The sequence below is a fragment of the Mus musculus genome, chromosome 18 (assembly GCF_000001635.26).
Source record: "Mus musculus strain C57BL/6J chromosome 18, GRCm38.p6 C57BL/6J".
Classification (NCBI taxonomy): Eukaryota; Metazoa; Chordata; class Mammalia; order Rodentia; family Muridae; genus Mus; species Mus musculus.
In genome coordinates this window covers 28,385,664-28,457,752 of record NC_000084.6, presented here as the reverse complement: position 1 = coordinate 28,457,752, position 72,089 = coordinate 28,385,664, and the positions used below count along the sequence as shown (strand labels likewise).

At 38.4% G+C, this 72,089-nt stretch overlaps 1 pseudogene; it reads right to left on the bottom strand.

The window, feature by feature from the left end:
* On the bottom strand, positions 22,245-24,900 carry Gm6643 (predicted gene 6643; annotated as a pseudogene).

Below are 72,089 nucleotides of genomic sequence, written 5' to 3'. Positions count from 1 at the left end.
ATGGGGCTCAGAACTGAACAAAGAATTCTCACCTGAGGAATACCGAATGGCAGAGAAGCACCTGAAAAAATGTTCAACATCCTTAATCATCAGGGAAATGCAAATCAAAACAACCCTGAGATTCCACCTCACACCAGTGAGAATGGCTAAGATCAAAAATTCAGGTGACAGCAGATGCTGGCGAGGATGTGGAGAAAGAGGAACACTCCTCCATTGTTGGTGGGATTGCAGGCTTGTACAACCACTCTGGAAATCAGTCTGGCGGTTCCTCAGAAAATTGGACATAGTACTACCTGAGGATCCTGCAACACCTCTCCTGGGCATATATCCAGAAGATGCCCCAACTGGTAAGAAGGACACATGCTCCACTATGTTCATAGCAGCCTTATTTATAATAGCCAGAAGCTGGAAAGAACCCAGATGCCCCTCAACAGAGGAATGGATACAGAAAATGTGGTACATCTACACAATGGAGTACTACTCAGCTATTAAAGAGAATGAATTTATGAAATTCCTAGCCAAATGGATGGACCTGGAGGGCATCATCCTGAGTGGGGTTACACATTCACAAAGGAACTCACACAATATGTACTCACTGATAAGTGGATATTAATTAGCCCCAAACCTAGGATACCCAAGATATAAGATACAATTTGCTAAACACATGAAACTCAAGAAGAATGAAGACTGAAGTGTGGACACTATGCCCCTCCTTAGAATTGGGAACAAAACACCCATGGAAGGAGTTACAGAGACAAAGTTTGGAGCTGAGATGAAAGGATGGACCATGTAGAGACTGCCATATCCAGGGATCCACCCCATAATCAGCATCCAAACGCTGACACCATTGCATACACTAGCAAGATTTTATTGAAAGGACCCAGATGTACCTGTCTCTTGTGAGTCTATGCCGGGGCCTAGCAAACACAGAAGTGGATGCTCACAGTCAGCTAATGGATGGATCACAGGGCTCCCAATGGAGGAGCTAGAGAAAGTAACCAAGGAGCTAAAGGGATCTGCAACCCTATAGGTGGAACAACATTATGAACTAACCAGTACCCCGGAGCTCTTGACTCTAGTTGCATATGTATCAAAAGATGGCCTAGTCGGCCATTACTGGAAAGAGAGGCCTATTGGACACGCAAACTTTATATGTCCCAGTACAGAGGATCGCCAGGGCCAAAAAGGGGGAGTGGGTGGGTAGGGGAGTGGGGGTGGGTGGGTATGGGGTACTTTTGGTATAGCATTGGAAATGTAAATGAGCTAAATACCTAATAAAAAATGGAAAAAAAAAGAAAAAGAAATAAAATACAATGGAGATTTTGATAGGAAAAAAAATCTACATATATCATTGCAAGAAAGATCAAGTTATTTTCTTCTCTCCAAATCATACCAATCCTGTATAAATGCTTGCCATTGGGAATTACTTAGATGAATCCTAAGACACTGTAAAAGAACAATAATGAACTTCATCAAAAATTCAAGGATCTTAATGAAGAAAAATAACCAATCAAACAAACCAAGCAAAACAATAGTCCATAACACTTCAGCTACATGAAGGAGAAAGAACTTGAGAATAAACACTTGTTTGATGTCCAAGAAGACAGAAACAAAAAAGACATGGAAATGACCAAATGATCCAAAACTGGATAACAGAATTCAGTCATCATCTAGAAACACTGACAAGGGCTCAAGCTGAAATGAAGATAGGTTTGAACACCCAAGGAGCTGAAGGGGCTTGCAGCCCCGTAGGAGGAACAACAATATGAACTAACAAGTACCCCCAGAGCTCCCTGGGACTAAACAACCAATTAAAGAAAACACATGTAGGGACTCATGGCTCTAGTTGCATATGTAGAAGAGGATGGCCTAGTGGGTCATCAACGGGAAGAGAGGCCCTTGGTCCTGTGAAGGTTCTATGCTCTAGTATAGAGGAATGCCAAGGCCAGGAGGCAGGAGTGGGGTAGGTTGAGGAGCAGGGAGGAGTGGCAGGGGGAGAGGATAGGGGATTTTCGGAAGGCAAACTAAGAAAGGTGATAACAATTGAAATGTAAATAAAGAAAACATCTAATAAAAAAAAATAAAAAAAAGAAAAGAAAACCAAGTGCAATGAATCAAGAAGACAACAATATCAGGCCTAGAAGACAATGGGGGGGGGCTTTAGATCAGAGAAGTGGGTATGAGAGTGCTCTTTATGGAGAGAGGGGGAGGTAAATACAGAAGAAAGCAGGATCAAGATAAAGGAGAATAGCAGGATACAAACTACTTAATAGGGGACATGGAATAATAAGTGATTCTTTATTTGGAGAGTAGGAGTAATACAGTGTAAGGTAGGAGGAGAGAAAAGTAACTATATAAATGTCCAAGAAAGCCTTAAGACATAATGGAATGAACTATTTACCTAAAATATACCACTTCACACTTTATTTTGTGTCTAAATATAAAAATACAGTTTTAATGAACTTATTCTATCTAGACAGGTAATGTTCCCTCTCAAGTCAAAAACCACTTAAAAAACAACCCAATACTTATCTCTTGTGAGGCTATGCCAGTGTACAAATACAGAAGTGGATGCTCACGGTCATCTATTGGATGGAACACAAGGCCCCAAATGAAGGAGCTAGAGAAAGTACCCAAAGGAGTTAAAGGGATCTGCAACCCTATAGGAGGAACAAGAATATGAACTTACCAGTATCCCCAGAGCTTGTTTCTCTAGTTGTATATGTAGTAGAGGATGGCCTAGTTGGCCATCAATGGGATGAGAGGCCCTTAGAGTTGCAAAAATTATATGCCCCAGTAAATCAGAATGCCAGGGCCAGGAAGATGGAGTGGGTGGGTTGGGGAGTAGAGTGGGGGGAGGGTATAGGGGGACTTTTGGTATAGCATTTGAAATGTAAATGAAGAAAATATCTAATTAAAAAAATGAATGTGCATAAAAAAATAACCCAATACCAGACATGAGAAGTTCTCTTTTGAATTCCAGGCAGGGTTGTACAAAAACTACTAAAATTTAAGTCTATTGCTGTCACTCTTGATTACCTCTCAAGGTAGGAAAGTAACTTTCTATTGTTGAAGGTATCACATACTTCAGTCACATGGTGCAAAAGTCCTCTGAGCTTGAATTCAGTTATATGTTTCTCATTAAGGACTTTCTTCGGTGGTACAAGAAGGTACAATGTTAGGTTCCACTGAATGGAGGACAGCAACATCTGTTCATAGCTATGATGCTTATGAAGCATATTAAAGGCTAGGATAACATAATAACCCTAGGGGTACAATAGTGTCATGGATACATGGGATCAACCAACAGCTTTTGAATTGGAGTCAGGACTCACTAAAAAAGAGAAAAAACTATGGCTGGTATTAGAAAGCAGTCAACTACTCAGTATGAGTGAAGTCGTGGTTATTGAAGGAGAACCTACAACTAAATCAGCATCATCCCTAATGACAATCTAACCACCTTTGCCCCTATACCCCCAGATAAGTATAGTCTTCATCACTCATTAAGAAAACTACTTCTTGCAACAGACAGAGCCAACTAATATAATACTACAACCAATCAAAACACAAAGTCATAGGGCCCAGTCTGAACGGATAAATCTATAAGACTCTCTTGAATCAAAGGCTCAGTAAGAAATTTCAGAAGAAAGGGGCAAACAATTTGAAAAGCCAGAGGATCAGGGAGTTTGATGTGAGATCATGTCTCCAGGAAATATCAGAAGTTCCATCCATAAAGTCTCATCAACACGACTATCAAGATGTGAACTAAGCAAAGATGACTCCATTAGATATTCCAGAGTGCATAGGTAAAGTAAGCATATGAGGTTCTAGCCCTGCACAAGAACTACATGCAACTGAGTAATGGGAGAGCAGAAGAGTTTGTCCTCCCCAGGGAAGAGCATTCATTGTGTTTTCCAGTGTCAAAGTTCCATCTTTGGAAACACATATGCAATTAACCTCATATAGACAGCAGATTATATTTAGGAAGATATATGTATAGTATATACATGTAGATATATGTATTCAATAAAGTTAAATTAAAAATGAAGCTATGAAGTTGAAGGCAAGCAGGGAGAGTTATATGGGAGGATTTGGAGGGTGAAACCAAAGGTAAAAATTGTTATAATCATATTTTAATCTCAAAATAATTAAAAATGCCAAAATAAAATGTGGTCTAAAACAAACATATAAACAAACAAACAAACAAACAAACAAAACAAGCCATTGTTAGGTCTAAGTTTTGACTAATTTTTTGAGAATCTAAAAGGTACAATTCCACAAGAGTTTTTCAGTTCAGAATAACTGAAGGGAATTTTGATTGTTTTCAAGCCTGTATAAATTGTCAGAAAAACGCTTATAATTAGGACCATAGCCAAGATGATCAAGTTCTGAGTGATACATTATTTATTAGAAATATCTGATTCTGAGGGCATTGCCTCACCTGTTATGAAAACCCTGCACAGGTACAGATGGGCATTTGGATGAACAAACACCGTCCATAAAACATTCAAGTTCTTCGTGTCAGATCTAACGGCAAGAATAAAATTAACATATAATTTGCATGTCAGTAGTAAAGCAGTGTTGGTCTGAAGTAAATCAAAGGAATAATACCAGTATTATCATAAAAGTTGGTCTGGGCAAACATGTAAGTAGATGCAATCTTGGTTTGATAAAATTGATAATACATTAAAGTTGTCTCATAAATGAAACCGAGGCATATGCCAGTGTTTGGATGCTTTCTAAGGAAACAAAAACACACTTGTATGGTCACAAAAGTCACAAAGAGTGATACTCCCTATAAGAAGAGCAAAATAAGTGAGTCATCAGCCAGTCAGCTAGCTCATAATTAGTTTATAGGCTACTAAGAAGTATAATTCTCAATTTATGAAACAAAGAATATCAATAGTGGATTATCTGAAAGTACAGGTCAGCTGCATTTTTATATGGCCACAATTATGTGATTGTTTTTTAGTCCTAAATTACAATTGATGGAGAACCTATGTTTCAAGGATCCTAGGTATGTGTTATGATTTTATCTGTTCCTAATTCAAATAGGTCTATGGAAGTTTATGGCAGCAGACATTTGCTGAAGTGAAAAAATTCCACACATTTTTCAAGTTCTCTGTCTATAGATAGACACTATCTTTAATATGTTCACATACTCAAAGCCTTATCATAGCACATTGAGCCAGTAGAGCTGGGATAATTAGGAGTTAGAGAATAGTAGATATTTGACCTGTGATGGGTTCCCAGGGTTTCAGGACCTGTACAGTGGTCATTAATCATCCTTAAATGTTTTGTTGACAAGGAAATATCTTCCAGAAGACTACCATAGTGACATTTAGCTTGTTGTAGAAGAAGTGTTATAATAGATGAATCCAAATGACCACCTCCAATGTTGTATCTCCCTAGACAAATAGAAAGCAACAAAGGTTCTTGAGGAGGATTGTTGTCAGTCTTAAAGATGAAAGAATGCAAAGAGACAGTTACTAAATACCAGAAGATTTCACAGATTGTCTCCTGTAGCAGTCAGAAGGATCTCATAAGACAATAGTTGACAATCATGTACTTAATAAATCTTATTCTCCAATGTGATAATTTGTTGGTGTGGCATTTTGCACACACACACACACACACACACACACACACACACACACACACACACACATTGCCATTAACTGTGGTGTTCCTTTCAAGAAGGAGGCTCATACACATCCCACACTTCTATCACACATAGAATAAAATAGCTTTTCCTCCACATTCCTTTAACAGTTCTACAAAACCAAACAAGACAAAACTATGAGAAGATAGATGATACCATAGCCAGTTTTCTAATACATGGTTCACCTGGACTGGAGGGACAGGCAACAGAAGCCTGAGTCTCTATGCTTCCTGTTTTATTCACCAAGATAAAGGAATGGAGGATTTGGGAAAGAATGATAAGAAATTAGACAACTCTTATTTGTTGGTGTTGAATGCTTATAATGAAGTCTTGTGGAGTAAAAAATTGCATATGGAACTTTTAAATGAACATTTTCTTAACCCACATTTGTGAGATGGTAGAACAGCAGGATTAGGCAGAAGCTTAAACTGGATTATATTACAGGAATTTCTGAAGACAAAATGATCCATCTAAAAGGACCACAGTCTTAGATTTCACAATAACTAATTTTGGTATGCATGATATCCTTAGAACAAAATGAGGGCTTTTGTAAGATGGCTGTCAATGGTTAAGGAAATTTCTAGAAAAGCCACAAGCCATCAACTCTTACAGTAGGAAGAACAATGAATAGTGACATTTTGGTGGTGGGCCCAGCCTTTAACAGCTCATCCATCTCTCTAGTCCAAGAAGAATAAATCTAGAATGTAGGTTGGAGGAATCTTATGCACAAAATGATATCCAGGAGAGACAAGCAACTATGGAAACTAAGGAGATGACAAGGTGGAAATGAAGACATTGGTGCCATGAGTGAACACAGTGACAATGATTAAAAAGGGAAAGTAAAAGCTCACAAAGATCAAAGGATAAGAAACAAAATTCTCATAAAATATTTCCAAAGCACCACTTTATCTGAGTGAACAATAAGGCAAACAAATTTCAGTTGTATTGAGGGCTACAGAACAACAGACACAGAAACTTGAAATATCTAGTTTCCCTCTTTTTTAATGTAGGTATCTTACCCTAACTGACAAGTTTGACCTCTGAAATGTAGAAAAAAAAACAACCTACTATATAAAATATAACATTTAAAGTTCATGTACACTTTATATATTCTTGGTTGTTTTAATCTTGTTCAGAATAAGAGTCTATCCAACTAATGATATACAGACTCCTCCTACCCCTAAATTCTATTATGTCTCAAAAGGCAAAAGTCCAATGACAGCACAGACAGAGGGAGGTGGGGATTCTGCCATTACATCACTGGTATCATCATTACATCACTGGTATGTATCTAGATGGCCCACGTAGCTTATAGGATTCTCACAGCTGGCTTCTCCCGTCTTTGTTACCCTTTCCAGTACTCATCGAAAATGATGTTCATATAATACAGGCCAGGCTAGCCTGATACAGAAATGACAGGCTTTCATATCAATTAAAGATGAAACATTTGTCAAAACAGTTTAAAGCAACGGGCTAAGAGAAAACAGAAGTCTTCCAAACCTTTAATGTCTTGTCATATATATATGTATGTATAGGTATAGGTATAGGTATAGGTATAGGTATAGGTATAGGTATAGGTATAGGTATAGGTATAGGTATATGTGTATATGTATATGTATATGTGTATTAGTCAGGGTTCTCTAGAGTCACAGAACTTATGAATAGTCTCTAGATAGTAAAGGAATTTATTGATGACTTACAGTCGGCAGCCCAATTCCCAACAATGATTCAGTCGCAGCTGTGAATGGAAGTCCAAGGATCTAGCAGTTACTCAGTCTCACGCAGCAAGCAGGCGAAGGAGCAAGAGCAAGAGCTAGACTCCCTTCTTCCAATGTCCTTATATTGTCTCCAGCAGAAGGTGTAGCCCAGATTAAAGATGTGTTCCACCACACCTTTAATCCCAGATGAAAGGCGTAGCCCAGATTAAAGGTGTGTTCCTTAAACTCGGAGATTCAATCTTCTGGAATCCATAGCCACTATGGCTCAAGATCTTCAAACCAAGATCCAGATAAGGATCTCCAAGCCTCCAGATAAGGGTCACTGGTGAGCCTTCCAATTCCGGATTGCAGTTCATTCCAAATATTGTCAAGTTGACAACCAGGAATAGCCACTACAATATGTATATGATGTATATGTATATGTGTATGTGTATGTGTATGTGTATGTGTATGTGTATGTGTATGTGTATGTGTATGTGTATGTGTATGTGTATGTGTATATGTATATGATGTATATGTATATGATGTATATGTATATGATGTATATGTATATGTATATGATGTATATGTATATGATGTATATGTATATGTATATGTATATGTGTGTATATATACAAGTTTTCAAAACACACACATACAAGTACACAAACATAAGTACACACTTGTGTGTACATATGCTTGCATAAGCTTACACATACATAAGTTTATACACAGAGAGAGAGAGAGAGAGAGAGAGAGAGGGAGACGGAGAGAGAGAGAGAGAGAGAGAGAGAGAGAGAGAGAGAGAGAGAGAGGAGAATGAAACCATCAGTCTATAAAAATTACACTAGTGATAAAATTAAGTGATTTTTTTTCAAGCACTGGACTCCATTGATTTTATAATTGAGGATTACTCCCAAGAAAGAATATAGCACAATTGAAAACAAGAAACTTCACATTTCAGCTTCAGCTGATTAATCAAACATGTTAATTAGTATAGACATTAGGTGGTAACAGGCACCTTAATGTAAGTTTCCAATTAAGTATACACATGAGGAGTGAAAGCACTCCATCAATGTGTATGGAAGAGGTAAGGCTGCCCATAAAAGCTCTTCCAATCCATGGCATTATACCTAAAGGCTTATTAGTAAAATTAAAATTATATCACCTATTGCCAATTTGATTTTAACACCAATGACCTTTCAGTGTATGAAATGAACAGGGAAGATGAGGTTAAAGTGAAAATCATACAACAATAATCCAAAAAAAATCCATAAGTGAATTTTGTGTTACCTACATAGATATACCACATGGCAGTAGACAGTCTGAAAGGGTAAGGAACACATAGGGTATGACTTCTGTTGTACATGACCTGCTAGCAAGAACTCTAACTTCTTCTATGTTTAAACTTCTCAAATCTTGTGAGCAGACATGTACTTCAGTCCTTCTCAGTCCATGAACCAGAAGAATAAACAGAGGCCAGCTTCCTGGAGGTTTCAATTTTCAGCATAAAAATTTGAGAAATTGAACTGAGAAGTAACTTAAACATTTTTTATATTACAACAAATAACAGTATATTATGGAATAAAATGCAAGATATGCATGAAATTTTGAGATAAAATGGGAGACTTCAAAGAAATTTCACACTTGCTATGGGCCAGTTCAGTCTGAACTACAGAGCCCTGGGCACACAGCGATTTTTCCTCTGAACTGATAGAGGGGAGAAAATAACTGAAAACATTGAACAAAACTTCCAAAATAGAACTTGATTGGTGTATTTTCTAGGCCAATTTATATTTGGATGGAAGAAAGTTAAATTTCACTACTGAGAAGAATGATCTAATTAGATGTGCATTAAAGTAAGTCTGAGATGATATTGATGATCAATAATAGGTGACACACTACAGCATCTTCCTCCTGATGTAGTATGTGTCCTCACATGGTTGGAAGCTAACAAAATACAAGAAACCAAGAGCATCCAAACCTACATGTGTCCTGTATAACTGCCCCTGTCACACTATGAGAGAAATTCCCAGTTTTGAGGTGGCCAACTGGGGGTAGAGCTTACAAAATATTCACTGGAAGTCTCTTATAAATTTTTAGTTTCTAAAGAAGGCTATAGAGACAGTCTGTGTCAATGTCTATTGTCTATGTCTGTATATGTCTGTGTCTATGTCTGTCTCTGTCTTCCTCGTTTTCTCTTCTCTCTCTGTCTCTCTGTCTCTCTGTCTCTCTGTCTCTCTCTCTGTCTCTCTCTCTCATTGACACAGATCAGATAATATCATGCATCCTAGTAATAGGTAGCATTTAAGCCTAGATGAAATGTTGACACACTCAACATTCAGACCATATATAGCTCAGTGTTAATTTTGTAATACCCACCTACTGCTTCAGGCCATTTAACTTCACTAAATAGCTGAAAAATATTAACTAATATATTGCATGTTGCTACATAAAGTCATTAAATTACAACAGAATAATTGGTTTCTATAAAATACAGGCTGATGTGATTATTACCAATGGGAAGTGACATTGTATCTTAGCAGAGGTGACTCATCAGTTTTGGAAAAACTACACTTTTGTCCCTCCCAGAAAGGTTTTCACCAGTGGTAAGAATTCTCATCCCTTACAGTGTGGCCTTGTCATTTCAAGCCAGCAGTATTGGCACATGGAGCTTTTTGATCTTGCAGATTCCCAGCTACTACTGAATTTCTTCTGAGCCAGAACTTCATTTTAGCACCCTGCACCACTAATGATTGCATAGTCCCTGCAAGAAAGAAATTAAAAATCGAGGGCTTTCCACTGGCTTCTGTTACTGTACTGGTAGAAATGAACATTCCTGGATGTAAAGAGGTAAAGGAGAGGGTTTATAGCCACAGAGGTTGTATTTCAGAGGAAGGGATTCACAGCCTGCTGGTGGAAATGTAGCTGTACACCAGCCACACTTATGGTCTTGTGGCTGAAGATGAAGTGAACATAAGCATGGGATGGAGTATTTGGGAACTGTGGAATGTGGAGGAATCCAAACAGTACCATAATTCCATGGGAAGCCTTCAATCTCAAACCAAAGCCTTCTGATAGTTGGGATTCTTGCATTTTACCCAGTTTTGCTAGGAATTTAAAGAATCTGGTAACATGCTAATGATTTTTAGATGCAGACCCATTTAAACTTACTCTTACACTGAGTATTGCGAAACATTATAGACACTGTTTATTTTCGCTTTGCTCTTTTTTGTTTTCTTTTAAATACTACAATTCAGTGACAGATATTCTGGAAATTTCTCTGATAGAGAGAAAAATAAATGAGTCTCAGAAAGATAATACAAAAAGACCACATCACATAAAAATGCTCTAATATTATTCTTTAGTGTATTGCTTACTTTGTGTCTTTACCCAAAGACATCACTGCAAAATCAAGACACCTGATTGCCATATATGTTTCACTGTTCATTCAACTTGTACTTAGTCTTGAGCCAGAGTGATCATTGTGCTTTCTCTAGTGTAACCATTCTAGTGATGGCTACACTTTATTGTCTACTAGTATATTAAGACCAAAGCACCAGTGAAACGTTTTTGCCTACCTTACAATGTGTTTCAGTTAAATGTGTATAGCTTTGTCCTCCCTATAGACTTTAAGCAGAGAATGTGTCTTACAAAATGATATGCATATATACACATACAATAATCTCCACATAAATGATTGCCATGTGTGTTCACATACAAAATCATAAAATGTGAAAATGTGGGTGTACAAACCACAAAATGGAATGTGTGTCTATAGAGAAACTTAGCAACAGAGATTTACTGAACATTAGAAAATTACAAACAAGATAGTAAGGAAATAATATTATACATATATATATATATATATATATATATATATATGTTGGGAGCCGCGCCCACATTCGCCGTTACAAGATGGCGCTGACAGCTGTGTTCTAAGTGGTAAACAAATAATCTGCGCATATGCCGAGGGTGGTTCTCCACTCCATGTGCTCTGCCTTCCCCGTGACGTCAACTCGGCCGATGGGCTGCAGCCAATCAGGGAGTGACACGTCCTAGGCGAAATATAACTCTCCTAAAAAAGGGACGGGGTTTCGTTTTCTCTCTCTCTTGCTTCTTGCACTCTGGCTCCTGAAGATGTAAGCAATAAAGCTTTGCCGCAGAAGATTCTGGTCTGTTGCGTCTTTCCTGGCCGGTCGTGAGAACGCGTCTAATAACAATTGGTGCCGAAACCCGGGACGAGAAAAAACTCGGGACTGGCGCAAGGAAGATCCCTCATTCCAGAACCAGAACTGCGGGTCGCGGTAATAAAGGTTCCCGTAAAGCAGACTGTTAAGAAGGATTCAACTGTATGAATTCAGAACTTTTCAGCTGGGGAACGAGAGTACCAGTGAGTACAGCTTTACGAGGTAAGCCTGGCCTTGAACTTTCTAAGGAAATTCAAGACAGTCTATCAGAAGTAAAGTGGAAAATGTTTGGCCTTGAATTTTTTCTAGTGTTAGAAGCCCTTTTGTTCCTTTTCACATGTTATCAAGTGGTTAAGGCAGGGAGGATTCTGGATGAAATTCAGGGCAATCTATCAGAAGTAAAGCGGGGAGAGAGAGTAGGAGCAAAGAGAAAATATGGTACACAAAATAAGTATACAGGCCTTTCCAAGGGTCTTGAACCCGAGGAAAAGTTTAGGTCAGGTAAGAATACCTGGGGAGAGATTAGAAGGAAGGAAAAGAAAAAAGAAAAGAAAAAAGATCGATTAGCGGAGGTCTCTAGGAGATACTCGTCACTAGATGAGCTCAGGAAGCCAGCTCTTAGTAGCTCTGAAGCAGATGAAGAATTCTCCTCTGAGGAAACAGACTGGGAGGAAGAAGCAGCTCATTATGAGAAAAAAGGGTACCAGCCAGGTAAAGTGCTAGCTAATCAGTTAAGGAAGCCAAAAGCGGCTGGCGAAGGCCAGTTTGCTGATTGGCCTCAGGGCAGTCGGCTTCAAGGTCCGCCCTATGCGGAGCCCCCGCCCTGCGTAGTGCGTCAGCCCTGCGCAGAGAGGCAATGCGCAGAGAGGCAGTGCGCAGACTCATTCATTCCCAGAGAGGAACAAAGGAAAATACAACAGACATTTCCAGTCTTTGAAGGAGCCGAGGGTGGGCGTGTCCACGCTCCGGTAGAATACTTACAAATTAAAGAGCTTGCCGAGTCGGTCCGTAAATATGGAACCAATGCTAATTTTACCTTGGTGCAGTTAGACAGGCTTGCCGGCATGGCACTAACTCCTGCCGACTGGCAAACGGTTGTAAAAGCCGCTCTCCCTAGTATGGGCAAATATATGGAATGGAGAGCGCTTTGGCATGAAACTGCACAAGCGCAGGCCCGAGCAAACGCAGCTGCTTTGACTCCAGAGCAGAGAGATTGGACTTTTGACTTGTTAACGGGTCAGGGAGCTTATTCTGCTGATCAAACAAACTACCATTGGGGAGCTTATGCCCAGATTTCTTCCACGGCTATTAGGGCCTGGAAGGCGCTCTCCCGAGCAGGTGAAACCACTGGTCAATTAACAAAAGTTGTCCAGGGACCTCAGGAATCCTTCTCAGATTTTGTGGCCAGAATGACAGAGGCAGCAGAGCGTATTTTTGGAGATTCAGAGCAAGCTGCGCCTCTGATAGAACAGCTAATCTATGAGCAAGCCACAAAGGAGTGCCGAGCGGCCATAGCCCCAAGAAAGAACAAAGGCTTACAAGACTGGCTCAGGGTCTGTCGAGAGCTTGGGGGACCTCTCACCAATGCAGGCTTAGCGGCCGCCATCCTTCAATCTCAGAACCGCTCCATGGGCAGAAATGATCAGAGGACATGTTTTAATTGCGGAAAGCCTGGGCATTTTAAGAAAGATTGCAGAGCTCCAGATAAACAGGGAGGGACTCTCACTCTTTGCTCTAAGTGTGGCAAGGGTTATCATAGAGCTGACCAGTGTCGCTCTGTGAGGGATATAAAGGGCAGAATTCTTCCCCCACCTGATAGTCAATCAGCTTATGTGCCAAAAAACGGGTCATCGGGCCCTCGGTCCCAGGGCCCTCAAAGATATGGGAACCGGTTTGTCAGGACCCAGGAAGCAGTCAGAGAGGCGACCCAGGAAGACCCACAAGGGTGGACCTGCGTGCCGCCTCCGACTTCCTATTAATGCCTCAAATGAGTATTCAGCCGGTGCCAGTGGAGCCTATACCATCCTTGCCCCCGGGAACCATGGGCCTTATTCTCGGCCGGGGTTCACTCACCTTGCAGGGCTTAGTAGTCCACCCTGGAGTTATGGATTGTCAACATTCCCCTGAAATACAGGTCCTGTGCTCAAGCCCTAAAGGCGTTTTTTCTATTAGTAAAGGAGATAGGATAGCTCAGCTGCTGCTCCTCCCTGATAACACCAGGGAAAAATCTGCAGGACCTGAGATAAAGAAAATGGGCTCCTCAGGAAATGATTCTGCCTATTTGGTTGTATCTTTGAATAATAGACCTAAGCTCTGCCTTAAGATCAACGGAAAAGAGTTTGAAGGCATCCTTGATACCGGAGCAGATAAAAGTATAATTTCTACACATTGGTGGCCCAAAGCATGGCCCACCACAGAGTCATCTCATTCATTACAGGGCCTAGGTTATCAATCATGTCCCACTATAAGCTCCATTGCCTTGACGTGGGAATCCTCTGAAGGACAGCAAGGAAAATTCATACCTTATGTGCTCCCACTCCCGGTTAACCTCTGGGGAAGGGATATTATGCAGCATTTGGGCCTTATTTTGTCCAATGAAAACGCCCCATCGGGAGGGTATTCAACTAAAGCAAAAAATATCATGGCAAAGATGGGTTATAAAGAAAGAAAAGGGTTAGGACATCAAGAACAGGGAAGGATAGAGCCTATCTTACCTAATGGAAACCAAGACAGACAGGGTCTGGGTTTTTCCTTAGTGGCCATTGGGGCAGCACGGCCCATACCATGGAAAACGGGGAATCCAGTGTGGGTTCCTCAATGGCACCTATCCTCTGAAAAACTAGAAGCTGTGATTCAACTAGTAGAGGAACAATTAAAACTAGGCCATATTGAACCCTCTACCTCACCTTGGAATACTCCAATTTTTGTAATTAAGAAAAAGTCAGGAAAGTGGAGACTGCTCCATGACCTCAGAGCCATTAATGAGCAAATGAACTTATTTGGCCCAGTACAGAGGGGTCTCCCTGTACTTTCCGCCTTACCACGTGGCTGGAATTTAATTATTATAGATATTAAAGATTGTTTCTTTTCTATACCTTTGTGTCCAAGGGATAGGCCCAGATTTGCCTTTACCATCCCCTCTATTAATCACATGGAACCTGATAAGAGGTATCAATGGAAGGTCTTACCACAGGGAATGTCCAATAGTCCTACAATGTGCCAACTTTATGTGCAAGAAGCTCTTTTGCCAGTGAGGGAACAATTCCCCTCTTTAATTTTGCTCCTTTACATGGATGACATCCTCCTGTGCCATAAAGACCTTACCATGCTACAAAAGGCATATCCTTTTCTACTTAAAACTTTAAGTCAGTGGGGTTTACAGATAGCCACAGAAAAGGTCCAAATTTCTGATACAGGACAATTCTTGGGCTCTGTGGTGTCCCCAGATAAGATTGTGCCCCAAAAGGTAGAGATAAGAAGAGATCACCTCCATACCTTAAATGATTTTCAAAAGCTGTTGGGAGATATTAATTGGCTCTGTCTGGACAGGTCCAGACGACTGACACCATTAACACTTTGTCAGCCTCAGTGACTACAGTCATAGATGAACAGGCCTCAGCTAATGTCAAGATACAGAGAGGTGTCATGCTGGTTAATCAACTCATAGATCTTGTCCAGATACAACTAGATGTATTATGACAAATAACTCAGCTGAGATGTGAACAAAAGTTTCCGGGATTGTGTGTTACTTCCATTCAGTATGAGAAATTTACTAGGGCAGCTAATTTGTCAAAAAGTCTTTCTCAGTATATGTTACAGAATTGGACGGCTGAATTTGAACAGATCCTTCGGGAATTGAGACTTCAGGTCAACTCCACGCGCTTGGACCTGTCCCTGACCAAAGGATTACCCAATTGGATCTCCTCAGCATTTTCTTTCTTTAAAAAATGGGTGGGATTAATATTATTTGGAGATACACTTTGCTGTGGATTAGTGTTGCTTCTTTGATTGGTCTGTAAGCTTAAGGCCCAAACTAGGAGAGACAAGGTGGTTATTGCCCAGGCGCTTGCAGGACTAGAACATGGAGCTCCCCCTGATATATGGTTATCTATGCTTAGGCAATAGGTCGCTGGCCACTCAGCTCTTACATCTCACGAGGCTAGACTCATTGCACGGGATAGAGTGAGTGTGCTTCAGCAGCCCGAGAGAGTTGCACGGCTAAGCACTGCAATGGAAAGGCTCTGCGGCATATATGAGCCTATTCTAGGGAGACATGTCATCTTTCATGAAGGTTCAGTGTCCTAGTTCCCTTCCCCCAGGCAAAACGACACGGGAGCAGGTCAGGGTTGCTCTGGGTAAAAGCCTGTGAGCCTAAGAGCTAATCCTGTACATGGCTCCTTTACCTACACACTGGGGATTTGACCTCTATCTCCACTCTCATTAATATGGGTGGCCTATTTGCTCTTATTAAAAGGAAAGGGGGATATATACACATATACACACACACATATATATATGTGAATATAAGGCAAATCTGTTTATGATCACAACCTACAAAAAATAAAAATAAGGGAATTGATAAAAGATTTTTCAATAGTACACATTATGAGATTTACACATCTTTGCTGTCTTTTCTATGATATCTATTAATGCATATAGCCTTCTCTTGCCAGATCACCACTTACACAGAATCATAAACATCAATAAACCTGTGGTTGGGGGCTTTGATTCTCTTCACATCATTAGACTCAGAGCTGAGATGACCATCTTATATGATCTTTATACATGGAATACTTATCTTTCTAATTGGGTAGTAAGAGACAGTTTTCTTCAGAGTGATGGGCCCTGATGGCTACAAACACTAAAGCAATGGTTGTCTACATGCTATTCTAGGGGGACTAAGTCAGTTAAAATGAAAACAAGATCACATCAAGTTGGGAAAGAGAAGAAGGGTGGAGTATGTGGGAAGATGAAGTGGAAATTTATGGTTTCTTTGGCAACTCAGTTGTGTCAAGTGATATTTTTCTGGAAACTGTCTTATGAGAGGATGTTTTTGCTGAAATAGACACACTGGAAGATATTTTGCTAAGAACAGACACATGGTGTTTTTCTGGAAGCTGCCTGAAAAGGGGCATGTGAAGTTTTGCCAGAGAGGACACTTGAGAGAACATGTGGTTTTTGGAAAGGGTATAACTATAACCCAAAAGACAGTGGACTAATCTATGTGTCATTGGTTCACCTTGCCATTCTTTGCTGGTCATCATTTGTTGTGACTTTATACAGAGAAACATCACCAAAGAACTTCTTGTTCCTGTGGCTTTTTTCAGCTTTTGTGGACTCATGCTTATTGGAAGAGCCTTGTGGTTTCTTGTAGATCAAACTGCCATTGCTGATTTGTGAATGGTGTTTGCAAGTGGATCCAGCTACTGCTGCTGATTTGTGTGAACTGAACTGCTGAAAACCTGATGAAGTAGAATGGAATCACTCTGAACAACTATTTCTAAGCAGGTCCACATCCTCTTTTGCCTTATTATCCTTTTTCACTACATCTTGTGGGTGGTGGGCTAGAAGGGAGACTAAAGCAAGCAGGTTTTGAAAAACATGAGCCAAAGAATTTGCCTCAATAATCTTTGTTGTCTATCTTAAAAAAAAAAAAAGGAAAGGGATTGGAGGAGAGAAAAGAGGATTGGTAGATTTGCTCCAAACACTTTATATACACACATGAAACTCTCAAATAATAAACTAATTTAAGTGCGTTTACTTCATGTAAAATCATCTTTATGAAAGACATATGATGCCTTTCATACCAGAAGACAGTCAAATCAGGATTAGGCTGTTGGACATTAGATTTCTCCTTGCCAAATAGGAACCTTCTGGACATATATCAGTGACTTCCAGAGTAAGAGTGTTTACACATTGTGAACAGTTCTCCAGTCAAATTCTTATTGAATTCCATGGACTTCATAAAAATATGAGATTTTTCAGAATCCACTAGTAAGAAGGAGAGATGAATAAGAAAATTCTTTATACTATTGCTGAATATCATTTAAGATAACACCATAGCAGAAACTTAAAATCATGAAATAAATGTTTTAGTTTCTCAATGAAGCTGTTGTGAAGAGTGAATAACACAAACATATACCTTAGAGTGTCTGGCACTCTAAAGTGTTCAGTAGATATTATAATTATTAGCTATATTCAAATGTTCACTACATTTTGGCTAACTTTTCATCAAATATTAATGACCTACATTGTAACTCAGTGGCATTAAAAATTATAATTGGCCCACTGTGGGATGGTGTACATGAAAATGACACCACACAGATTTGAAAGTCATGCCACCTCTTGGGGCCTTCATGAGATACCTACTCTGAGGGCACACAGTTGATTTGAATGTCCTTCCTTATCAGTGAAAATCCCTTTTCCAAGACACAGTGAACTGTCACTACTTTAAGAGCAACCACATCAGAAAGCCTGATTTGGGCTCAACAAGCTGTTGGAATTTTCATAGTAGAGGTTTTTCTGTGTGCTTTCTTGATGCATCCATTTATTCTTCCAAGAATTGTGACTATCATGGACATGTTCACTCATCTCCCTGTGAAGCTACCAAAGAGAGTATATAGGGATGGACAACAACAACAAAAAACACCGAGTATATGTAGACATGACTAATGTAAATTTGCACATTTATTTTATAATCATCCTAAAACATTGGCACACTGACATTGATCTGAAGATATTTGTTCTACGTATTAATATGCTCATTTTTGCCTACAGTATTTCTTTGTTGGTTGATGGCTATCGTTACATCCGAGCTTTCAATTTTATGGCAAAGTATTTATAATACATTCTAATTTAAGTAAAAATCTACTTACTATCAAAGCAACTTCCCTTTTATCATGCCTATTTTGTGTGTTTTTGTTTGTTTTTCTTTCTACACTTTAGTAAGATTTTGATTTATTTTTTTTACCTGTTTCAACTTCTCAATTCTCTCATTTCTATTATATTCTAGTGTGTGTGTGTTTGTGTGTGTGTGTGTGTGTGTGTGTGTGTGTGTGAGAGAGAGAGAGAGAGAGAGAGAGAGAGAGAGAGAGAGAGAGAGAGAGGTGGTTTGAGTGCTAATGTCTTGTATGTATGTGATACATGTTTACTTTATGTCTCTATGTGGTGGTATATTTAAGTGATATAAATGTGCATGTTTAATATGTGGCTTATGTGTATATAGTGTGTATGTGTGTATGTGTACATGGGGAGGGGATATGTGTGTATGTATATAGCAAGTGTGCTGTGTGTGATATAGTGGTATGTATGATATGAATATGTATGTGTTGTGTTGGGTTATGTCTGGGTGTTATATATATATATATATATATATATATATATATATATATATATATGGTATACTTTATATGGATATGTAGTGTTTGTGTGTGTACGTGTGCTGTGATTTAGTGTGTAGATGGTATGTGTATTGTGGGTGTATTTTACTGAGCTAGAAAACTGACACACTCTTCATTCTCAAGCTTCCTGAGAAAGTGATCACTGCTGCTCACTTTCGGTGATTTCGGTATGTGCCACATGCTCTGACTTCTGTTCCTCTTGTCGTTTTAGGAAAGGTTGTCATCTTACATTAGAGCTTTCCCTTGGTTACAGGGTTAATAGAAGACTTATATTTCTACATCAACTAGCCTCTTCTTGACTTGCTCTTTATCACTGATAGGTTTTAGGCATTTCAATCACAATGGGGTTTGTAATCCTAACTGTTTAAAATTACAAATGTTTTCTATAACCCAGATTATTGTCAGTTTTAGAGATCAGACCATCTAGAGGACAAAAACTGCATAAAATGTGTTGTCAGTATGTAATGTTGGTTACAAATCCTTGTAAAAAAACAAATCTCTTGTTTTTCTTTTGACTTGGTATTGGAGTCTTAAGTAGTTCAGACTAGCCTTCAATTCTCTGTGCTGTCAAGGGCAACTTTAAATTTCTGATTCCCCTTCTTCTGCCTCATGAGTGCTGAGACTACAAACATGTTCCACCATACCTGGTTTATGCTGTGCTGGGTATAGAACCCAGGGCTTCATGAGTGCTAGTCTAGTGCTCTGCCAACTGAACCTCATCTTAGTGTGTATTGAACTTCCATGAGATTCCCTTTGTTTTCTCCATGCAGTTACTGGTCTCCTGACATGTGAGCTGTGGAATTGATTCAATGTTGAGAAGCATTCTCTGATGAGTGATCAATGGTACTGTGTTTGGGTGCTTCTCTGGCAAGAGCTAGCATTGCTTGGGTTCCTGTCCCACTCTGTGCTTCTGCCTAATTATTTTCATGTTTCCGAATTTCTATATCTTTTTTTAAAGCTCATGAGTAGGTCTTCTGTGAAGAAGTTGATATCTTTTTTATTTTATTAGAAACTTAAATATACTCATGTTTATTGACTGAAACACTCATTTGACCAGATTAGTTATGTCATAATAACTCATGTTTACAGTATTTTCAGATTTTGACCTTATTTCTTATACATGATTTTAGCGAAAAGACCAAAAAGTCATGTTTCCTTGTTTCTTTATATAATTTACATATATTTTATATTATATATTATTATTTATTATGTGTGTGTGTGTGTGTGTGTGCATGAGAGGGTGCATAAATAATATAGGATGAGGATTTTAGAGGACAACTCATAGTTCTTTCTTTCCCATATAGAGCCCAGTGAATGCAGGTCTCTGGGCTCAGCAGGAGATACATTTCCCACAGAGCACCACAGTGGTCAGAATAACCTGTTTTGAATTTAAGATCTGATGTGATATTTAGAGGTTTTATTTTTTTAATATTTTATTTATTGATTGAAAAGGCATGTACCACAATACACAGGTAGAGATCAAATGGCAACTTGGTGAATCAGCTCCATCCTTAGATTGTCAGCTTTGGAAGTTGCCCTCCTGCACAGAGCCAACTCATTGGTCCTCCAGTTTCTACTCTCTTTCTAGTGATAACTGTGGTAGTCATGTCTTTACTTGGGGTGTTGCAACTCCTGTTCTCTAAGCTTTTAAAAGACTGGTTTAACTTATTCCTCCCTTATTATTCCCCTTCGTGTATAACCTTTGCTTCCTCGGTAGTGAAGTGGGTTTTTTGTTTGTTTTTGTTTTTGTTTTTGTTTCTGTTTTTGTTTTTGTTTTTGCCTGTGCTATCTCTTCTTTATTTGTACTTTTTGACAGTGTTCCAAAAGTTTGCATAATAAAAACAAAATAATTTCCAAGTGTCACGTTTACAAGTATGTGTAGCTAAATCCTTGGCATATACCTTTGACTCTGAGATAGGGTTATTCACTAGAACTTGTCAATTTCTCAAGGCTGGCCTTGCGCCCCATCCTGGGACTTCCCAACATTAATAGTCAGCTCTTTTGTGGGTTTTTTGTTTGTTTGTTTGTTTTGTTTGTTTTTGTATTTTTGTTATTTTGAAACTTGAGTGTCTGAATCAAACTTTTTCAAGCTTTTACAGGAAGAATGTCACTGGCTGAGCTATTGCCTGGGTCCCCACTTCCTATCATCTTTTTAAGTCCCAGAATGCATTTGTATATTGTAAAGTAGCCTTTGTCATCTTTCTTCTGAGTCTTCCTATCATTTCCTTTGCAGACGATTTTCATCTGACAGGAGATTCTGTATTCAGGGCTGATGGATGCAGTTCCTTGGTCCCTAGCCAATTTACACTCTGCTGTACTTTGACATTTGGATGTGAGATTCACAGGGTAGAAGTCTAACTTCATCCTCTTTACATTAAATTATTTCTTGGCAAATTCTGCTGTATTTTTCTTATTTTATATATTTCTGGAAAAAAAACTTCATTGGTAATGTGACTATATGGTCATTGCCAGGTCTTTAACCATTTGCTTATAGTTTGGAGGACTGCAATCTTTTTCTATTAAGGCTGATGAGTCTTCTAGGAGAACCCCAAAGTTTGGCATTCTACGTCTCTTCTTTCATATGCAGAGTGTGAGTTTATATTTTTCCCATTTTTAGAAGTTTTCTTTGGTTGCACTTTTAGACACTAAATCTGCCCTGCTGTTATAGCTTTCCTTATTCAGGGAATTTAACAATTACAAATATTAATCTACGGTTCACTTTCTAGTATTTTTTCTTCTTCTCTTTTTTGTTTGGGGGTGTACTGGCTAGTTTTGTGTCAACTTGACACAGCTGGAGTTATCACAGAGAAAGGAGCTTCAGTTGAGGAAACGCCTCCATGAGATACAACTGTAAGGCATTTTCTCAATTAGTGATCAAGGGGGAAAGGCCCCTTGTGGGTGGAACCATCTCTGGGCTGGTAGTCTTGGTTCTATAAGAGAACAAGCTAAGCAAGCCAGGTGAAGCAAGCCAGTAAAGAACATCCCTCCATGGCCTCTGCATCAGCTCCTGCTTTCTGACCTGTTTGAGTTCCAGTCCTGACTTCCTTGGTGATAAACAGCAGTATGGAATTGTAAGCTGAATAATCCCTTTCCTCCCCAACTTGCTTCTTGGTCATGATGTTTGTGCAGGAATAGAAACCCTGACTAAGACAGGGGAGGGGGGCGGGCACAAATTTAAAAAAATGTTCTTAATTTGAAACACACAGAGGTACACCCAGGCATCTCTGATAGCATGGGTAAGGTTCAGGGTGGTTTTATATATATATATATATATATATATATATATATATATATATATATATATACCATATGACAAGGGAGAACATCCATGGGCTTCAACAGATAGTAGATAGGGAAACTATTTAATCATGAAGGTAAAGAAAGGGGATCTATTTACATAACAAACACTTAAGACAATCAAGATGGGTGGGGTGTGGTCAAGTCTTCCCAGCCCACATCTTTTAACCCTGTAAATCTTCATGGTATTGTCCTCAACACAGCTTGCAAAATGCAACCACTCAGTCCCCTCTTCACTCTGCTCAGTGACCCTACTGCAGCTCTTCCAGCATAACCTTCTGATAGTCAGGCTGTGATTCTGGCTTGGATTTGTTTCTACCTAGATGGTCCAGTCATTGATTTTTTTGATTGGTCTTGTTCCAGGAGTATATACAAATCTTCTCAGTTTCTAATCCAATTGCAACAATGTATCATTGGGCTGGGTTAAGCACAGGGCAGACACTGACAGCTGTCACAGAACTGCCCACATCCAGGATCCAGGAGCAGGGACGGATGGGGTGCTCTATGGGGTTATGGCTGGACTTACACTCGCCCCAGACAACCACCCTTTTGTCTCGACGTCCAGTGAAGAAGTACTTGCTATCAGGACTCCAGTCAGTCACATGATCAAATGGTTCTACTATGAACAGAAGTAATTTTGTTGGTGAATGCAAAGAGACTTAAAAAAAAAAAAACAAAAAAAAAAAACAAAAAAAACAAAAAAACTCCCTTGAGGTCATATGTTATCTCTTCCACAAAGACCAGGTTCAATTTCAATCTCTGGAAACAGCCAGAAAGAACTTGCCATCAGGTGAGAATGTCATCTGTGTGACAGTCAGAGTGTGGAAAGCAAGACTCTGCACTTGTTTCCAAGATGCCGTGCTCCAAAGAATGTTAGCTGCCTGCTCCTTCTGAGATGTCTTTCAAGCAAAAGCAAGTAGAGTCTTCGAATGGATACAGGCCACACAAACTATCTCATAGCCATGTCCATACAGTTTCTGAACCTCAGGCCACAGGGTGTTCTGCAGAAGGTGATCCTCAGTGGGAAGTTCATTAAAGACATTGGGCTGAAAAGTCACCTGGGGAGACCGGAAGGCAGGGCTTAGGAGCTTATCCTCCTCAAAGGGTTGAGAGGTCATGTCTCCCTGAAAGACTTTATTTGATAGCCCTAATGCAGGGACAGTGGCTCTTTCTGTAAGATCATGGTCATTACAGAGCATATGACTCAATGACTGTCACAAAATTCCGAGGAGCAGAAAAAACACGAAGAACTTTCTCGTCTGCTCCAGACACAAGCTGAAACTGATCAATCATCGCCAAACACTTGAGGCTGTATCTATGTATCTGAGGCCTTGAGATCTCATGCCAAGTGACCTGGGATTGCTCCTTCTTCTTCCATGGAGCAAAAAGGCGAGTGGTCTGATCGGTGCTGTAGTAAAGATGAACTCTCCCTCTGGATCCCACATCAGGTCTTGGACGCCATCGAATTGTCCTGAAATGACAATCTCTGACCCAGTACCTTGAGTTTAAGGTACTGTTTCCAAAGGTGCAGTGCTCCGTGGAATGCATGAGTGATTATCATGGAGCCATTTTCACCAAACTGGCAATCATAAAACCCCAGGGTATTTCTACCTACTTCACCTACTCGGACTTGTTCTAATCAAACCCCTGCCTCTTCATGTGGAGCACAGAGAATCCTGGTTTTGTCCATGGAGGCAGACAGTAGTCCCACTGGTTGTTGCAGAACACCATCTTTGTAAAATGAAGGCTGCCAATGAACTGTGTTTACCTAGTTTTGGTGTCCAGCCAGCACTGTCTCCAGGGTAACCGCAACAGTTGCTCTAACACCGCCAACTTTTATAGTGAACGTGTTTTCCTTCAGCCTTATACTACCATCCTTGGTTTCTAAAGATGCCGGTTTCATATACAGTCTCCATATTCTTATTAGGCAGTCCTGTGAGCAGCTTGCTAGGAAAAGGTGTCTACCAAAGGTTGCCCATTCCACGCCTCTTATCCAGTCCTTGTGTCGGCAAAGAGGAAGCGCTTTCTGAAACTGGTTATCCTGTTGAATAAATAAGTGAATTCTGCAGTCATCCTCATGACATGCTAATACTGGCACATTAGTACCGGGCAAAATAGACAGACAGACAGAAAGAACAAATCCACGCCTGAAGTTCAAAGTCTGAAGACATTTGACTTCAGACCCCTTTTTAGACCAGATTCAGTAGAATTTGAAGCTGCAGAAGCTATCAGTGCATGCTACTCCCCTTCGGATGGCCCTCTCTGGTAAACAGCATGCACAGCATAAACAGGTCCTTCATGGCCTTGGAGACAGACTGATTTTAAAACCTGACTATTCTCTAGTTCCCAATCAATCACCCGATTGTCAGATCCTCCAGACTCCGGCTCAGTGGAAGGGGAGCCATCCTCTCTCTGTATGTATCCACTGCAGGCAGTTGACTCGAGCAGTGTGACCATTCAGATTTGTAATAACTTCCTTTTTCAGAGGGTCATAGAGAACAATGGAGCAGGATGTGCTGAAAGCCAGGAGTCCTCCAGGCCAGTTATTCCAACTCAAAGCTTGCCGAACCCGGTTCGGGCAGCAAAACTCATGAGAAACCTCCAGCACAGAAGAAACCATAATGTTAGGTGTTCAATGGCAGAGATACTCCCGCCGTACTTTTTCTTCTTTATTAATAACATTTTCTCTCCTTTAGTTGCTCTTTGGAACCTTTGTTATAGGATTTTATCATATTTACACTTGATGAGTGTCTGCATCTTAGTGCTTATTTCTATTTTGTTGTCTAGCTATGAGTTGAAATCTTATTTTATTTTCACATATTTTATGTGAATGTTCTTTTCTTTTTTTATATATTTTTATTAGATATTTTCTTTATTTACATTTCAAATATTATCCCCTTTCCTAGTTTTCCCTCTGAAAATCCCCTATTCCCTCCCTCCTCCCCCTGCTCCCCAACCTACCCACTCCCATTCCTGGTCCTGGCATTCCCCTATACTGGAACATAGAACCTTCACAGGACCTACGGCCCTCCTCCCATTGATGACCGAGTAGGCCATGCTCTGCTACATATACAGCTAGAACCACAAGTTCCACCATGTCTTTTCTTTGATGGTGGTTTAGTTCCAAGAAGCTCTGGGGGTACTGGTTAGTTCATATTGATGTTCCTCCTATAGGGCTTCAGACCCCTTCAGCTCCTTGGGTCTTTCTCTAGTTTCTTTATTGGGGACCTTATGCTCCATCCAATGGATGATTGTAAGCATCTACTTCTGTATTTGCCAGGCACTGGTAAAGCCCCTCAGGAGACAGCTATATCAGGCTCCTTTCAGCAGGGTCTTGCTGACATCTGCCATACTGTCTTGGTTTGGTGGTTGTTTATGGAATGGATCCCCAAGTGGGGCGGTCTCTGGATGGCCATTCCTTCAGTCTCTGCTCCGAACTTTGTAACTCCTTCCATAGGTATTTTGTTCCCCCTTCTAAGAAGGATTCTGAGTTTCTTGGCTAATATCTACTTATCAGTGAGTGCATATCATGTGTGTTCTTTTGTGATTGGGTTACCTAACTCAAGATGATATCCTCCAGATCCATCCATTTGTCTAAGAATTTCAAAAATTCATTGTTTTTAATAGCTGAGTAGTAGTCCATTGTGTAAATGTACCACATTTTCTGTATCCATTCATCTGTTGAGGGACATCTGGGTTCTCTCCAGCTTCTGGCTATTATAAGTAAGGCTGGTTTATGTTCTTTTCTACTTAATGTTTCAATTTTCTAACACAAGCCAATTTTGCCTTCCTTTTGTTCTTGATCAGGGACCATCGTCTTCTTTTGAATGATTATTCCTCATCTTCTCTTGTTCTCTTGCTGTTTTATTCGGAGAACCATCTTTTATTGACATATATCCTTTTATTTTTCTTTAGTATTTCTGTAAGAATTTAATTATCTTTCCACCTTTGTTTGAGGAATTTACCTATTTAGTTTTGTTTTTTAAACAACCCAGAACATTAGAGATGGGTCCAAGGGATTAATTTCCTCTTGTCTATCTACCTATCTATCTGTCTCTCTGTCTATCTATCTATCTATCTATCTATCTATCTATCTATCTATCTATCTATCTATCTATCATCTATTTAAATTCAGAAGAGTTCAAAATAAAGTGACCAAGCACACCATTCATGTGTTGTTGATTGTTCTTTGAAATTACAATCTCTATCTCACACATTTTACATCTGCTAATACCCCCACAGAACACTGTCCTCTTATTCTATAACACTTGTCCAAGAATGCTTCCCTTAATTCTTTATTTCTTATTTATTCTTTCTTGTAAACTTTACCCTCAAAGCTCCCTATCCACTTTCCCCTCTTTACACTGTGTGTTGCTAACTCATATCAAATTCATTCTCAATGTCTTATCTTATTGAATTCGTCTTTGAGACCAGCGTGTTCAGATCATATGTTCATCTCTGGCTTTACCAATTTTTAGTTTTCAGCTTCACCTGTTTGTATAAAAAGGGTCCTTTATGAATCATGCACTGGAATTGGGTGGTTTTCCTCATTTACAGTAAGCATGAAATTTGGACAGTCTGTCCAAAGTGTGATTTGTTACGTAGTATGTCAGATCTTTGGGTGACTGATACTATCGTAGCTGTGTGGAGAGTCCTTATCAGGCAGGCTTTCCTCAATAGCTTCAGCTGACTACAGCTTGAACCTTAAGACTGTGTCCATGAAACAAGACTCATGATTTCTCAGACTTTCTATTTTCTGAACTTTTTGGAAAAAAATTTCAAGTTACTTGATTTTAATGTCTGCCATAAGGTGACAAAGTGTAAGTGTTTTTACTTGTTTACTCTCTCTTAGCAGAGTTAGATCCGTGCTGTGAAGCACACAGACATTTATTAGTTTTAAGTAGTTGGGGATTTTACTTATGAGACTCTAAAAGAGACACAGTGTTGTATTTTGGGACTGTTAGTCCATAGTTTTAATGTTTCTAATACTTGTATCATGATTATTTCTTCCTCTTCCCTGAGTTTTCTGGAAAATTTATTCCAATATAAAATATTTCAATATTTTTGAGCTATTTTAAATTGTTTATATCCACCCTAGTGTATTAAATATGGTATTAGTGTACTGGTGTTGGCTTCTAGTTGAGTCACTTAGTGCATTTTCCCTTAAAAAATAAAGTTGGCTACTTTAAGTTACTGACATGACATATACACATGAAGTAAAGATTAGTATTTTTAACCTTTTAAGATAGCTTTGTGTTTTTTATAATCAGCTCATAATTCTGATTCTAAAGTATTTCTGTCCCTTTTTCTTTATATTATTAGTATCAGTGACTTAGATGGCTGTTCAGACTGGATAGATGGCTCAGGGGATAAAATGCTTGCTGTTCAAAGATGAGGTTCTGATATCTGTTTCCTGCCCAACACCAAAGGCCTAGTGTGGCATCCTGTATCTGTCATGCTGGAGGCTTGACTGTCAGATAGGCTTGCTAAATCTGAGCCTCAGGTTGAGTGAACGAACATGTCTCAAAGAAATAAGGTAGAGTGTGATGGAGTAAGACACTCAGAGTCAACTTCTGACTTCTAGGAGTGCATGAGCAGATAGGACGGACACACACACACACACACACACACACACACACACACACACACAAATAAGGCTTAGACAGTTGTTAGGAGTCTAAATTTCACATTGTACCTCATCCTCAAATTTGTCTTGTTTATATTTTCATTAATGTCTACATCTATACTTTGAATAGGATTATGTCAAGTCATTAGAAATTTATCTTTCGGCTGTGTTTCCGTGTTACTTGCAGACTTACTGCTCCTGCCTTGACCTGTGACTTTGGGTCATATCTGCTCTTGTCACAGTTTAATCTAGACATAGCACCTGCCAATGTCATCGCTGGAGAGCCCTGACTCTTATTCTGATTAAGTCTGATGAGAAGTCCAATTTTCACAAGTTCACATGAGAAATATTCCCTCAGTTCTTGCATGCTGAAAACCACTTGTCAGTTGCTATAATAATTGATTGACACCTGATCTAGAGATAAAATACATAGGTCAGTTTCTTTCCTCAAGTAATTTGTAGGTGTTGCACAGCTGTCCTTGCTGTTGAATGTTGCCATGGAGATGTTGCAGCTGGCCTTGTGTTTTGCTTATTTCTCTTTCCTTTTATAAGTGAATTGATTATTTTTTTCATGGATCCCTAAGGAATTTTTTTTTTTTTTTTTACTGTTAAGCACAGAACATTTATTACATATCATTTTGGACTTATACATACATCCTTTGTCTTCTAGGGAACAGATTGATGGTGAAAAACAAATTCATTTAGAAATCTTAAAGGAGGGCTTTTGAGATTCTTCTTTAAATATTATATTTCTATGATTTGTGACTTTTATAGACTTTGATTTCATACAGAATAAACCTTAATTTCTACTCATTTTCTCCCTTTTAAATACTTGCTTTTATTTCAGCTTTATATTGTGTTTTCATTATATGTTCTATTGACCTGAATAAATATTATTCATGGTCTTTTTATGCTACCTCCATTTCTGTGGTTATATTTTTCTTTTACTCCATTTGCTTCTTCAGTGTGTTGTTTCACCTAATGATCATCCTCAAATTTTTATTCTATAATCTTTTTTGTTCATGTATTTATGCTTGCATCATTGCTTCATAATATAGCTGAACTTAGTATTTTTCTTTTCTTTTTTTTCTTTCTCTATCTCTTTCTCTTTCTCTCTTTTTCTTTCTCTCTCTCTTTCTTTCTTTCTCTCTCTTTCTTTCTTTCTTTCTTTCTTTCTTTCTTTCTTTCTTTCTTTCTTTCTTTCTTTCTTTCTTTGTTTTTTTCCTTTTTGGATTTCTTCTGTGATTCTTGCCTTTCCTCTTTATAGTATACTTCTGGAAAGGCCAGGGGGTTAATTGATCCTGTTTTTCATTTGACTTTCATGCTTTTGAGTACACAGCCTTTACTTGATGCAATTAAGTTTTTTACTCAAAATCTGGTCTTTTGCATGAGACTGTCTGTCTCAGCAGTGAGTTCATTACTCAGAGATGCTGGATGTCTGTCTTTGGTTAGCTGTTGGCACTTTAAAGCTTCTCTTTTTCTTGTACCATATATATTGTTCTATGGAAATCATAATTCTTGTGTTTCTTCATTCAGTCTCATCATCTCTGCTTTCTAGTTAACTTCATGATGTCTGCTTCACTGTGTATCACCAAGAGGTAGTTTCTATGAGTTATCTAAATAGCACTTTTGAATTGTTTATTATTACCTTATTACTTCATTAATAAATTGAGTAATTCATGTATATAACTGATGGATCATAATCTATCTGGTACTAAAACACAATTAAAAAGAAGTAAGTTAAACATCTGAGACTAAGGCAAGAATGACTTAGACAATGGGCTGACAGAGAAGAAAATATCTCATTACTAATCAATGCTTACCAGACACGAGGTAGTGTTTAAGAACTAGTAAAAAGTAGCTCATTAGTGAGTCATTTATTCAGTTACATTTTACTGGTGCTATATAACTGCAGACATTTGTAAGTTTGGCTTCAGGCTAATAGCTGGTGACTAGTGTGCGTTTAGATTTAGTGACACACATAAGACTTCTCTCCCAACTGCTATTTCTTAATCTTGTTTCTTTCTAGAAGATTAATTTTAATCCTGTAATGCAGGTTCTATTTATTCCTTCAGACTTACGGAAAAAATATCATCACCAACATATAAAAATATTAAATGCTTTTGTTTTCTTTCAAAAGCTAACAATATTACTCAACACAGTTTACCCCGAAGACACCTAGGGAGATGAATTTTCCATACCTACTCTTACTAAGACAAGGGTCACCTCAGTACTGTTAAGATGTGGAAATCCCTTTACAACATTTTATTCTCTCTGGACACTTCCAGAACATTCTTGTCACCTTTGGGATTTTAACATGTAATATGATGTTTCAGTGTGTACTTTTTCATTTTTGAAATTATGATTTAAAAAGATCTTTTATTTTAAAAATTAAAATTTTCTCAATCCTGGTATATTTTGAAATCTTTTACTTGAACAGCCCACTTTGCCTTGCCTATTTCAATTACCATTTTAGAAATCATTTTTTGTATGTATCTAAAAACTATTTACCATATTTGTTCATTTAGATTACAAGGAGGGTAAAATCAATTCAACTCTACCATCCTTCTGAATTCTCTTTTATTCTTTGGGCATTTGTATAGTCCACTATTCAATTTTTCCAGTGTCATTTAGAGGACTTAAGTTTCAGATTCTGAGTATGAAATTGAATCTTTGTAAATGATCAGGGTGTCCTCTGTCCCTCTCAGTGGAAGTGTGTGATATTTACTCAAATCCCTCGCTTGCTTTATTCTCTGTTTCTGTGAGTTCAGTGTTCTATTTGCCAGGCTTCCCACCTCTCCTTCATGGTGTGGCTCTCCCCAGATATTTGGTTATGCTTGGTTGTGTGTTTGTCTTTGTATTTGAAAACCTCTGTTACCTTTCTGGCAATGTTATATCTGTTTGCACAGACTCCATGGGCTGTGGGCCAGGTCATATCCCAGCAGTTTGTACTGATGTCTGGGCAGAGCTGCAGTGAGGGTGAGGCGGGATTTCACATTCCTGAATTTTTATTTTCTGTTGAATCCCCTTTGACTTTTAGAGCCATTGCCTTGCCCTTGACTCCACCTGTTCCCATTACTTCTGCTTGCTCTCTGGGTGGGAGCTGCATAGTTTAGACTATCCGCCTTCTTAATTTTCTAGAGTAAGAACTTAGGAGTATGAATGGTGCTGTTCAGTGATTTTTTTTCTTTTTGATACTTTCTTTTCAATACCAGTTTTAAGTGTAATAATTCCATATACTTACTAGCTGAGAAAATCTATCAACCCTTGCAAGCCTCTGTCCTCCACCACAGAAACTGGTGGTCTTCTTAAATTATTATTTTTACTGTGGAAACCAAGTCCCTTTTAGAAATGTATCGTAAGGGATAAGGAGAGTCAACATGCCAGTTTCCCTGATCAGTTCTTCAGAATTAGAGAAAGAAAATTTCCTACAGAACACAGGTCACCTATGTTGATGTTTGTTTCATTTTAGATTGCAAAGTAATTGTGGAATTTGCTGCTTAATGATTTTATGGTGACTATTTACACAGCTTCATATAGTGTGTGTTTTGAGCACATGGCAGACCTTCCAACCCAGTGATGGGAGCACTGGACCTACTCACTGCCCATTCCCCTTCATCATGGCATCCACTCTGCTCTTAATTTACCTGAGATGTTTTTTGACCTTTGACTATGGCTTCTCAGCAGTGCCATTCTTACATTGATAAACCTTTCTTATTGCTTGGACCACGTTTCTTCCTCAGTTCCAGGCCATTGTGCCGACTCTAGTGATGCTATGAGACTGTCTAATTTCTGCCCCACTTTTAGAGTCCTACCATCATGATATTTGTAATCTCTGACCACGTTCTGCTTGGCTTTCCAGTCCACATCTCTATTTCTTCACAAACTCTCATCATCTGTGGAGAATTGCTTATGGTATGGATAGGTAGGTAGCTGGGTGAAGATAGATAGATAGATAGATAGATAGATAGATAGATAGATAGATAGGTAGATAGATAGATAGAAATTTCTCATTTCTAAATAAAAACAAATTGCCCAGAGCTGTGGCAGGCAGAGGGGCTGCTTATGACTGTTATCCCTCCTCACTGCATGCGTCCTCCTTAGAGTACAGCCTCAGAACTTATAATGGTTGCACACATAAAAATAAGCATAATCCCAGTCAACTAGCCCTGTTAATAAATCAAAGAAGCCCGCCATTCACCGGCTGCTTCCACTGCTCCCAGGGTGTCTGCAGTATAATAGGGCATAATTCATTCCCCACAAACACTTAATACCACATTTCCACCATTTACAATCTGATAATATTCAAATACTATTGCTGTATTATACAGCTCTCAATCGCAGATGCGATTCCATAACAGCCTCACACTTTGGCATGCATTATGTAAGTTGCTATAAAATTGCCCGTCTTAAAACTCTTCTTCAATTGCAACCAATATCATTGCTTCACACACAGAGCTTCCGGGACATTAAAAATTTAGCTTTGCCGCTATTTAGCAGGTTTAGCACAAGGGAGCAAAACAGACACACAGATGTTCCCCCTTCAGAGTCCCCAGGAGGTCTGAGGCAAGAGAGAGAAACACCAAAATGGGGACAGCAATGGCACTGAAGACACATTTGTTCAGATATGAAAAGAAAAAGAAATAATAAACCTATTCGCTGTCCTCTCTGGGAACTCGGAGCCACTCTGTCATTTGTGTTTTGTGTGTTTTGACTGGAGAGACCCTATAGAAAATGAGTGGGCTCATGTCAGGCACTTACTTCTCCCAAATACAGTTTTCAGGGTCAGGTGTTGTTTGCATTTCCTATTGCTAATAACAGATCAGCAACTGGAATCACCTACGACCCTATTCTCCACTCAGGCCACTCAAGTCCCAGGCACATAGTCATACTGTCATTGCTGATCTTGCCTGCAAACTAATAGGATTGGATACATTGGGAGCTGTGTCTTTGTGGGTATTTTCTAGAAAGCTTAACTGTGGTGACAAGTCTGTCTGTCCATTCTCCAGAGCAGCTAATCCTCAGCAGTGCAGATGGAAATAAGACTAGGGAAAGCACACAGATGTCATCTGTCTTCATTTCCTGCTGGTGACTGGGGGCATCTCAGCCAGCCCTGCCTTTCTTCAGTGATGTTAGACTCAAGTTTCTTCAGGTTACATCTGACCTAAAGAGCTGTGATTCTGCAGGCCTTCAACAACACACTGTGATTGCTTAGGCACTCAGATATGTGAACTGAATAGCTACAGGGTTCTCAGCTTGTGCACAGTACATAGTACAGATGGATGGTGCCAAACTAGCCAGCCTCTGTCCATTGCATTCTAGTAAATCCAAGACATTAGCATTCTGTCAACTCCAGTCTCTCGAGACCTTTATCACAGAGATCTTCCATTCTAAAACTCAGGATATACCATCCAAACAGGAGCTCAGCCTCAGACAGGGTAGAGCACATATTCTCTTTCATTTTTAGTTGTAAAAGAAAATATGAGCTATTTTCTAATTATACATTTTGATGGAAGGGAACAAAGTTCAGGGCTTCTTGTTTGAAGATGGGAAAGCAAGGAAGGTGGTTATAAAATACTTAAAGCAGCACACTGTAAAACAAAGAAACTCCTTTTAGTGAGATAGTATTCTAGCAATATGTGAAATAGGGAGAATTAGAGTATTGAGTTTCTAATGCTACTGATTTCATGTAGTTGGACAGTGCAGGCCAAATTGTCTGAACTTGTGGGTCTCTGCTTCTTAACTGATAAAATAATGAGAAAGTCTACGAGGCAGCCAACCCTGATCTGTGAGGGCAGTTTTGCTGAGGTGGAGATGGGAATATATTACACTCTTTAAAGTCTTTGGGCTTAGATCAATGAGAACTTAAAAAGGAAAATCGTGAAGGTAACACAGGGAGATAACACAAGTAGACAGATGGCTTGCCAATTAGTCATTAAGACTTTTCTCCTCCTCATGCTTTGGTGTCCTTTCCTTTGAAGATGGCTGTGCTGTTGCTCCTGACTCTCCATTAGTGGGTGTGGCTGACACATATCTCCTTCTTGTCTGGTCTACCTCTCCCTGACCTACCTTTCTGGCTATTCAGAGAGCAGGGAGTTGTAGCTAACAGAGGATGACCATGTCCACAATACTGGAAAGGAGTGCACCCGGACTCCCGGACTGAGAGAAGGGATTTTTCCAACAGTTTGGCAATGACTGTCTTAGAAGGAAGTTAAGCTGCTTTGGGAGCATGGCCCTGAAGGCCAAGGAATGACAGAACCTTGAAACATATGCAACCAAACCAACCATCACAGGGTAGTTAGGGGGAAGAGACATGATGTTTTCTGTAACTGTTTTCTCATATTTTACCTGAAAGTATTGCATTGCTTTGCTTATAAAGAATTTTTTTTTGCAATTTTTAATACATCTAATTGGAGTCCTTAATTTCCTTATTGTTTTGTAAAATCTACTGCTTTGTGAATTTTGAGTAATCTATTTAAAATAATTTAAACCATTTCAGATTAATATGAAATTTGTTGAGCTAATAAATATAGAGGATCATTTATAGAATGAAGGGCTTATCAAGAAAATTACCTGTACTCATCTCTTTCATCCCCAATTGTACCTAATTAATGGGATTTGCTGCTTTCTCACTTCTTGATACTAACTGGGCTGATGAATTTGGCCTTCAAAACTTCCTTCAGTAGGAGAGTCCAGTCTTTTACCACCAGCACAAGGATTAACAAAAGTCAGTACATGTAGGATGGCAGTTTTGCAGGATGATGGAAAGCAGCAAGCACCAAATTCTAAAGATGCAGAGTCAATGTAAGCCTTGTTTGATGGGAATCAGATGAGGTTTGATGCCCCATTGCCCATGCTATCTTAGCACAATGGTGTTAGGGCCAGTAGCATTTGCCGCAATCTCATTGTCTTAAGCAGTGGACCCATTACGTCTATATCCCCTCCCCCCCCAATACCAGCATGCATAGGAAGAAATCTTAATGCTTACTCTTTATTGTAGTAGTAGTCATCGTAGTAGTAGTAGTTGTTGTCATTGTCGTCGTTGTAGTAGTAACTATAATTTATGTTAGGTATGGCCTTCTAGACTGTCCTGAAGGGCAAAATTAGAAAATTTATATAATTAAGATGAAAATATAGGGATCTGAAAGCAATATTTTCTTTCTTCCTTTCTTGCTTGCTTGCTTTCTTCTTTTTTTCTTTAAAGATTCTTTTAAATTTTAAACTAAGCATATTTGTGTGCCTGAATCACCAATTGTAGACTCTATGACAGAATATTTACTACATATTCAAGGCCAACCTAGGCTACATATTGAATTGTATGTCAGCCTAGATTAGATAGTAAGACCTTGTCTGAAGAAACAAAATAACAAAAATATTTAAAATTTAAGCTACGTTGAGGCCAGGCTTTGTTGATTTGTTATACATCCATATAAACACACACACACACACACATACACACACACACACACACACCCCATTACCAACATCTCTAATGTAAACAGAACTTTTGTTTTAAAGGCTTTCTCAAACCAACTCTGACATGGATAGGAATGAAGACTTGGAAGAGAAATCAATAGTGGTGGAGAGGAACAGAGTCAGTGAAGTTCTTGAGAGTCCCAAGGGCAGAGTCAAATGAAAGGTTGAACAATCATTTGCTAAATCTAATAAAAAGTAATGACAGTATTTTCATTCTCTGTCCATTTATCAATCCACTTAATAAATAAGTGGCTGTTAGGGAAATGTGTTAGGTACTAAAGATGTATCAGTGGAGTAGATAGATCATAAGGTTGACCCCTGTCCTCAAGAACCATATAATTGAACAGAGAACACAGCCAGTGAGCAACTAATTTCAGTTATAATGAGAGTTATAGAAGGGCAAAGGGGCAAAAAACTTAATCAAAAAGATGGAGAAATGCCTTAATACATGTCCTTTATAAAATGTCCTTTAACCTGAGTGCTTCCAAGTGGGTAGAAGCATGAAATATAAGCGAGATAGTCCAGCTATTACAAGCACCTAACTGTAGCTGCAGCTGAGTTTATAGTGTCATGGTAATCATAGTAGATGGTATTCTGGGAGTGGTGTGTGTTATGAACGATGACTTGAGCCAAGAAAGCACAATAGAAGATATAATCCAACCATGAGACCCAAGCCTACCTGAGCATATAGAGTGTTGGATGACTAAAGTGGCCTTCCCGGGAGTTCTCCAGGCTTAGGAGGTTTGGGGTAAAAATGATTGGGAAATTCTGCATTGCTTGGAACTCACAAGAGTAAGGAACAAAATCATACAAGTCTCAAAGAATTTATATCATGTGTCTTGTATGGGTATGATGAAAAAACATGTAAGAGATGACAAAGATAAAGTAAATTACAGGATATAAAATTTGTTTCTGTATAAGATTGATTAAACCTTATCATAAACTACTCAAATCCTGTGACTATCTGTGACACTGTTGTATCCTATATGGACTATAAAATAAGTAATGTAACATGATGGGGCTCCACAGTTGTGAAAATACTACCTACTTGTTCAAAATATGTATGGATCTCCAAAGACATCTGTATAGAGGCAAGGAGCTAATACATGGATAATAGGGTTTATTTCCAGTTTGGATACATACATTAAAATTCAAGAAGATCATCTTTCTATTCCAGAAGAAAAAGCTACATCCTGGATGGGAGAAGAGTCCCTATTATTCCATTTCCTTGAAGGACTGTTGGTATTTAAGCATAGTTACAAAGGGGGTATCATTTTCTTCAACCACTGCTATGTTTTCATTGCTACAGTAAAGAACCTCATATACTATGCCCTGTCAATACACTGAAGTTAATTTTTTTGGGTCATACAGAAAAAAGGCCATGAAAGTTGGAGGGAAGCTTGTTGAGATGAAAAGGAACATCAGGAAAAACAGGAGGGATAAGAGACAGAATTAAGGAAAGAACACTACAATTCATTATATAGATATATGTAACTCAATAAAATAACTGTAAAGGATTGGAATACAACTATATTTACTTCTTCAAGAAAAGATACTACTGGAAGAAGGCAGGTAGGGAAAAAAGGTGTGATCATTGCACACACCAGTTGTCTTGGTCAAAATGATCTGGTAATGTGGAAACCATGGAGGACACAATGTGGGTTTGAGATAGGATACCTGAAATCCACTTAACAGAACTTAACAGTGTGTGGATGTTTATAAGGTATAGGAGAAAAGTAAAAGGGTGAAGATGATCTCCAGGTGAGGCAAGGATGTACTCTTCCTCCTCTTTATTCATTTGTTCTTAATAAGCTAGAGCTTACCCAAAAGGGACAACCATCAGCCTGTGGTGGAATCCTTTGCACTTGACCTAGCCATAGCTCAGCAGTTCATTAGCCATCACACAAAAGGGACATTGTAGTCTTGCCAGAATGTTGTTTTGGGACAAGAGGAGGCCATGGTTCAGCGAAGAATAATGTGAAGCACTCAAACTGCTGCATTTTACATCCTAGAGAAGACAGATACTCTGACAAACAATCTGGATTTAACTGGCTGTTTCTTCTCCCTCGTCTGGTTAGATCAGATTCCTCGTACCTCCTGCTGATGCCTTGCTGGATCTCTGAAGTCAATTCCTTTTCTCAAGACAGGTGAGCTTTGAGTTCATCTTCCCTGTACAGCATCTGAAACAAGAAAATAAACAATCTTCTTATGGTATAAAAACAAGTACCCATACATACACACAGCTCAGCTAAGAATGAACTCAACAAATGGAACATCTTGGATGCCATTCTTCAGCTGAGAAAAGGATGTTTCTTTTCGTCAAGATAGATAACTGTCTAAACCTTATCTAGTAGGCTTGGCTTTCAGGCTTATAGGCCCAAGGACCCATCTCTTCCCACTTCCCCAGGCCTGGGATTAGAAGTATGTATTACCAGACCTGCACTTAAAAAAAAGACAAAAAACAAACAAACAAACAAACAAACAAACAAAACAACATGATTTCTGGGGCTGGAACAAAGAAAACACTTCATCAGCTAAGCTATCTCCACAAAACATTGTATTTTTTCCAAACCAGGGTTTCAAGAACCACCAGAACTCCCTATGTGCACCAGTCAAGGCAGATCACTGACCTAAAACTCTCTGCATCTCATTCCTCATGAATTACAAGATCCCTCATGAATTAGAAGATCCTTCTAGGTGGTATCAAGTCTCCCCTTCTATATCATAATAAACAGAAGCAAAGCAGAGTTTATAAAAGTAAAACAAACCCTTAATTATTATTTCTTCCTCAGGCCCTGGTACCACTATAATCCCAGCAGTGCTTTTCTGTGTATTGAGACAGAGAAGAAATCTGGAAGGATTGTGGGTTTCTATACATAAACAGAGCAGTCTGTCTTGGAAAATCTCTCTCACAGTCAGGGTACTTTTTGGGACTGAACACACAGAACCGTGGGAATTGCTTGTGCGATAAAAAGGAAGTCTAGAGTTGTATGAAGTCAACCTCATATTGAACATGGAATTTATGCTTGTTCTAAAAACCTCTGTTTCCTCCCTCCATCTGTCTGATTTGAGTACCAACTAAAAAGTCTGTCATTCTTGGCCTTTTAGAGTGAAAGATGGAAGCTGAAAATGTGCCTGTCTCAGATCCTGAACATCATACCTCATACCTAGGTCATTATCTGGTCCATTAAGAGTCAGACAATATCTATTTCTTTTCCCATACATACCAAGAAAAATTTAATCAAAAATCTCCAGATAGCAGTACAAAGGAATGCTTTAAGAAGTAGAGGACATGTTAAGAGGAAGAAACTTTTAACGCATAACTCTCTAATGATGATAATCTCAGACACACAGGAATTATATATTAAACAGAGTAACCCCTTTCCTCAAAATATAGCAAAGGGAAATGACTTCAGTGGCATTTTTATAACCCAAAATTTACATTTTATCCTTCAACTCCTTGTGAAAGTAGGTGGGGAAAAAGGACTACCTTCAGTGTCCTCCAACACTCTCAGCAGGACCAGTCTGGAGCAAGCCTCTTGTCTACACTGGAAATCACCTGCCAGGAGTTCACAATTAGGTTCATAGAAGAGCCCCATCTTTATCCTAAAGTCCCAAGTCTCTTTGGATATGAAGAAAAACTTGCTTTATGTCCTTATCAACTGTCAGAATTTGAAAACAGAGTGAAGTTATTTGAAGTTGGAATCCTAAAGCAGTGAGGACATCATCTGTCCTGTCAGGCATCATGACTTCCCATGTTTTGCAGCAAGACACACTATTATGTTACTTGTACTCAGGTCTCTTGAAGTTTTGAAAATCTGTGCTATTAAATGTTCTTCAAACTCAAAAGGGAATGCTGCAGTCATTGAAGGCTGGTGATTTTACACTCCTGAACCTCTTCTGTAGAGTACATTGTGTCCCTGTGCAGACTGGGCTGCCTTAGTGTTCCTTCAGAGCAGCTTCCTATTCCATCTGTACAAATATTCTGTCTGTGGAAGACAGATTGGGCTCTGATCAACTCCTTTGCTTTTAAAGCAGACTTCACTAATCCTAGCTCTTGTCTGTGGTTTTTAGCATAAACTTTGGAACCTGATTATAAAGGAACTTATAAGAAACAACAATAAGCAGAAAATGGTGTACTTACAGAAAGCAATCAAGGGAAGAAAACATTAGAAAAGCAAGATAGTTCCTAAGTATCAATTCAATTTACATTTACACAACACACATGCACACCCACGTGTACGCATGCGAGTGCACGCATGCACACGCACGCACACGGGAGCACACACACACACATATACTTTAAAAAGTTGTTGATAATTTTCTCTTTCACAATGGGCTACCTTACTGCACAAATTTTAATAGATACACTATTACCAAAGTCAACTTTCCGGAAGACAGAAACTTATAAATTTCTTCTCAGCCAGAGTTTTACAGTTAAGAGACTCACATAACCTTTTTTGACCTTTAGAAAAAGCTGTCAGCCTGGTTGTTTGCAGCACTCTCTATAAGGCAATGTGTCTCTAAAGGCAGTACCTGTGTCCTGTGAATCACTGCAACATAGATCCTGGTTATAATGAGAGTTCCTTGAAATCACTCGCCTGTGCCATTGTTGTGTCTGGTCCATTAAATCCACAGCTCATGAAAGAAAAGAGTCCCATCTAGTCTCTACTAGGTCAGGGGATATATGTCTCTAAGAAAAGTGCTAGCTAGAAAGATGTGATTGATTGGGTGTTTAGAAGTGTTTATACAAACATAGGAACTGGTTAGATAGATATATTGTGCTCACGGCTTGAAGAGACAGTAATGGAAGTGGCCATCTGGCAGCTGCACCTTGTCTCAAATTTTGTTCTTTGTGAGGAACAATGATGGAGATGAAAGAGGTAGAGGTGACTTTCTTACTGAGGTCCAGCTGCTCAAGGTTATTTGTGCTTAAGGCAAAAGAACCAAAGGGTTAATTCCATATTATTTGCTATTTATTGATTGGCCTTTGCCTCTGTGAACATCCTCACTAATACTAAAATTCAGCTTCTAAGTAAGAAAATTATTAGATTTTCACAGTTGTGTCACAAAAGCTTGATGAATGATGTGCTATGGCATGCTAGACAGCATGGCAGTATCTGTTTAGCAGGGGAAAACTTAAGTGATGATTCTTGTCATCAAATCCTATTCTTCCCATGATTATAATACAACAGAGACCATCAGACATGATAGAAATGTTTGCAGCAGGACTTAGAGGTTAGACAGAGTTGCTGTATTTAAGTAGGCAAATTCAGAACTCATCTCAAGGTGTACAATACTGTCCTTAAAGTTGGGAGTGAGAACTCATCACAGAGGCGATAACATGCTTGTAGCAAAATGCCTGTCCAAGAAAGCCCCTCAGAGAGCATGGCACCAAAAGCACAAGAGGAATTAGAAGAGAGTAACAGCAGGATAGCAAGGTTTTCTTCAAGCAGATTTTCTCATGGGTTAAAGGCAACTCTTTAGGGGCCTAACGAACAAAGTCCTCACAGAAACATTGTGCATATTGTGTGTTTTGTGTTATGTATCCTCACAAGATAAGTCTAAAATAAAGGTTACTAGTATGTGGAAAAAATATGGCACATATATATGATTTTTAGATCCATCACAAATTATTTCTTTGGATAAAAAAGGTGATTTAAAATTCCATTTTTTTAACATTTCTACAAGATTTATATATTTCCATTTTATGCATTTGAGAGTCTTGCTTACATGTATGAAAAAGCACCGTTAGTGTGTCTGCTATCAACGAAGGCCAGAAGATCACTTGGAGGCAAGTTTGAACTAACTCACATGTGGGTGCTAGGAACTAACTAACTGACATGTGGGTGCTAGGAACCAAACAAATATCCCATGCAAGAGCAGAAAACATTCTTAGTGATTGAGGCTCTTGGCTTTAATTTAGAATGTTCTGTGATTTAAAAAACAAGCAAACAAACAAACAAACAAACACAAAAACTCAGTGTAGTCTCTGAGTTAAAACAACAACAACAAACAAACAAACAAACAAACAAACAAAAACTAAGGGAGGTCAATTATTTGGGTATTATGATGAACTCCTGACACATTTTAAAACAAAAATGACCACTTTAATGCCACTGGATCCATTTTGATATCTTAATAAAAATCAATTTATTCTCTAAGGAATATAAAGTATACACATTTATTTAAGAAAATATCCAATTCCATATATTTTTTATATTTTCATAGTTATAGCACATTTCTTATTCGTAAACTCTACCATCTCACTCTATATTCAGAAAGCAACAGTGAAAATGTGTAGATCCATGATAAATTCTCATCCAATCCCATTGTGTGCACTGGAAGTACCTTGTTGTCAACCATGATATGCACGCACACACACACACACACACACACACACACACACACACACTCACACCTGGGAACATTCACACTCTGGGTAAAGGAATGAACGTTGGTATTTAAAATTAGCTCCTGGTGGAATTCTAATTCTGAGCTGGGGTTGCGACCCACTGGTGTATGGCATGTAGTAATCTGCAGTTTTGCTGAGGCACAAAATTGAACCACTTGTGCTTGGAGTGAGTGATTCATCTGGTGAATGAGGCTAGCCTGCCACTCAAATTCTGCACTTCCGGACTGTCGGGTCTTACTCAATTTCATCTAACACACACACACACACACACACACGCACACACACACACACACACACACACACCTTCTTATGAAACAAACAACAAATTCAATGGAAACAAGCAAACAAAGGCAAGCTAAGAAAATGCTTTGTCTCATCTCTTGTGTAAATTGGATGAACAGAAATAAAGAGTCACTCACGTTCCGATATAAGTGAAAAGATTGGGAGGAATTTTAAGTGAGCCTTCAGGAGAGGGCTGTTTAAGCAGACTCTGATTAAGCAATCACATATTACCTGTGTCTTCCTTAGAAACCAAGGCTTTTAAGGGTTGGAAATGCCTGTTAAAAACAAAAAAAGATTAATCTTACCAGCTATGTGTTAGATTTTATTGGTCTCATGGTCTCTTGAGTACATCATCACAAAAGCTAAGGAGAGTTTCAGAACTGCACAATAATGAACACTCTTAATAATCATCGAAGAGCCTTAGGGATGTGCGTGCATGCATGCATGCATGTGTGCTCACACAAGACAATAAAGGAAAATGAGTGGCAATATCTCCTTTTGTTGAAAGAGCCAGGCTTGTGAAGGTTCTCCACTGCAACAGCCAGCAAGTTTCTGTACATATAATACAGGATATTTGTCTCACTTTATTATTTTAGCACCTGATTCTTTGAGATGCGCATTGTACAAGGAGTCTGATGGCTCAAAATTATAGTAACTGTTTTCATGGAGATTAGAAGAATCTTATTCCTGCGATTTTAAGATAACTAGTTAGCATGTTAGTGCTAACAATGCTTTGTTAGTCTTAGAGAGAAGATCACAAACTACTTTCTTGAATCTTAGTGTTCTCCTGCTACTTAGGTTCCTTTGATCCTTTCATGAACCTTCACAAGTGGTCCTATATTCTAATCATGAAAGGCCTTCTATAAGAACATACTCTGTAAGTCCATATATGCTTTGGTTCCCATTCAACCAGTGCCATCTTCACTTTCCCCACATTCACTTAATGATTTCCTACTTGACCTGTCACTATTGATTTTTATAGAATGAGCATGCTTTGGACAAAAGGAAAAGCAGATTCAATGTTTCACGTTCTGTATTTTTTTATAAGATAAATATTTGTGATGTCATAAAGCCTTGTACCTCAGAGGATCAAGGAAGTAGATATCTGATCTAAGCACAAGAATACATTCCATGGAAGCCTTTTGTTGCTGCTGCTATTGCTATTCAATTCAACTTGGCAGGATAGTGACTGCTAGGTCCACATTGCCATTAAGCCACTCTATACTGATATTAAATATAATGTAAAATATACTGGAAAATACTTGTTTTTTCATTAGAACCTTACTTGGGAAATGGGCACACAATGTTTGTTCAGTTGGCCTTTTCAATTGCCCTGCGTCTTTTCCAAATACCATTCACACATGAATTCTTTCTAACCAGGAAAGAAGAAAGTCAACAGAGAGCAGACTTACTCCCTGGAACACAGAGATAAGGCCTTGGAAACACTCCACTGAAGAAACCAGCGCATGTAACGCCTCTTACATCCTTAAAGCTCATATATCCAAAGCAGAAGTTTCCATCAATAGGTTTCTGAGAGCTCTCACAGAAGCTGCATATAACCTGTCCACACAAGAGGGTTGGCTGCTTGTCCTTTGCCACTATGGACCATACATTTCATGTTTTAGTAGTTCCTCAACCATGAGAATAAGTGAAACCCCAACTGCAAATGTAGTCTGAAGTAGGAAACCAAAGGACCAAAATTAGGTTTGCTTATTTGAATGAGAAACTATGCTTTTATGGAAACTGCTTTTTGGATAAAAACATATTATTGGCTAGTTAAAGGACATTATACAAATTACTTTATACAAGCCACTCATTTGTAGTAGAAAATATGGACACCAAGAGGATTTTCAACCTATGTTACTATATTATGGTATTGTGTGATGCTTAAGGCACACTCAGGAAAAGAAAAATAAAGCCCAGAAAGCTAGCTGGATATGAGAGGGCTGAGTATACCATGGACAGACTGATAGGGAGACTTCACACAAATCTGACAACCTTTTCTTTTCTTTTCTTTTCTTTTCTTTTCTTTTCTTTTCTTTTCTTTTCTTTTCTTTTCTTTTCTTTTCTCTTCTTTTCTATTCATTTCTTTGACATTTTCTTTATTTACATTTCAAATGTTATCCCCTTTCCCAATTTCACCTCCTGATACTCTCTATCCCACCCTCCCTCAACCTGCTTCTATGAGGGTTCTCCCCTATTCACCCATAAACACCTGCCCTCCTATCCTGGCATTCCCCTGCACTGGAACATCAAGTCTTCATAGGACCAAAGGCCATTCTCTGCTATGAATGGGGTTGAAGCCATGGGTCCCTCCATGTGTACTCTTTGATTGGTGGTTTAAATTCTGCAAGCTATGGGGTATCTGGTTTGATGATATTGTTGTTTTTCTTCTCGGGTTGCAAACTCCTTCAGCTCATTCAGTCCTTTCTCTAACTCCTCCACTGGGGACCCCATGCTCATGCAAGCATTCACCATTGCATTTGTCAGGCTCTGGAAGAGCCTCTCATGAGACAGTTGTATCTAGCTCTTGTCAGCAAGCACTTCTTGGCATCTAAAATACTGTCTGGGTTTGGTGACTGTATATGAGATGTATCCCCAGGTGGGTTAGTCTCTGGATGGCCTTTCCTTCGGTGTCTGTTCCACACTTTGTCATCTTATTTTCTCCCTTGAATATTTTGTTTTACATTTAAGAAGGACCAAAGCATCCACACTTTGTTCTTCCTTCTCCTTCAGCTTCATATTGTCAGTGAATTGTATCTTGGATATTCTGAGCTTTGGGGCTAACATCCAATTATCAGTGAGTGCATATGTTTTTTTTTTGTTATTATTATTATTATTTTTTTAGGTATTTTCCTCGTTTACATTTTCAATGCTATCCCAAAAGTCCACCATACCCACCACCCCAATCCACTACCCACCCACTCCCCCGTTTTGGCCCTGGGGTTCCCCTGTACTGGGGCATATACAGTTTGCAAGTCCAATGGGCCTCTCTTTGCAGTGATGGCCGACTAGGCCATCTTTTGATACATATGCAGCTAGAGTCAAGAGCTCCGGGGTATTGGTTAGTTCATAATGTTGTTCCACCTATAGGGTTGCAGTTCCCTTTAGCTCCTTAAGTAATTTCTCTAGCTCCTCCATTGGGGGCTGTGTGACCCATTCAATAGCTGACTGTGATCATCCACTTCTGTGTTTGCTAGGCCCTGGTATAGTCTCACAAGAGACAGCTATATCTGGGTCCTTTCAGCAAAATCTTGCTAGTGTATGCAATGGTGTCAGAGATTGGGAGCTGATTATGGGATGGATCCCTGCATATGGCAATCACTAGATGGTCCATCCTTTCATCACAGCTCCACATTTTGTCTCTGTAACTCATTCCATGGGTGTTTTGTTCCCATTTCTAAGAAGGGGCAAAGTGTCCACACTTTGGTCTTCGTTCTTCTTGAATTTCATGTGTTTAGCAAATTGTATCTTGTATCTTGGGTATCCTAAGTTTCTGGGCTAATATCCACTTATCAGTGAGTACATATTATGCGAGTTCCTTTGTGTTTGGGTTACCTCACTCAGGATGATGCCCTCCAGGTCCATCCATTTGCCTAGGAATTTCATAAATTCATTTTTTTTAATAGCTGAGTAGTATTCCATTGTGTAAATGTACCACATTTTCTGTATCCATTCCTCTGTTGAGGGGCATCTGGGTTCTTTCCAGCATCTGGCTATTATAATAAGGCTGCTATGAACATAGTGGAGCATGTGTCCTTCTTACCGGTTGGGACATCTTCTGGATATATGCCCAGGAGAGGTATTGCAGGATTCTCTGGTAGTACTATGTCCAATTTTCTAAGGAACCGCCAGACTGATTTCCAGAGTGGTTGTACAAGCTTGCAATCCCACCAACAATGGAGGAGTGTTCCTCTTTCTCCACATCTTCTCCAGCCTCTGCTGTCACCTGAGTTTTTGATCTTAGCCATTCTGACTGGAGTGAAGTGGAATCTCAGGGTTGTTTTGATTTGCATTTCCCTAATGATTAAGGATGTTGAACATTTTTTCAGGTGCTTCTCAGCCATTCGGTATTCCTCAGGTGAGAATTCTTTGTTCAGCTCTGAGCCCCATTTTTAATGGGGTTATTTGATTTTCTGGAGTCCACCTTCTTGAGTTCTTTATATTTATTGGATATTAGTCCCCTATCCGATTTGGGATAGGTAAATATCCTTTCCCAATCTGTTGATGGCCTTTTTGTCTTATTGACGGTGTCTTTTGCCTTGCAGAAGCTTTGCAATTTTATGAGGTCCCATTTATCAATTCTTGATCTTACAGCACAAGCCATTGCTGTTCTATTCAGGAATTTTTCCCCTGTACCCATATCTTCAAGGCTTTTCCCTACTTTCTCCTCTATAAGGTTCAGTGTCTCTGGTTTTATGTGGAGTCCTTAATCCACTTAGATTTGACCTTAGTACAAGGAGATAGGAATGGATCAATTCACATTTTTCTACATGATAACCACCAGTTGTGCCAGCACCAGTTGTTGAAAATGCTGTCTTTTTTCCACTGGATGGTTTTAGCTCACTTGTCAAAGATCAAGTGACCATAGGTGTGTGGGTTCATCTCTGGGTCTTCAATTCTATTCCATTGGTCTACTTGTCTGTCACTATACCAATACCATGCAGATTTGATCACAATTGCTCTGTAGTACAGCTTTAAGTCCGGCATGGTGATTCCACCAGAGGTTCTTTTATCCTTGAGAAGAGTTTTTGCTATCCTAGGTTTTTTGTTATTCCAGATGAATCTGCCGATTGCCCTTTCTAATTCTTTGAAGAATTGAGTTGGAATTTTGATGGTGATTGCATTGAATCTGTAGATTGCTTTTGGCAAGATAGCCATTTTTACTATATTGATCCTGCCAATCCATGAGCATGGGAGATCTTTCCATCTTCTGAGATCTTCTTTAATTTCTTTCTTCAGAGACTTGAAGTTCTTATCATACAGATCTTTCACTTCCTTAGTTAAGTCACACCAAGGTATTTTATAGTATTTGTGACTATTGAGAAGGGTGTTGTTTCCCTAATTTCTTTCTCAGCCTGTTTATCCTTTGTGTACAGAAAGGCCATTGACTTGTTTGAGTTAATTTTATATCCAGCTACTTCACTGAAGTTGTTTATCAGGCTTAGGAGTTCTCTGGTGGAATTTTTAGAGTCACTTATATATACTATTATATCATCTGCAAAAAGTGATATTTTGACTTCTTCCTCTCCAATTTGTATCCCCTTGATCTCCTTTTGTTGTCTAACTGCTCTGGCTAGGACTTTAAGTACAATGTTGAATAGGTAGGGCAAGAGTGGACAGCCTTGTCTAGTCCCTGATTTTAGTGGGATTGCTTCCAGCTTCTCACCATTTACTTTGTTGTTGGCTACTGGTTTGCTGTAGATTGCTTTTATCATGTTTAGGTATGGGCCTTGAATTCCTGATCTTTCTAAGACTTTTATCATGAATGGGTTTTGGATTTTGTCAAATGCTTTCTCAGCATCTAATGAGATGATCATGTGGTTTTTGTCCTTGAGTTTGTTTATATATTAGATTACGTTGATGGATTTCCGTATATTGAACCATCCCTGCATCCCTGGAATGTAACCTACTTGGTCAAGATGGACGATTGTTTTGATGTGTTCTTGGTTTCGGTTAGCAAGAATTTTATGGAGGATTTTTGCATCGATATTCATAAGGGAAATTGGTCTGAAGTTCTCTATCTTTGTTGGCTCTTTTTGTAGTTTAGGTATCAGAGTAATTGTGGCTTCATAGAATGAGTTGGGTAGAGTACCTTCCGTTTCTATTTTGTGGAATAGTTTGTGAAGAACTGGAATTAGGTCTAGTTTGAAGGTCTGATAGTACTCTGCAATAAACCCATCTGGTTCTGGGCTTTTTTTGTTTGGGAGATTATTAATGACTGCTTCTATTTCTTTAGGGGATATAGGACTGTTTAAATCATTAACCTGATCTTGATTTAGCTTTGGTACCTGGTATCTGTCTAGAAACTTGTCCATTTCATCCAGGTTTTCAAGTTTTGTTGAGTATAGCCCTTTATAGAAGTATCTGATGGTGTTTTGGATTTCTTCAGGATCTGTTGTTATGTTTCCCTTTTCATTTCTGATTTTGTTAATTAGGATGCTTTCCCTGTGCCCTCTAGTGAGTCTGGCTAAGGGTTTATCTATCTTGTTGATTTTCTCAAAGAACCAGCTCCTTGATTGGTTGATTCTTTGAATAGTTCTTCTTGTTTCCACTTGGGTGATTTCACCCCTAAGTTTGATTATTTCCTGCCTTCTGCTCCTCTTGGGTGAATTTGCTTCCTTTTGTTCTAGAGCTTTTAGATGTGTGGTCAAGCTGCTAATGTGTGCTGTCTCTAGTTTCTTTTTGGAGGCACTCAGAGCTATGAGTTTTCCTCTTAGGAATGCTTTCATTGTGTCCCATAAGTTTGGGTATGTTGTGGCTTCGTTTTCATTAAACTCCAAAAAGTCCTTAATTTCTTTCTTTATTCCTTCCTTGACCAAGTTATCATTGAGAAGAGTGTTGTTCAGTTTCCATGGTAATGTTGGCTTTCTATTATTTATTTTGTTATTGAAGATCAGCCTTAGTCCATGGTGATCTGATAGGATGCATGGGACAATTTCTATATTTTTGTATCTGTTGAGGCCTGTTTTGTGACCAATTATGTGGTCGATTTTGGAGAAGGTACCATGGGGTGCTGAGAAGAAGGTATATCCTTTTGTTTTAGGATAAAATGTTCTGTGGATATCTGTTAAGTCCATTTGTTTCATCACTTCTGTTAGTTTCACTGTGTCCCTGTTTAGTTTCTGTTTCCATGATCTTTCCATTGGTGAAAGTGGTGTGTTGAAGTCTCCCACTATTATTGTGTGAGGTGCAATGTGTGCTTTGAGCTTTACTAAAGTATCTTTAATGAATGTGGCTGCCCTTGTATTTGGAGCATAGATATTCAGAATTGAGAGTTCCTCTTGGAGGATTTTACCTTTGATGAGTATGAAGTGCCCCTCCTTGTCTTTTTTGATTATTTTGGGTTGGAAGTAGATTTTGTTAGATATTAGAATGGCTACTCCAGCTTGTTTCTTCACACCATTTGCTTGGAAAATTGTTTTCCAGCCTTTCATTCTGAGGTAGTGTCTATCTTTTTCTCTGAGATGAGTTTCCTGTAAGCAGCAAAATGTTGGGTCTTGTTTGTGTAGCCAGTTTGTAAGTCTATGTCTTTTTATTGGGGAGTTGAGTCCATTGATATTAAGAGATATTAAGGAAAAGTAATTGTTGCTTCCTTTTATTTTTGTTGTTAGAGTTGGCATTCTGTTCTTGTGGCTGTCTTCTTTTTGGTTTGTTGAGGGATTACTTTCTTGCTTGTTCTAGGGCATGGTTCCTGTCCTTGTATTGCTTCTTTTCTGTTATTATCCTTTGAAGGGCTGGATTCGTGGAGAGATAATGGGTGAATTTGGTTTTGTCCCAGGCTACTATACCCAGCCAAACTCTCAATTACCATAGACGGAGAAACCAAATTATTCCAGGACAAAACCAAATTCACCCATTATCTCTCCACGAATCCAGGCCTTCAAAGCATATGTTCTTTTGTGACTGGGTTACTTCACTTAGGATGATATTTTCTAGTTCCATCCATTTTCCTAAGAATTTCATGAAGTCATTGTTTTCGATGGCTGAGTAGTACTCCATTGTGTTAATATACATCATTTTCTGTACCCCTTCCTCTGTTGAGTGACATGCTCTTTCTTGCTTCTGGTTATTATAAATAAGGCTGCTATTAAAATAGTGGAGCATATGTCCTTGTTATAGATTGGATCATCTTTTGGGTATATGCACAAGAGTGATATAGCTGGAAATACTATGTCCAATTTTCTGAGTAACCACCAGACAGATTTCCATAGTGGTTGTACCAGCTTGCAATCCTACAAACAATGAAGAAGTCTTCCTCTTTCTCCACATCCTAGCCAGCATCTTCTGTCATATGTGTTTTTGATCTTAAACATTCTGACTGGTGTGAGGTAGAATCTCAGTGTTGTTTGATTTTCATTTCCCTGATGTCCAATGATGTTGAACATTTCTTTAGGTGCTTCTTGGCCATTCAAGATTCATCAGTTTATAATTCTTTGTTTAGTTCTCTATCACATTTTTAATAGGGTTATTTGATTCTCTAGAGTCCAACTTCTTGAGTTCTATGTATATATTGGATATTAGCCCTCCATTGGAAGTAGGATTGGTCAATATCTTTTCCCAATCTGGTGATTGCCATTTTTTTTTTTTTGCATTTACAATTTCCTTTGCTTTACAGAAGCTTTGCAATTTTATGAGGCCCCATTTGTATATTGTTGATCTTAGAGCATAAGCCATTGTTCTCTTCAGAAAAATTTCCCTTGTTCCCATGTATTCAAGGCTTTTCCCCACTTTCTCTTCTATTAGTTCTAGTGCATCTGGTTTTACATAGATAAAGGGATCCACTTGGACTTAGGATTTTTACAAGGAGATTTGAATGGATCAATTTGCATTCTTCTATATGGTGATCTTTATTTGACCTAGTACCATTTATTCAAAATGCTGTCTTTTTTTCCACTGGATAGTTTTAGCTCCTTTGTCAAATATCAAGTGACCATAGGAATGTAGGTTTATTTTTGGGTCTTAAATTTTATTCAGTTGAACTACCTCCCTCTCACTGTACCAACACCATGCAGGTTTTTTGTTTGTTTGTTTGTTTTGTTGTGTTTTGTTTTTATCACTATTGCTCTGTACTACAGCTTGAGATCAGCACTGGTGATTCCACCACATATTGTTTTATTGTTGAGAATAGTTTTTCCTATCCTGGGTATTTTGTTATTCCAGATGAATTTTCAAATGACTCTTTCTAACTCTGTGAAGAATTGAGTTGTAGTTTTGATGGGGATTACATTGAATCTGTAGATTGCTTTTGGCAAGATGGCCATTTTTACTATGTTATTCTTGCCAATTCATGAGCATGGGAGATCTTTCCATCCTCTGAGATTTTCTTTGATTTCTTTCTTCAGAAACTTAAAATTCTTGTCATACAGATCCTTCACTTACTTGGTTAAAGTCACACCAAGGCATTTTATATTATTTGTGTCTATTGTGAATGTTGTTGTTTCCCTAATTTCTTACTTAGCCTGTTTATTCTTTGAGTAGAGAAAGCACACTGATTTGTTTGGGCTAATTTTATATCCACTCTCTTTGTTGAAGTTGTTGATCAGATTTAGGAGTTTTCTGGTGGAAGTTTTGTTGTCACTTAAGTATACTAACATATCATCTGCAAATAGTGATATTTTGACTTCTTTTCTAATTTGTTTTGACCTTCTTTTTTGTTTAATTGCTCTGGCTAGCATTTCTAGTACTATACTGAATATGTATGGAGAGAGTGGGCAGATGTGTCTAGTCCCTGAGTTTAATGGGATTGTTTCAAGTTTCTCTCCATTTAGTCTGATGTTGCCTACTGGTTTGCTGTATATTGCTTTTACTATATTTAGGTATGGGCATGAATTCCTGATCTTTCCAAGATGTTTACCATGAAGGGATGTTGAATTTTTTTCAAATGTTTTTTCAGTATCTAATGAGATGATCATGTTTTTGTTTTTGGTTTTTCATTTGTGTTTGTTTATATAGTGGATTATATTGATAGATTTCCATATATTGAAACATCTCTGGAATGAAGCCTACTTGATCATGGTGGAGGATCAGTTTGATATGCTCTTGAATTCAGTTTGTGAGAATTTTATTTAGAATTTTTGCATCTATATTCATAAGGGGAACTTGTCAGAACTTCTCTTTCTTTGTTGGGTCTTTGTGTGATTAAGTATGAGCATAGTTATGGCTTCATAGAATGAATTGGGTAGTGTTCCTTCTGTTTCTATTTTGTGGAATAGTTTTAGGAGTACTGGTATTAAGTCTTCTTTGAAGGTCTGATAGAATTCTGTACTAAACCTATCGGGTCCTGGGCTTTTTTTTTTTTTTTTTTTAATTTTGGTTATGAGATTTTAATGACTGCTTCTATTTCTGTAGGAATTATGGAACTGTTTAGATGGTTAATCTTATGCTGATTTAACTTTTGTACCTAATATCTCCTAAAGAAAAAAATATCTATTTCATCCAGGTTTTCAAGGTTTTTTTTTTTTTTTTTTTTTTTGAGTATAAGCTTTTGTGGTAGGATCTGATGACTTTTGAATATCCTTGATTTCTCTAGTTATGTCTCTGTTTTCATTTCTGAATTTGTTAAGTTGTATATTGTCTCTGTGCCCTCTGGTTAGTATATACCTCTGGCTAAGGGTATATCTATCTCGTTGATTTTCTCAAAGAACCAGCTCCTGGTTTTGTTGTTTGCTTCTATAGTTCTTTTTGTTTCTATTATTTCCTGCTGTCTAGTCCTCTTGGCTGTGTTTGCTTCTTTTTGTTTTAGAGCTTTAAGGTGTTCTGTCAAGCTGTTTGTGTTTGCTCTCTCCAGTTTCTTTTTGGAGGCACTCAGAGCTATGAGTTTTCCTCTTAGCACTGCCTTCATTGTTTCCTGTAAGTTTGAATATGTTGTACCTTCATTTTCATTGAATTCTAAAAAACCTTTGATTTCTTTCTTTATTTCTTCCTTGACCAAGTTATCATTGAGTAGAGCATTGTTCAGCTTTCATTTGTATGTGCCTTTCTGTTGTTTTTGTTGTTATTGAAGACCAGTCTTAGTTTGTGGTGTTCAGATAGGATGCATGGAATTATTTCAATCTTCCTGTATCTGTTGAGGTCTGTTTTGTGATCATTTATATAGTACATTTTGAAGAATGTAACATGAAGTGCTAAGAATAGGTATTTTCTTTCATTTTAGGATGAAATGTTCTACAGATATCTGTTAAATCCACTTGGTTCATAACTTCTGTTAGTTTCACTACATCTCTGTTTAGTTTCTGTTTCCATGATCTGTCCATTTCTGAGAGTTGGGTGTTGAAATCTCCTACTATTATTGTGTGAGGTGCAATGTGTACTCTGAGCTTTGAAAAGTTTATTTTATGAATGTGGATGCCCTTGCATTTGGAGCATAAATGTAGAGAATTGAGAGTTCATCTTGGTAGATTTTTCCTTTGATGCTTATAAAGTTTACTTCCTTATCTTTTTTGATAACTTTTGGTTGAAAGTTGACTTTTTTCAATATTAGAATGGCTAATCCAGCTTGTTTCTTGGGACCATTTGCCCAGAAATTTTTTTTCTTGCCTTTTACTCTGAGGTAGTGTCTGTCTTTGTCCCTGAGGGGTGTTTCCTATATGCAGCAAAATCCTGGTCCTGTTTACATATCCAGTCTGTGGGTCTATGTCTTTTTATTGGGGAATTGAGACCTTTTATGTTAAGTGATATTAAGGAAAATTATTGCTGTTTCCTGTTATTTTTGTTGTTAGAGTTGGAATTATGTTTGTGTGTCTATCTTCTTTTAGGTTTGTTGAAAGATTACTTTCTTGCTTTTTCTAAAATGTAGTTTCTCTCCTTGTGTTGGAGTTTTCCATCAATTATTCCCTGTAGCCCTGGATTTGTGGAAAGATATGGTGTAAATTTGGTTTTGTCATGGAATATCTTGGTTTCTGTCTATGGTAATTGATAGTTTTGCCTGTGTATAATTCTCTGGGATGGAATTTGAGTTCTTAGGGTCTGTATAACAGCTGAACAGGATCTTCTGGCTTTTATAGATTCTGGTGAGATATCTGTTGTAATTCTGATAGGTCTGCCCTTATATGTTACTTGACCTTTTTCCCTTACTGCTTTTAATATTTTTCTTTATTTTGTGCATTTTGACTATTATGTTATGAAAGAAACTTTTTTGTTTTTTTGTTTTTGTTGTTGTTGTTGTTTTTTGATTTTTTAAAATCCAGTTTATTTGGAGTTCTGTAGGCTTCTTGCATTTTCATGGGCATCTCTTTCTTTAGGTTAGAGATGTTCTCTTCTATAATTTTTGAAAGATATTTACTGAACCTGTAAGTTGTCCAGGTCCTTCTCTCTCATACACCTATTATCCTTATGTTTGGTCTTCTCATTATGTCCTGGATTTCCTGGATGTTTTGGGTTAGGACCTTTTTGTATTTTGCATTTCCTTTCACCATTGTATCAATGTTTTCTATGGTATCTTCTGCACCTGAGATTCTCTCTTCTATCTCTTGTATTTTGTTGGTGATGCCTGCATCTACTACTTCTGATCTTCTTCCTAGGTTTCTATTTCCAGGGTTGTCTCCCTTTGTGCTTTCTTTATTTTTTTCTATTTCTATTTTTAGATCCTGAATGGTTTTGTTCAATTCCTTCATCTGTTTGGTTATGTTTTACTGTAATTCTTTTGGGGATATTTTTGTGTTTCCTCTTTAAGGGCCTCTACTTGTTTTCCTGTGTTCTCCTGTATTTCTTTAAAGGAGTTATTTATGTACTCCTTAAAGTCCTCTATCATCACTGGGAGATGTGATTTTAAATCAGAATCTTGCTTTTCAGGTGTGCTGGGGTATACAGGACTTGCTATAGTGGGAGAACTGGGTTTTGATGATTCCAAGTAGCCTTGGTTTCTCTTGCTTATGTACCTGTGCTTGCCTCTTGCCATCTGGTTATCTCTAGTGCTACCTTCCCTTGCTGTCTCTGACTGGAGCCTGTCCCTCTTGTGATCCTAGTTGTGTCAGAACTCTTCAGAGTCCAACTGTCTCTGTGATCCTGTGATTCTGGTATCCTGTGATCCTGAGATTGTAGATGTGCCAGAGCTCCTGGGAGTCAAGCTGCCTCTTGATCCTGAAATCTTAGTGTGACCAATATCCTGAGATCCTGTTTTCTCAGAGTCCCTTGGAGTCAAGCTTTATCTGGGTATTACAGGGGTGGGTGGAGAGCCAGAGTCCTGGGTTCCCTCCAGGCACAGTTGCAAGCTGGGAGGAACCTCTGCCTCTGGCTGGGCAGGGATTTGTATTTCCCTTTTTCTTGTGAGGGTCCCAGTTGTGATGGGTGTTGGAAAAGATGTTGTGGCATCAACTGTGATCTTAGAACTCCAGTGCTCCTGGGTGTGTCTGATGTCCTGGGAGCTGAGCTTCATCTTTGATACTATCATCCTGTGATCTTGTGATCCTGGGCATTTCAGAGCACCTAGGAGTCAGGATCCCTCTGAGTGTTGTAAAAGTGGGTGCAGAGACAGTAACCCAGGTCTGCTCTGGGTTCAGGTTCAGACCGGAAGAAACTTGTGCCACCGGTCGGGTGGGGCTCCTGTGTCCCTGAATCCCAGGGCGTCCCAGTTGCTCTGGATGTTTGGGCAGATGTTGTGGCCTCCTCATCTGTGATCCTGGGAGTGTTAGAGCACTTGGGAGTTGTTCTTCTTTTGGGTGTTGATGGCAACTCTTTACTGATAGTTTTGAGACTGTATTTTCCTTTTTAATGCCTCAAATTCTGCATTTTCTTATGATGTATATCCTGTAAATTTAGTTTGTTTGCCTTACGTTATCATTTTAGAAAATCCTTGGTCATTTAAAACTCAGAGTTTGGCATGAGTTGTGACCACCTTAAACCCAACTCATAATTCATGAGTAACAAGAATGGAGGTGCCACTGTGGATGAACAGGAGAAGATGAAGACTCCTGTGCAAGATAGGACAACGTAGATGTAGAATAGCCATTTAAAGATGTTTCTATAATGCAGCTTGTAGGGAAACAGACACCAAACAGTGAATAAGAAAAAAATTAAAACAAAAGTCATCAGAATGCATGGTCCTTACTTAAGCTCTACTAAAATGTAGTCATGCAACTGAAGAGGCTAATTTTTTATTTTGGTGATAGGAATTCAATTTATTTTTCTCATGTATGTCTATACTAATATTATTTCTGTTTTTAGAAACACATCTAATTTTCTCATATTTTCTGAATTTCCAAATGCGAGATAATAAGTGCAGAAAATGGAAAAATACTGGCTTATGACATTTTATATCACATTTCTTTATGATATCCTGAATTCTTGTTGATATTTCTCATAATGGCACTATATTACCCAGTATAATTCATCTTGAGGGCAGCTGAAATCGGAAGACAAATGAACAATAAAACACTGTCTCATCTAGAGATTTAAAATATGCTTTGTGATTAGTCAGCTTGACAAATACAATCCATCAATCCATCAACCAATGAAATTTATTGAGTAACCACTGTGCTAAAGCATGTGGCTGTAAAGAAGGAAAGAGGAGCTCAGACTTCCTGAGCGCTGCACTAAAGCCTGGGATGTTCATTATATTGTTTACCATCTCCCCATGAGAGCAAGGTGGAGCTTTTCTTGTTGGCTTCTTGTAGACTAAAGCTAGGGCAATACAGATCTCTCCAAAAGGCTATCATGGAAAGCAAAAGTAGAATAAGCACTGCTTATTCTATGCACAGAAGACAATGTTCACCATACCAAAATGGGCAGTTTCTTAGACAAGTGAATATTGGTGCAAGGCTCTAACTTGAAGCTGGAAAATTAAAAAAGACTCCTATTCCCAAAATGTAGAAATAGATTGTCCCCCCATACACTAAGATATTTCTAAGTGCAGCATAAATTTGCCTGGGAGAACTGGTATATAACATCTAGCATTTCTGCAGAAAAACAACTACATCTGCATCAAATACACAGCCTATATCATTTTGTGTAAACCTACTAAGCTAACCATATGTTAATCTTCACATGAAGCAGGATCCCATATGTCTTGCTAGAAAAGATGAAATGTTATTCACTTAGAAAGACTAAATATATATATATATATATATATATATATATATATATATATTAAATTAGGTATTTCCTCATTTACATTTCCAATGCTATACCAAAAGTCCCCCATACCCTCTCCCCCACTCCCCTACCCACCCACTCCCACTTTTTGGCCCTGGCATTCCCCTGTACTGGGGCATATAAAGTTTGCATGTCCAATGGGCCTCTTTTTCCAATGTTGGCCGACTAGGCCATCTTTTGATACATATGCAGCTAGAGTCAAGAGCTCCGGAGTACTGGTTAGTTCATAATGTTGTTCCACCTATAGGGTTGCAGATCCCTTTAGCTCCTTGGGTACTTTCTCTAGCTCCTCCATTGGGAGCCCTATGATCCATCCATTAGCTGACTGTGAGCATCCACTTCTGTGTTTGCTAGGCCCCGGCATAGTCTCACAAGAGACAGCTACATCTGGGTCCTTTCGATAAAATCTTGCTAGTGTGTGCAATGGTGTCAGCATTTGGAGGCTGATTATGGGATGGATCCCTGGATATGGCAGTCTCTAGATGGTATTTCTGTATATTAATTTTTTAAAGTGACCTTTCCTAATCTTCCTCTTTGTGTATAAGTGGTTTTAGATGAAAGCGGTGTGTTCTCCCTCAGTTGTGGGTGCCAGTGGTACAAAGCTGCCACAAGGGAAACTGTTCTCGAGGTTCTGAGAAGAAATCCTCTTCTCTAACCCAAGCCTGCTTCCTGACTGTCACTGTCACCCAAGCCTGCTTCCTGACTGTCACTGTCACCCAAGCCTGCTTCCTGACTGTCACTGTCACCCAAGCCTGCTTCCTGACTGTCACTGTCACCCAAGCCTGCTTCCTGACTGTCACTGTCACCCAACCCTGCTTCCTGACTGTCACTGTCTCCCAACCCTGCTTCCTGACTGTCACTGTCACCCAACCCTGCTTCCTGACTGTCACTGTCACCCAACCCTGCTTCCTGACTGTCACTGTCACCCAACCCTGCTTCCTGACTGTCACTGTCTCCCAACAGCTTTGGTGTTCCCTTTTATTTCGCACTCCTTATCTTCATATCTCTATTTAGATTTATGAAAAAATTGTACTGGTGATTTTTTTTTTGTAACCCAGAAAAATAACTGAATAACTGTCAAAAAGATCATCATCCATCCTTGGTTTTCTGTAATTTAACAGCTATGAAATAAATATTTGCCAGATGACTATACTGATTAAACTTATAGAATATTTGAAAATGACTGACTTTCACTATAAAATCTACAGAATTATTATGTTTGTGATTCAAGGACTGAATTAATTACTGATGGGATTGAAAGTGAAACCCGAAGCTTCTCCATTCAGTCTCATTGAATTTGTATCACTTCTTCCCCCACTGCACGCATGTTTTTAAGGTAGCAGGAAGAATGTTGTTTGACACTCCTTGTGATAGATTGTCCATCTTCACTTCATCCTCATTGGTGTAGTGTGTCTACTCATTGTTGACAATGATACATATGAAAGCAAGCAATTGAATCCAGTTGGAGAAAATTAACAACTAGGTTGCTATAGGTCATTAACACAAGGCATGTTTTTGAAAGTGATTAATATACAGGCCGCAACCCTCCTAGGATACCATTTGCCTGAAATTAATTTAAAGGATTAAGGTTACCAAACAGGCTTTATTATAGATAGCTTTAAGTGGACCTTGGTTAAGGTGTTGTGTTGTCTGAGTAAGATAAGTCTTATGGAATTAATGCTGTAGCTAATTTAGCTTATTTGAGCATGCTGACTATTAGAACATGGAGCAATGAGGCAGAATAGTGAATGAACTGGAGAAAGGAGGATGCTGAGAACACCATGCACTTTTCAGACGTTAGAATTCTGCAATGTAAAACCTTTGTTACTGAGCAGTAGAGAGTTTGGAGACAAAGGGCTTTATCACAACACCTAAAAGTGAGAGTTATACATGTCCAGAAGAGATTGTGCTTTCATTACAGTTGTGCTAAGGCTATCTCTAAAAGCCCATATGTCTTGAGCTCCTTAGGTATTATTTATTACCTAGAATAGTACCACATTTTAGTTATATTTAGAATGGCACATCAGAGTATATGATGACTTTTTTTTTCTCCTTTAAATTCCTGCAGAGCACAATGATAGAGATGTAATGCCTGCATACATATACAAGATAGTTTGAATTTAATGCATTTCAGATCATTAAAGTTAACATTTCATGTATTATATTTCGTTTTCAAAAATGCTTGCATACATCCACATCCATAGAGATATATGCATGCACACACACAAAATCCCATTATGTAGATCAATTTACATGATCACAATGCTCATATCCATGAAGCAGTGAACTTCCCAAATCAGATGCATGCATAAAAGCATTGATGCATAAAATTTCCATCTTGCAAGTACAGATAAAGTTCTAGTAGCATTTAGTGCCATGACAGGTCACTTAGGTTACAACTAGCTATATAGGACATGCTAATAAGATTTAACCTTCTTTGTCTGTTGCTGAAGAGGGAGAAAAGGGAGGGGTGAGACCTTTTTATCTTTGAAGATATCTAAGATAATTAAAAACAACTTCTTTCCTTCTGATCTCCATGGCTTGGTGTTGGTGAGCTACATAAATGAGGTATACACACGCACACACACACACACACACACACACACACACACTCACACAGTTTCAGAAAAACACTGTGAGGTCTTAATCCATTCCTTACTGATCATTGCATTTATAAAATTAGCAAAACACACTTTGATGGGGTATGTGTGTGAACTCACTTCCATCTGTGCACTTTGTAAGACCTCTCGTCTAAAGAAAATTCTACTGGGATTAATATTTAAAATGAAAGCGAAAATCTCACAGTGCTACATGATAATGCTGAAGTGAAAATTTATTAGACTTGTCATCTCTGTTAATTATTGTCATTTCAGCTAATTAGTAGCCATTCCTGGTGGTTATTAGATGTGTCATTTTTCCTTTTAAGATGCCATCCCACATTGTCTCTGAATCCGGCTTCATTGTACACCCGCAGGCAGTGGGTCAGTGTCCACCCCATGGTCTCTGCACACCAGAAAGGTAATTCTTTGTTTTGTTTCAGGACAAGTGATCAGTGAAGAAATCATCAATACCTTTTTTGTTTGTGTGTAAAAGAACTGAAGAGGTATCAGCTATTTGTTATGAACTAAACAGAAAAAAAAATAGCAAAGTGACTTTCCTAAAGGATTAAGAATAATCTTTGAAGTATTTGTCCACACCTTAACCATACTCTTGAGATCTCATATTTTCAGCGGGATGTCTTTTACATGGGCTTTCATGTATTGGACAGAAGAATGGGGCCTTTGGGTGCAAGAGATTTAAGTATGTGAGGCTGACGTTCTGTAGAGGGTTTTCTCAAGCTGCAAGTCTGTCTGTGGATGTTAGAACAACATAGCGGAGGTTGATGTGTTCACTCTCTCAGGACATTATCAGTGTATGGCAATAAAATGATTAGTCCAAGAAAAAAATACTAATTAGATAAGTCAGGTGTCACAAACAAAAGAAAACAAAAAATGAACCAAACAAAAACAAGGAGATGCAGACCCTTTATTAAAAAAAATTCCAAATGTATCCATAAGCAAGAAGCATAGTTGTGTTATGTGTAGAATTTGATTGAACTCAGGGCATAGGCCACATAAATAAAGCAGGCTACACAAATTAAGAAAAATATTCATGGCAACTGTATTGGATAGCTGGATAAATGCCCTCTCATTACATTTTGATTTTATATAAAATCAAACTAAAATGGAAAACTGAAAGATTATTTTGGAATCCACTCAGTAGAAATAGCCAAATTCATCAAATAAATTACATTTGCTGTGGTACTTTCCTCTTCAAGTAATCCAAATACCTTATTATCTGCTTGCTTCTGCTTGCCACTTTACCTTCACAAGCCCCCCCTCCTCACCCAGTGTCTTTGTCTGACTGCTTAGCTCAAGTCTTTTTCAAATAAGTACATTCCTGTTAATATGACTTTATTGGTTTCCCCATCTGAAGTTAGTCTGAAAGTCCTTCACCCCTTGTCAGGTCTATTCATGGTTACTGTAGTTCTTCACGTGGACCAAGAATATCAGTAGGCATTCCTTTATAAAATTGCATTTTATTATACACAAAGAAATGTGAGGAAGGAAGAGAGGAAGGGAAAGAATGAGAGGGAAAGAGAGAAAAAGAGAGAAAGAGAGAGCATCGAATTTGTACTGTCTAAATGATCTGAACCTATTCTCAAAATTTGTAGGCTTTCCTGGACACATTTTAGTACGCAGTGGTATTGCAAAAATCTCTTGGACTTAAGCCTAATCCATATTCCATTGGACCGAAATGGATTAAAATATCATCTAGTGAATCACAACGTGTAGGTCACAATTCTTCTGGGGGGGGGGGTCACATATCAGATATTTACATTAGCAAAATTATAATTATAATGGAGTGATGAAATAATTTTGTGGTTGTGAGTCACTGCAATATGAGGAACTGTATTAAAGCGTTGTAGCATTAGGAAGGTTGAGAACTACTGATTCAAAAAAGGCAAAAAAGTATCCATTATATGTGCCTCTAATTTAGTGATTAAATGCACCTGCAATAAAAATTAGTGAGCGTACAATGGCAAAGCCAAACTTTCTGCTCAGCTGAACCACAAAGGATGGAGAGTCACACAGAACTGCTACTAAACATGTTTCTCTGATGCTAGCTAGCTCTCCTCTTCAGTTCCTCTCAAGAAACCAGAATAAACAACATAATAAACAAGGGAGTTCTTCTCTGTGAAAACATCCACAGGCACCAAGTTCACATGTGCAGTGCTTTGCATTGGAGTATGAGAATTCAGTCTCATCTTCGTACTGAAATCTATTGCTGGGGTGCTGGGTTTTCCCTGGAGCGTCTCAGGGTGTAGAAAAATAACTTCCTTCACATGAGTACACCTACATATAACACAACAATCAATCACACAGATTCTGGCATTGCTTCATGTATGGATTATTGGGAAGACGCAAGAGGAATGTGAGGAGACAAGACTGGAAAGCCAGTGGAATGAAATTGGTGGGAGGAACCCATCTTATGTGTTCCAAGCCTTGCTATAGTCATAATCCCAGCATTGTCCCAATATCCTGTTTGTATAAGAAACTAATGCAGTGGCACTGCGAAAGGTTGACTAGGGTGTTCTGTTTAGTTTCAGAGTCCCGGTGTGTTCTCTCAATGGCATTTGTTATTCTCAGCCTTTCCATAGAACACACCCTGTCAGGAAATGGCAGGCTGCTTCAAACCTTGCTTTCTCCCACCTCTATAACTTTTAATGAATTCCCTTTTTTACATTCTATTACAGCATAACTTCTAAAAATGAAATAAAGATTATAGGCCATGCTGCAGGACCTGAGGGTCCCTGCCTTGCCCTGAATATAAAAATGTGTTCATAGAAACCTGAGTTACACATCTATAAATTTTTCCTATCTCCCCACTGACCATCACTGTAATTATTTCTGTTTGAAAATGAAAGGTTTGATGAGCAGAGAGGTTATTTTTCTATGTTTATCTTTTCTCCCATTTACCTGAGCTGCACATATCCCTTTGGTAGTAGATTCAGGAGATTAAATCTGTATTTGTGATGCTTGTCTCTGGGATGGGGAGGCAACCAAACAAATGAAAAGAAGAGCAGTCAATTTCTGTGAGGATTTAAACTATTAACCAGAGTACATTCTTCATTCTTGTGATTTCAATGAAATTAAGGAACATTGAGTAAATTCTCATGAAATTGTATAATTTGGAGAGTGAAGAAAAATAGGGGGAGGGAGGGAGTGAAGAAGAGAAAAAGGAAAATGCCAAAAAAGAAAGCAAGACAATAAGATAAAACAGAAGAGAAGAGGGAGGCTCTGAGTGTTACTTTATCTAAAAATTCCAGCACTAATAAAAAAGCTGTTGTAATCAAGTGCCTTAAAGAAATTGAATGTGTAACAAAACCACCATCACCACTATCACCACCACCACCAACGAACAGCTTATTTATTACAGTTTCCAAACCTTTGTGTCACACCCGTATTCTATGCTAGGTGGGTTATACATCCAAAGATTCAGTAGAACATACAACTTTTCCTTTCAGCTGGTTAACATATTTGTGTCTTTGAAAGTGACCATGACTTGCCTTTCTATCCTTTGGCTTCTCTACACTGAAAAAGGAATAAAGGCCATGGGTGGTGCGATTTGAGGCAGCTGGAGTGCAGATGTGTATTGAGGATTGATATGAACCTGAGCAATGGTGCCATTGCTTTCTTTCCCTCATCTCTCTCTGGCAGCTAGACTTTGATACTCAAGAGATCTCTATAAGTAAGAAAGCTCACTGGGTAAGAAGGTGCCAAGTTGTGTTAGGGGAAAGGAGTTCTCCTTACTTCTGAGATACAAGCAATGAACATAAAGGGAAGGAGAAGCTTGTGAGTAGGAAAATGACAACTAAATTAGTCTATCTATCTATCTATCTATCTATCTATCTATCTATCTATCTATGAATTATTTTCCTAAGCTTTCAGAGGGAGAACTGGCAGGTCACAAGACTGCAAAGTCAGAATTTTTTATGTTTCATTTCTTTTATTTTTTTTCATCTCTTTTCTTTCTCTTTATCTTAGTTTCTCTGTCTCTGTTACTATATCTTTCTTTGGTATTCTTCTCCTTTCTTTCTTTGTAATCCCTTCTTCTTCTCATTATAGTTCACTGAGCCCATTACCAACTGTGCCATCTCCTTTCAATTCCTTGGAGGGGGTGTGTGTCTTTACTTGTGCACATTCCAAATCCTCAGTATTGTGAAGTTCCTTTTCTTTAACGTAGAACAGGGGGACTATGTGTAAAAACAGCTATGGGCCACTAAGGGATTCTTTTCTTAGCTGAGTAGAGTTCCTCAATATCCAGAATGCCAAAAAGAAGCAGTTTGTTCACACCTTTCCTCCTTCCTGAAGATACTCCATATGGAAAGACTAACTGTAGACCATTTGGTTGGATGTGCTCTCCCAGAAACTGAAAGTAGATAATTTCATCTATCAGTAGACAATCAAGGAAACCCTGTATTCTACCCACACCCCTCACTGTATGAAAGCTGAATCCATATAGGCAATGTAGTTACCTGGTGTGTAGATAATGATTCATCCTTCTTTTCCTCTCTGGAACATCTTCTTTGGCTTCTCCTATGCAAAACCAGAGAATATGAGGAGGGTATCAACTGTCAAAACCAACCAACCAAACAACAAAAACCACCACTACCACCACCACCATCAAAACCAAAAACCTACATATTTGACTGTGCTGTGGATTTTCAAAATTGGCTTTTAATGGAACTTAAGAAATATACCCTGAGTGTGAGATACCAGTCTCTCAGTATAAGGAATAGGCCCAGATTCATCTTAATATGGTCATGCAAAGCCATCATCTTGGTTCACAGAAAACCAATAATATTTTTAGCAAGGATCCAACCTCTAAGGGCACTGAAGATCAAAACAGAAGTGCTTGCTTGAAGAAAGGAAAGGGTGCCTTGGAAATTGCTAGTGTGAAATTCTAAGGGAATACCTCCCAGCATGCAGGTCTCTGTAGCTCTGGTCTACCTCAAGTTGAAGAATTGTTTTGATATGCGTATCACTTCTTCCTGCACAAGTTAATTTATTTAAACATTCATGAAGGGGAAGGTTTTTTTTTTTTTTTTTAAATAGAAATGTGGCAATATTTTTTCAATTACACAGGAACCAGGGTGTTTGCTGATCCATGAACAAAGTGAAGATTCAGTTGTGGAGAGTTTTACTGCCTAGTAACAAAGTTTTTATTTCTACCTTCAGTTAAATGCTAAGAATGTGTAAGGAAAATGACGGAAAATGCTTTACCAAAGGCTCTCTCACAAATGACTTGCTGTGAAAGAGGTAGAGGTTTACTGCTTTTTTGTTTGTTTGTTTGTTTGTTTTGTTTTGTTTTTCTCCAAGAGACAACCCAAATGAAATGACTTAAGGCAGTAGGAGAAATTACTTTGAAGCTGACAGAATTAGCTAGTGTGTTGGGGTGGGGGTGGGGGGGGACCTGAGAAGCAGAGTGGGTAGAACAATGCCCTGCCAATGACTCCAGGAGATGTCAACTAAGATCCCTGCAGCATTTTGAAAAACTAGGTCAGAGCCAACTAAAAGGTGAAAGTGTCATTAGACCTATATGAAGAGAAGCTACAAAAATCCCTGTCTGAAATACAGGTGCCAGGGCTGAAGGTCAAGAGAAGGTCAAAAGACAAATGAGTGCTATCAATGGAAAAAAACAGTTCATTGTGGTTTTACCCTGTATTTTTCCCCTGCTCCAAAGATGTGTGGGGTATATAGGGTAGTAGATAGAGTACAGACTCATTGGGTGGTTGTGAGTAAATGACATGGGCAAAGGGTGATAGGTAGGTCTTTCATAAGCTGACATTTACAAATAGGAAAAGTCTTTGCAAATGATCCCTTCCCAAATAAGAACACTGTGATTCATAAACTGAATCTCCTAGGGAGGAAGCAAGGGTTTTGCCATGAAACTCGCATGTACTGTCGCAGGTTACATATCATTTTACCATACTTATTTTGTTTTTGTGGGTGGAAAAGATCATTAAATATCATTTTGCACTTGGTCGTAAGGAATGAAACTTGTAAGCTTTGTAGAGTCCCCTGGCCTTAGAGCTGGATCAATTTTAGAGCCTAGGAAGAAACAGAAGTGGAGAATTGACCTCAATGCAAAACTACAGAAGACCCAAAAGTCAGAGAATAATGACACAGTTGGTTTCAGTCCCCTTTTATGGAACGTTGGGATATAAAGGAAAGCCACTTGAGAGGTATTTCTTCCAAATTACAACCACAGAAAGGCTGCACTCTCAAAATCCCTTCCATCACGCCATCTCCATGGATTTCATTAAATAGAAAACTGTTGTCCAGGTGAGCCTGACAGCCATGCTGCGCATCCTTACTTAAATGCCCTCACTAGTCATGTCACTCTCTCGATATGGCTGTGCTTGAGACTAGTAACATTGAACTGAGAACCAGTTAAATCTTCAGCCACCCAAGTCAGCCATTCTTCACATGGGCAGGGAGGCTGCCTGTCTTTCCTGAGGCACTACCACTAATTTTATTATTAAGAGCTAATGGCACAATCTGTAAGAGATTACTCTCCTATCCATAAAACATATATCTATCTGTGTTATCTTCTCTGTTTAGGGGTACCAGTGTAGAATTCTTTTTTTTATTTATTTTAATTTATTTTATTTTATTTTATTTTATTTTTTGGAATTCAGGACTTTCATGAAGCAACAACAGTATATCATGTTTTCCTTTGAGACTGTGTTTAAGGAAGGCATATCAGCCACTGTATAAATAAAGACAATTCTCTCTAGGTACAAGCAGACATGAAGTCAACTCAAGGTCTTAAGGAGGTTGATGGATGAAGATAGCAAGAGTTCAGTTAGTGTTTCACATTCAGATAGCTGTTGACAGTTTTAAGACTTGAAATATATATATATTTTTTTTTTTTGCAATTCTGCTTTTGAACTTTTTTTTTTCCTTTTCCATTTTTTATTAGGTATTTAGCTCATTTACATTTCCAATGCTATACCAAAAGTCCCCCATACCCAGCCACCCCCATTCCCCTACCCACCCACTCCCCCTTTTTGGCCCTGGCGTTCCCCTGTACTGGGGCATATAAAGTTTGCGTGTCCAATGGGCCTCTCTTTCCAGTGATGGCCGACTAGACTTGAAATAGAAAAACAAATGGGACTAGGAGCAAGATGTGCCTATAATGTTGGCACCAAGTTAACCTATGGAACATGGCAAGAAATAATGCTGAAGACAGGGTAGAGTTGTTAACAGTAACTCAAAATTAGGAAGTGATCTTCAATTCTATCTAGAAGACTGAGATTATTATACCTTCTCTTATTAAGTTGATAGTCTAACTAAAGAAATGATGTTTTAATTCATAATTTCATTAAAATACTGCTGTTCAGTTGAACTGCCTGGGCTCAAATCAAAGATAAACAAAAACAAAAACAAAAAAAAAAGGAAGAAATTCAACTATTTGCAAACAGGATGGGTGGGATTCTTATACTCTATCTTTTGTTTTAGATATTCACATATTTTATAGTTTTCCTTGCCTTAAAAATGTTCCTTTCTTGTGTTGGTTAGATTCTGTTTGCTTTTTCTTTTCTTCTCGTCAACTTGACAGAAGTTTGAGTCATTTGAGAAGAAGGATCCCCAATCCAGAATTGTCTCCACCAGATTACCCTATGGCAAAATTTATTGAATCATTTTCTTAATTAATGATAGTTCATGGAAAGTCCAGATAACAGTAGGCAGGGACATCTCTGGGTAGATGTTCCTAGGTTTTATAAAAAAGCAGGCTGAGATAGCCATCAGGAGGTAGTCAGTGCACAGTAATTATTTCCGGCCTCCTCTGCTTCAGTTTCTTCCTTGGGTTCCTTCAATGATGGACAGTAATTAGGACAAATAAGTCAAATCAACCCTTTAATCTTCAAGTTGCTTTTGGAGATGGTGATTTATCATAGCAATATAAATCTATACAGAATATTTCCCTCAAACAAAAACTCAGGAAAAAAAATAAAAGGAATGAACAAGTTTATACAAGGGAGACTTCTTTTGTACTTTATAAAGAGGTGGATAAACTAAGTGATTTTTAAAGAACCCAGTTCATTTTCTCTGCCCTAAGTCAGGATTTATGAGACTAGATATTATGAACATGGCTATCTTCTTGTGATATTTGACCTATTTAAGGCAAAGAAAATCAGGAGGCAGACCAGAATTTTTCCACCCCATTCCAAAACTTTGATCAGTGGTGTCCTCAAAATTAACTACCATACGTTGTCCAACTTCTCAGCTTCTCTATTCTGACAAATGAGTTGCTTTTAGGGAGTTTCAGAAGTGAGATCTGAGTATGTTAGCATAAAAACTTCGCCTTTTCAGCTCATAGTAGTCCTTACTTTTGACCATTTCGCTCTGTTTTCTCTCTATTGCTGTTCTAAAAGGTTTCAGCAGTAACACTAGAGTTTTGAAAACTCAACAGGATCCTCAATAGCAGAACATGGACCTAAAAATATCTGACACTTATTTACTTTTTATAACAATATCCTTTTTTATTTGAACAGGGAAATTCAATTGATTAATCATGACAACCAGTGGACTTTTCATCATTGTTGCTGATGGCACAGATTAATAGAGAAATTTAACCTACAGTCACTTGAATCAAAAACTAATACATCCCTCCTCTTCCTCATTTCCATTTCCTCTTTTTGAATCTCATCTGCATAGATCATGAATGACTTAACCAAATATGATCTGGTTTTCCTCTGAGATTTCTTTTATCTGATTATATGCTCAGCACTATTCCCCCCTCCTGTCCATCCCTCCTTTCCCTATCTCCTCTCCATTGTTTGTATGTTTGTGTGTATTTATGTGTATGTGTGTAATATGTTACTGTAGAATAGAAGGTAGTTATTTATATCCATTCAAGTATCCTCAGATGAATTAATGGAAGCAAAATTAAAAATAATGAAAGACATCCAGTATACTGGATTGAAGCATTCTGGAAGATTTGAGGCTGGAATCTTTAAAGCTAACTGCTAGAATTTAATGATCATTCTTCCATTTTAGGATGTAAATAGTATCCTTATTTTTGCTCTATAGTTGCCTTTACTAATTACATTGGTAGGCTGCAAATATGAAAAACACATGGCCCTCTATCTATTCTTTGTTAAAAAGCATTTTCCAGGATCTAAAGAGGTGGTACTATTAAGATATTGTAATATATTTCCAGAGAACACAAGTTCAGATTCTAATTTACATTTTGGGTAGCTTATAACTGCATGAAACTACAGTTTCATAGTATCCAACACCATTTCTGACCTTAGCATTCATCCATATACAATGACAGACACTGACACAGTCACATATACACAAATAAATAAATATGAAATACTGTACAAATAACAATGTCCAATGTCATGTTTGTCTGTGTGTTCCTCTATGAGATTCATGTCCTAAAACTAAAGAGATAGGAGTTCCTTAAACATCTGGAACCTAACACCATGATCTGCTTTCTTGGAAGGAGTCAGAAACAAAAATGGCAACCTAGAAATTTATTTTAATGATTCTCCATCCTTGTGCACCTCAGGTTTTGATGGCTTTATTGTACTATTTTATTGGAGATGGTGGCATGTTTTGTTTGTTGACCCTAGGAATAGAGAGGGTGTAGGTCAGCTTTGTATAAGTATAGACGTAGATACATTTGTAGGTCCATAAGGAAGGAGGGAGAACAATATGAAAACTAAAACAGTAAGAGTTTTAAATTCATGAGTACATTACTGGGCAGGATTCTTAATCTTTGATAACACAACACTTGATTGCATCAAATCATCAAATTCATGTTGAGAAATACAGCATTTAAATAGCTGTAGGTCCCAGAGGAGAAAAAAAAATGAACAAACAACCCCCCCCCAAAAAAAAGCCCTAAATAATTAATCAGACTAGAATTTGGTTTAGAGTAAGCACTCTGCATTCTTTAATGTCCACTCCATCATGTCATACTCTTTGGTGACTGGAAAGGAAGGATTTTCCCAACTGATAGCTGTTGCAGTGAATGAAAGAACACAGTGCTGTTTCCATGATAATCTGGTCTGAAGGAAGACTAAGGAAGGAATCTCACAGAGAGCCAGTCTCTGTGACAATTGACATACACCTTTGCCTCTTAAACTGACTTTCCTTTCTTCATCTTTTCTCTTCATTCTTATACCTATGAACCTTTGTTTTTGTTTTTTGTTTTTTCCCTGTCATGCCCTGCTCTGAGTTCCCTTTCATTATCATCCATTACCCATGAGTACACTAGCCTATGTTGGTTGAGAATGGACAAGTTTTGGGTTCACTCAAGCTTTATCCATATCTCAGATCCTGGCGATATCAGGATCCACTCTAATAATCAAGGTCCTTGTTTGGACTAGATTGACTACGGAGACAAACTGTTTAGATAAATAATTAGCAGTCTCCACTCACAAAACTCATTTTTCCTCCTTTGTAATGTATTCCAGGCCTTCAATTATTTATGTTCCTGATTTGACAATTCTCTTCACAATATAACTTGTAAAATGTAATGGATTTTCTCTTTAGTTAAAAGAAGAGTATGTCCCAAGAAGCTGTCTCAAGATGGAAAGAGATAGAGAAAGAGAAAGAGAGAGAGACAGAGAGACAGAGAGACAGAGAGAGAGAAGAGAGACAGACAGACAGACAGAGACAGAGAGAGACAGAGAGACAGAGAGACAGAGACGGATAGACAGACAGAGAGACATAAAAATGCCTTGATCTAAAAATATCTTAGACCTAAACTTGTTAGGGAACCCCAGCTCATGTTAAATGGGCAAGGACTAAAAACTGCTGCAGGATGTTCCCAGACATTAGAAACTAACTATGGAAGATGCTAATCTCTTAGTCCTTGTAATGCTGCTATCTGGGAGTTTGTATTAGACTAATTTTAGACAAACTATATATATACAAAGATGTTGAAAATGTGAGAAAGAAGCATAGGTGATTTTCTTGCTTCTTGTTTTCCAGTAGAAAACTCAACCAATGAAAATTGGGGTTGTAGATAATGCTGCCTGGCACACACTCCTCTCTACAGGTCAGCCCAGCATCTTTTCTTACTTCATTCTACATAAACCTGTGAAATTTACAACCGTACTTATCTAGAAACAAATAGTGTTCTCTCTCTCTCTCTCTCTCTCTCTCTCTCTCTCTCTCTCTCTCTCTCTCTCTCTCTCTCTCTTTCTTCATTCTTTTCCCTGGCATCTTTATGTCTGTCCAGTCTCTGTCTCATTCTTCTCCCAATAACTCTATCCCCCTTCTCTTTTTATCTGCTTTATCTCTTCATTTTCTCTGGAGATGAGAAGGACTTAATTCCTTGCATGCACAGTGTCATTGCTCTCATCCTCCCCCCAGTCCTATAATGTAATGACAATTATTGGAAAATATAATTCACTCTGTCTCACACTATTATTTATAATCTACTCAAGAATATTCTTCACATTCTTAATATCCAGCTGTCGGAGAGAATTACAACTGGGAGGCTGACTGGAGGCCTCTGTAACAAGAGAGATTTTTTGTTCCATTGTGAGGTCTCATGCCTTTTCCAAAATGATTTGATATGTTATTATGTACTTTAAACCATTTTTTAAAGAAACATAGCACACTTCTAATAATTTAGTTTATATTCTTTACTTCAAAGGAATATAGAGATGCAATCTTTTTTTTTTTTTTGACCAGTTTAAGGACGATGGCTGCCCTTTATATAATAAAGATATTTAGTAAGGGTCCTCTAGGCATTTTCTAACCCGTCTTCTGCTCCTGGAAGGAGGCATACATTCTACCTTTATTTCATTTTCAACTGCTTCCTTCCTCCCCTCTTTCCTTGTCTACTCTCTCTATGCTTCTAACATATGCTCTCTCTCTCTTTCCTTCTCCATCTCCCTCTTCCACCCTCCTTCCTTCCAACCTCCTCCTCCTCTCTCCCCTCTCTCACTCTCCCTGACACACATTGAAGGTGAACTTTGCCAGATAAACAAAATAAATCTAGACCTTTCATTTATAAAAAATAGCTTAACAATCTGCTTGGTCTCTGCTCTGATGCTTTCAATGCAGAATGCTTTTATTGTTTTTTCCATTTTGCTTCTTTTCTCTTTTTCTCTCTCCATTATTTCCTTCCAGGAAACAATTTATGAAACTTACCTGCAGTCAAGACAGACCTTGTAAAAAGAGCACAGAAGACAGATAGAAGTTTGAAAGAAGAGAATAATTATCATAGCCAGGAATATGCTATTTTGTTCCCTATATTTTGGAGAATATCATTGTAAAATGACAATATTAAGACTTTGCCTTTTATTGAGGAGGTCTGATGAGGTGGGGTGGGGGATAGTATTATTTTATTGGAGATGGGGAAGGAGGAATTGGAAGAGAATCAGTCAGAGGATGGACAGGGAAGGAGACTAGACTGTAAAAAAAATTTAATAATGATAATAATAATGATAAATAATTTGCCTTTTTATCACACTCAACACACTAATGTATGCAAGCATGTACACATACATGCATGTACACAGATACATGCTTGCACAAGCATGAACATATAAGTATATGTATGCCCTTGTATGATTTCTGTTGCTGTGATAAAGACCAAGACCAGCAACAAACTAAATAGACACTAAGATATTTGATTCACACTTACATTTTATA